Genomic DNA, 71,136 nt, shown 5'->3' on the forward strand with positions numbered 1-71,136 from the left:
CTGAGGCCTGGGGCACTAAGGCCTGCCATCAGAATCAGGCAGAGCCCACAGACACCAGCAATGAGAGGGCACTCTTGCCTAGACCTTTATCCGACTAAGTATCTCAGCACAGAATGGTGTTTCTTGAACACAAATCTTAATTCCACTTGCTTTAATAGAAAAACCAGGGCACATTTGATTGTGCTTTAACTCTAATCACATAGTTCTTATGCCAAAACACCCTGCTATTCTACTTTGCCTGATTTGGTTTGGGTTGTGGGTAGGGTGGAACAGAAAGAGGGAAAAGGAAACACAGGGACCATTTGCTTTTTTATTCAGTGGGCAATTTGTTTTCTGTTGTGTGTGTGTGTGTGTGTGTGTGTGTGTGTGTGTGTGTGTGTGTGTGTGTGTGTGTATGCTCTGGTACTGGGGCTTAAACTTAGGGCCTACCACTGTTGTTTGGCTTTTTCCACTCAAGGCTGGTGCGCTACCACTTGAGCCACAGCTCTATTTCCAGCCTTTTGCTGGCTAACTGGGATAAGAGTCTCATGGACTTTTATGGTCTGGCTGGCTTTGAACTGTGATTGTATAATCTTGCTCCTCCTGGAGGTGGAGGTCAGAGGACCATGGTTTGAGGCTGATGCAGGCAAAGGCATAAGATCTTCATGCAAAATAAAGTCAAACAAAAAAGGACTGGAGGCCTGACTTGGTGGCAGGGTGTGAGGCCCTGAGTTCAAACCCAAGGATCTCAAAGTAAGAAAGTTTCCAAATATTATTCCCAGCAGGTTTCTGACATCCCCGGTCAGCTGGAAATGAGGCTGGCACTGCTGGTGGGTAGTTGGGGGGTGGCAGAGTTATGGGGGCCTCATGTTTTCTTGGGGTAATGAAGTCTTTCTGCAGGAAGCCCTGGGCATGGGTGGGTGGGGGCGGACAGGTGGCGTGGCAGCCAGTGTGCTCAGGCAATCTCCATATAGCCAGATCTACCCTGACAGGCCTGGGAGCCTCCCACAGCAGATCCACCCTGAAGGAGGGTGGCCTCTGCTTTCCAGTCCTCTGGGTAAGCCTCCCCGCCACAGCAAGCCCCTGGGCCAGCTTGGGTATCCATGATGGATCTGTCTTCTAGCGATGGCACACAAGCCACTGCCTTCCAACCCCGAGCGCGGCGGGCGGACAGGGCTGGAAGATGGGGGCTGTGGGACAGGTAATCCAGTGACCAGGTGGCGTGGGGCTCTGGGCTCTGGCAGCAGCTGGTGTCTGAGAGGGTTCAGTGCTGGCCTGGGGAAGAGGGCGTGGGGAACTAGGTTTGGGACAGGTCACCCTGCAGCCTGTCCCTGGGAGATACACCATTCACATGCCAGCACAGAGGCAGAATGCTTCCAAAATTTAATAAATAATGCTTTCTTTTAAAACTGTATAAACTATAAATTACCATGCAGTCCTTATAATTTAAAATAATTTACAGGCTGAGGTAGGGGGCCGGGGGCGGGGAGGGGAGGTCAGCCCCGACGCGAGGCCTTCCGACTGAGGACGCACACGCAGGCTGTGTCGATGCGGATGAAGCGCCAGGCCGCCTGCTTGGCGTCAGTGGTCAGGGCCTTGACGAAGGTGTGGGTGGTGGTGCAGTATGAGTTCCAGTGCTTGGCATCGATGCCACGGCACCCGCTCTCGGCGGGGCTGGGCTCCCGGCATTTGGTCTCAAAAAAGTACTGTTTGAAGACGCTATTGTTGATGTTTACCTCGCTCAGCACGGCCACCTCTTTGCCCTTGATGTCCGTGGCCGTGGCCTTGTCCCCGACCCACACGCTGACACTGTCGCAGACCGAGAACTCCCCCATGTGGAAGACGGGGTGGCTGGGGGACCGCTTGCTCCTCTGAGTCCTGTTGAGGGCAGGGCCATCGGAGAGCTGCAAGTCCAGGTCCTGGGTATCCCCAGACACGGGCGGGGGCTGGGTGCTGAACAGCACGCGGGGTGACCTCAGTCGCCTCTTCTTAAACAACCTGGGGTCCACAGAGATGTTGTGCGTCTCTCCTGACACCCGGGCCGCTATCGGGGCCGCTGGGGCGCTGCGGGCTCTGCGAAGGGCGGTGTCAAAGGAGTGCTGGAGTTTGGCCCAGTGCGCACGGGGGGCGGCATCTCCTGCTGGCACATTGCTGGCGGGGGATGGCGCTGCCTGGATGCCGATCAGAAACACAGTGACCAGAGCGTAGAACAACATGGGCATTACGCTCTGCACCTAGAACAAAAAGACACCAGGAACGTTGGGGGGAGCAGAATCCAGTGTTGGCAGAGGACAGGGTTGGGCTGTGTGTAGAGGATCACGCCTGTCATCCTAGCTAACCAGAAGGCTGAGATCTGAGGATGATGGTTCAAAGCCAGGCTGGGCAGAAAAGCCTTTGAGACTCTTATCTCCAGTGAACTACCAAAAAGTTGGAAGTGGAGGTGTGGCTGAAGTGGTACAGCGCCAGTCAGGAGTGAAAAAGCCAAGTGAGAGTGAGTTCAAGCCCTAGGACCAGGGCGTGCATGCACGCATGCACACACACACACACACACACACACACACACACACACACAGTGGTCTCTCCGCTCTGAACAGTGTTGGAAGAGGCTGTCGGCATGTCCATCTTCTTTCCTACTTCTGTGTCCTGCAAGGCTATTCGCACTGGGTCTGAGGTTAGTGAATTTTGTTTAGATATCGTGTTTAAATCCTGCTGGCAGTAGTAAGCCACTTAATCCTGCCGAGTCTTAGTTTCCTCCCCAACAAAGGTGGGAGGATAAACACCGCTGCTTGGGTGGGTGTGGGGACAAAGTGTGTGTTCACAAGGTCTGTATGTGTGAGTCAGCGCAGGCTCCCCATGGCCAGGCCTCTGGTGGAGTGAACAAAGTGAGCACCCTGCCTCCTGCTAGGACCGTTCATAGCATGCCCTCCTCCCTTCCGCACACCGCACGCCTCTCACCCCAGGCTCAGCGTGAGTCCCACAGGCTGGACCCTATACCCTCAAAGGTCTGCCGCCTCACTGATGCATGGCCACCTAACCCACCCAACTGATCACTTGGTTGGCATTGATCTGGTTCCCTCTTCTCCTTTCCTTAAAAAAAAAAAAAACCACACACACACATTGTGCTGGTACTGAGCTTGAACTCAGGGCCTTGCATTCTCACATAGCTTTTCCACTCAAGGCTGGTGTTCTACCACTTGAGCCACAGCTCCACTTCTTGCTTTTTACTTGTTAATTGGAGATGAGTGTCTCAAGGACTTCCCTGCCCTGGCTGGCTTTGCACTGTGATCCTCAGATCTCAGCCTCCTGAGAAGCTAGGATTACAGGTGTGAGCCACTGCACCTGGACACTCGTTAGTTTTGAGGACTTCCTCTGACACCTTTCTCCTGTGCAGAGGACGGAGAGTGCTGTGGCGGCACTGGTGAGAGCGCTGGGCGTAGTATGGCTGCCAGGGCAGCAGCCAGGCACTTCCACCAGGCCTCACTTCGTTTCGGGTGTGAGTGACTTCTATTTGTCTCGTTCCCCGAGGATGGAAACTTACTGACCAGGAACAGAGATGCCCACTGGGCCGGCTTCAAATGGAGCCTTGGTGCCTTCCTGGGCCAGCAGAACATTCTGTGGCTTTCCAGGGTTCACCTCACTCCCCTTGTAGCTCCGCTCCAGGAGGTAATGGAGTCGTGGACCACATGTGTGGCTCCAAGGGCTGGTGTGGCTAGTGGCACACCAGCTTGCCCTGCTCCCAGCTCAGAAGACAGGTGGGGAGTGTGGGGACAGCGGGCTCAGCCCCAGCAGGAAGCGGGACTTCTGCTCGAGTGTGCACACCTTCGTGGTGTCATCCTTTCCGTCGGGTATCTCAGGTTCCTGGGTGTGACACAGATTGATTGGCAAGCACTGGTGGGCACTGCCATCTAGCCATCGCAACACACCTGGGGTAGGCTGCATTGCTCCCATTTTGCCACTGGAGAAACAAGGTAAGTGGACTCCGGCAGTGCCCAGTAGTGTGACCCCGGTAGCTGTGGGCCTCAGAGCCAGGCCTGTGGGTGTCCAACTGGACCCTGCCCTCCACTGTGGCTCCACCAGTGCGAGGGGTCACCCTGATCCTCTGCGCGTGAGACCCTGGGTTCTGAGACTGCGGGTCACCGGAGGGTATGAGGACGCCCTCTCTGGGTGGGTCAGCAGGACCACAGAGCCACGCCAGGCCCGAGAGTCCATCAGTGATGCCTGATGGCCCTTCCTCTGCATGTGGCTCGTGTCTAGCTGACCTCTTTGCTCCAGAAGCTCCGGAGCTGGAGACCTTGTTGGTTTGGTTTTTTTGTCTCGTTGTACTAGAGTTTGAACTTGAGGTCTTATGCTACCGGGGCACTCTACCTCGAGCCATGTCTCCAGACCTTTCTGCTTGTCTTTTAGGTAGGGTCTTGTTTTTCTTTCCTAGGCTGCTCTGGACTGTAATCTTTCTATTTTATTGTAGCTGGGACCACAGTTGTGCACCACTGTGCCCAGCTATGTGTTCAGAATGGGATCTTGTTAAAAAATTTGCTCCCAACTCCTGCCTCCCTCTTAGCCAGGATACGAGTGTGAGCCACCTTGCCCAGCTGACAAACCCGGGCAAGCCAGTCCCCAAGACACTCACCTCAGAGTGTCCAGGACAGAAAGCTGTGCCCTCGGCAATGCCGTTACTGGGCCTGGATGCTGATCTGGGCTTGGGTCCAGCATGCCATCCGGCTGCTTGGTCTGCGCCACCACAGGCCAGAATGCTGTGGAAAAGGAGGGCGAGCATTAGAAACAGCTCCTTTGCCTTGAGGCCCAGGGCACAGGGGAGAGGCACCCATGCCCCACACAGCTGGAGGGGGAGGCCCACGGGGCAGGTCCCAGCACATGAGCAGCATCCGGTCAGGAGAGAGTGGGAGTCCAGCTGCCAGGATTGCCGGGCCTGGTCCTGCATGGCCTGGCTGCACTGCGTCTCCCTCAGAGGCATCGTGCTGCAGAGCAGAGGCCTGCTCACCACACCTCCAGGCTCGACCAAGTGGAACTGGCCCTGGGTGCTTCCTGCCTCCCGCACTATGGAATATGACCTGAGAACCCTGAGCAGGCACTCTTGGGGTCAAAGCACAGGTGAGCCCTGGAGGAACACGACCAGCAGCCAGACCGCCACAACTCGGAGCTCGCAGGTGCCCCAGCGCAGAGCCAGACTTTAGGAACTAGAAGCCATGGAGACCACACAGTGAGAAACAAATTCTCCTCAATGTTAGCTTGTCCTTTCTAGAAGCTTCCATGCTCTCTCCTCTCTGTAAACCTGGCCTCTGAAGGTGCTTCATTCATTCATCCAACACAATTTCTTGAGCACCTGTTATGTGCCAGGGAAACTTGGTGCTGGTGAGCCAGCAGTGAATCAGACAGACAGGGCACCTGTTCTCACTGAGCTTTATGCTTTTGTATAAATACAGATCTTTAGATTCCAGCTGCGAATGAAGGAAAAAGCAGGGTGTGGTGGGTGGGGCTCTGTACAGGTCTCCCCAAAGACTCCAGGTGAACACCTGGAGGGTGAGGAGGCATATGGGGAGCAGTGTGGGCCGACTTTCGGGGAGATGCCTGTGGGAGGGCTTTTTGGAACCTGCCTCCACTTCCCTGTCATCCTCTTCGAGTGTCAGTTTTGGATGGTGGCCAAGAAGTTTAGATGGAGGACCATTTAATTATTAAACAGCCAACTGAGCTGCCGTTGAAAGGACCTGTCTGTGCCTCTGCTGGACATCTGTGACAAGCGGTGGATGCTGGTGATGGATGACGTCACCAGCCAGCAGCTCCAACCCCAGCCCTGCAGGCTCCAGCTGTGTGGAAGACTCTGCCTCTTGGACCCCATGCTTTTCTATGTGTGTGGTACTGGGGATCGAATTCAGGGCCTCAGGCTCCCTATGCAGGTGACCTCTGCCACCGGAGCCATGCCCACCATTCACTTGCTCTGTGATTGTTTTTCAGACAGGGTCTTATGCTTTTGCTGGCTTTGGCCGATGATGCTCCTACTTTTGCTGCCAGAGCAGCTGAGATTAAAGGTATACAGAACCATGCTCAGTCTCCTGCCTCTGGCTCTCTGCTGCCTGCAAGACCCCTACAGCTGTGGCTGCCAACCCTAGTGACACACTGGGCTCTTCTGGGAGCTTGAAACTACCCCACAGCTGTCCCCTGCCTCCGGGCACGGGGGCCCCACTTCCAAGAGTCTAGCCCGCAGGAGTGGAGCCTGTGTAATGCTGCCTATGAGATTTCTGTGAAAAACCATGGCTGAGGGCCACATTGCTTGGGATCGACAGGAAGTAAGAGATACAATCGAGAAATTAATAATACACTTTGGAAACTATAAAAGACACAACCATCAAGATTCATGAGAATATAGTTTGCAGACGCTCCCTGTCTAGCTACAATTGACATCTGTGAACTGGAAACTTGGCTTCTTATTCCTTGCATAGCACTTAGATGTTCTTTGATACTGGAGCTATGGTTGGTTTAGTTTTAACAAGGCCAAGGGCTATTTGCTAACATAATGAGTTCCAAAGATTTGGGGATGCTCAGCCCCAAAGGCCTTCTGGGCTGAGCTCCCCAAGTGCAACAGCAAAGCCGCAGCTCAAAAATGCCAGGGTGGTGATAGCTTCATTTCTCCTCATTTCCACTTGCTGGGGAAACTCAACCTGAAGGTCAGGTATTCAAAATACATTGCCAGGGGCTGTGGCTCATGCCTGTAATCCCAGCTACTTGGAAGGCTGAGATCTGAGGATGCCGGTTCAAAGCCAGCCTTGGCAGACAGATAAATCTAGGAGACTCTTATCTTCAATTAACCAGAAAAATGCTGGAAATAGAGGTGTGGCTCAAATGGTAGAGTGCCAACCTGAGTACAAAAGTTCAAGACCCAGTACTGCCACCAAAAATACCACCACTACCAAAGGGGAAAAAAAAAAACCAAACCCAATACGTTTTTGAGGGTGTAATAATTTCTGGTGCTGCAGCTGTGATGTTCTTGTCTGCAATTTTCCTCCTTAATTCTGTCCCACCACTTCTTACTGAGTCTACAACACAGAGGGAGAGGGGATGTAGAGTCCTTCATGTCACAAATATGCTTTTCTAAAATCCTAGCGTAATCAGAGGCTTTTTAGCATGACCCTGAGGGTTGATGAATAGGACTTCTCCCTCCTCTTCTTTTTTGGAAAATAAAATTCAGTTTGGGCCACGTTGAGACGACTTGATGCGTTTTAGCTATTTTGTGGTTTGGCATACCTTATAGGAAAATAACGCACATGGCCCCAAGCACTTAGAAAGACACTGAAGTCCAGAGAACAGCATTCTGTCTGGTGGAATGCTTCAGTGCTGCTTAAAGCACCTTAAAGCAAAGTGGTGTGGTGGCTCTCTGGGAGATGATGGGGAGAATTACAAAGCCCTTCTCGGGAACCCTCATGCCTGTAATTGTAGCTACTCAGAAGGCTGAGAATTGAGGATCGTGGTTCAAAACCAGGCCGGGTAGAAAAGTTCATGAGACTCTTAACTACCAAAAAGCTGGAAATGGAGCTGTGGCTCAGGTGGTAGAGTGCTCACCTTGAGGGAAAAGCTAAGGGACAACACCCAGGTGCTGAGCTCAAGCCCCAGGACTGGAAAAAATATCTGGAGCAAAACCTTTCTCAGCATTTACCCTAGAGTCGGGCAGCTCTTGGAAGAAGCCACTGTGGCCAGCTGACCTTCAACCTGAGAGTGGAAGAGCATGCACTCTGGAGGGTCCCTGTTCTTGTGTGTTGCTGGCCTCGGGGTGGAGAGTATTCACCTGACTAGAGTAAGGAAAGAGCTCTGTGGTGGCCAATACTTAGTGTGGGGCAGGTAAGATATCTAAGCACAAAGCAGCCCCCATTACATGGCTGAGGGCAGATAGTTTGAAGGAAAATGTACTACTAAATGCCAGTCCTTGGAGCCTGACCCACCAGCTTAGGAGTCCTAATGATATATCTATAATCTACATCAGATGCCAGAAACAATCCTGAGACCTTAAGAAAATAGCTCCTCAGTTCCAACTGACTTATCCACAAGAAAAACCACAAGAAACACACACACACACACACACACACACACACACACACACTCACACACACTCAGAGCACAGGACAGGGCACAAAGCATTGTCCCTGGCTGGCTGGAGTCAGAGCTTACATCCTATAATGACAGCCACGCTTGGGGCTCCAGGCCATGGCAGGTCCTAGGTGACCACCTGGGCCAGAAGGTATGAACAAGAGAGCCCAGGGCCTGGGCATGTCATCTAGGATCCAAGGGCTTCACTCTATTTGCTTTACAGGATTAAATCTTCTCCACTCCTCGGAGTTCGCCTTCCCTGCACAGTGTGTGGCATGTTTCCCAAGCACTCGGTCAAGAAATGTTACAGCACTTAACTCTATAATGCAATTCAGATGGAAGTTCAGAAACTCAGATAAGCTAAAGATCCACAGCCCTGGAAAAGACCAGAACACACACACACACACACACACACACACACACACACACACACAACTCACACCCTAGCTGAAGAGATGCATAACCTAGGTTTTTCCAAAGCTGGGAGTCCTTTCAGTGAGAGCAATAAAGGTTGAGCCTGGGGACACCAGTGTAAATAAAACATCATTCTGACTATGCAGTGTCCACAAGGTAAGTCCATTCCTGTTTGAGCATCTGGACTCAGGTTCACTGCAGAAGCCACTGTGTACCATCAGCCTGCATCCAGAACACTGGTCACAGTAGTGAGTACCCCACACATGCAACCAGCACATCCACTCAGCACCCCACATACAAGCAACCAGCCTCCCCCACCTGCAACCACCCCCATACCTGCAACCAGCCCCCCCACATGCAACCAGCCCCACACATGTACAATTGGAACCACACACGTGTAATCAGTCACACACATACCTGAAACCAGTCCCAAACACCTGCAACCAGCCCCACATACCAGTCACCTGCAACCAGTCACATACATACATGGCAACCAGTCCCACACATGTACAACTGGCACCACACACTTGCAACCAGCACCACACACATGTGCAACCAGAGCCCCACATACACCTGCAACCAGCCCCTCACACCTGCAACCAGCCCCACACATGTACAACTGGCACCACACACATGTCACCAGCATAACCGCCGTGCAACCAGCACCACACAGTTCAACCTGTACCACACATGTGCAACAAGGACCTACACATGTGCAAATGGCACCACACATGTGCAATCAGCATCTACACATATGCAAATAGCACCACACATGTGCAACCAGCACTACTCAGGTATAACCAGCACCACATAGTCCAACTAGCACCACACATGTGCAACTAGACATGTGTAACTGGCACCACACACGTGCAACCAGAACCCTACACACGTGCAACTGGCACCACAGACGTTCAATCAGCATCACACTTGTATGACTGGCACCACACGCGTGCAACCAGCACATGTCTAGCCAGCACCTCACACATGCAACCTCCCCCCCCACCAGCAGACGCAATGAGACCTTCCCACTCCATGTGATTATGGAGTGAAAGATGCCACAGAATCTGGAGTACCCTTGCTCCTCTGTGCTGACACTTCCTGGCTTGTCTGCTCACTTCACACCCAGAAACCTGACTCAAGGCATGAGTATGAGAGGACTGAGGCTGCTCTGCCTGGGCATGTGGCAAGCAGGCAGATCCTAGCTACACCTGAGGCCAGGAGCTGGAGATTCATCCCCATGGGCGTTTGTCAGGGGCTTTGTGTTGTCTGGGACTTCCTGTGTGTGCCTGTGCCACTCTAGTCCCAAATGAGTACTGGTGAGTAGGGAGGGAGTGCCATGATGCCTTGAGCTCTAGCGGCGGGCTCTGACAAACACCGTTAGGTATACCTTAAAGAGTTTCATCCAGCTCTCATTTATCTCAGGAGGAAAGGTCAGAGGAGACAGAAACCTGTAGTCCCTGCACTCTCCTATGATTATATTCCAGAATAGTCCTGATCTCCTAGTGTTTCTCTCTTTTCAGGGTTTATTTGGTTATGAGGTGAACAAGAGGTGTGCAGTGGGGCAGTCAGTACAGATCTAAAAGAATATAGGGAGATCCAGACAGCATCTGTCTCAAGAGACCCAGAACATGGTGGGCAACTAGAGATTCCATAGGTGAAGGCAATTTTCCACATTGGGGGAAGGCTGTGGAGGGGAGGGGAAGGAGAGAAGCCAGCCACTCATCTGGTTGCCTCTAAAGAGGTCCAGTATGCATGATTCAAATCCAAAGCAATAGAAACTAATTTATTGTTGGGTCTATAGAGCTGTGTTGTTCCACATAAGTATACATAAATGGCTCTGTGGTCACCTGCCTTTCCCCACAGATGGGCCAACAAGGCCTGGGGCCTGTTGCCTCTCGAAGCTCAACCCCTGACCACCTGTGTGACTTAGCAAGTGACTTAACCTCTCTGTGACCCAGCATCTGCTTCCCTGAGTCAGAACTGTCAGCCCGTGGGCTGAGAGAATTATCCTAGAATTATGCATGGCATCTAGGTGGCACTACCTAAATATTAACTATTCTTACTTATTAATTAAAAGAAAATCTCTGGCCAAAGCCAGGCAGTAATTGGCACCGCTGGTTCCTCCTGCTCATCCCAGTCTCACACCTGGCTGTGCCAGCAGGAAGAAGGCCTGGCCAGTAGTGAAAGGAATATGTGGTTGCATACATGCCCAGCGGGACCCAGCCATGGGCTGTGCGCATGCTTGGCTGGGCGCAACTCAGGCTGAGCATCTAGCTCGGTGGGCCCCCAGCACGGGCTGGGCGCATGCTCAGTGGAACCTAGCTACTGCCACACTTTACAGCTGTGCGCTATGGGCTGCAGCCATCTGCAGATCAAAGTGCTGCAAAACAAAGCGGAGCATTTCTCTTGAAAATTTGCGTCCTCGTGGTGTGTTCTTTCTGGCCATGTCTGAGCATCCTCACTTCGAATCCTCTTGTCCTCACTGTGCGTCCTCACCACACTCATGGCGCATCCTCCTGACGTTCTCATCCTCACGGCGCATCCTCACAGTGGGGTCCGCATGGCGCATCCTGGTGACGACATCACGGTGCACTCCCACAGAACATCTTCATGGCACGTCCTCATGATGTTCTCCGGACGCGTCCTCGCAGCACGTCCCCACGGCGCATGCTCATGATGTTCTCCTGGCGCGTGCTCACAGCCGGGTCCTCACATCGCGTCTTGGCGTCGCATCCGCGGGATGTCCTCGTGATGTCCTCACGGTGCTCTCAGGTGTCTCCCCTCGTGCTCCTGGGCAGGCTGCAGCCCGCCAGCTCGGCACTTTAGGCCGCGAGCACTGCCCGCACAGTGGGGACTGCGTTCACAGCATTCTGGCCACGGGGTGCCTGCGGCCTTCCAGGGAAAGTGAGTCAGGGGAGCCGGAGCAGGCTCAGAATCAATCTCAGGCTCCTAGCGGATCTGTAGCTTCCTGAAGGTTTAGGTTTATTTTTACCCACGGGGCTGCCCTAGAGAAAGCATGTAATGGACGTTTATTGAACAGGACTGAACACTTCACCCCGCTGTGCCAGATCCATCAGCCAACGCCATGGGAACTGCGGGCGGTCCGTCCACGCGGAATCCCCTTGCCTGCGATGTGGGGTCTGGATAATTGAAGCGGGAGAGGACTGAGGTGGAGACCCTCTGCCTTCACAGCCAGAGTGGACCCAGGGGGTCCTGCAGAAACAAACCCCTCCTGATTTCCAGCCCACTTCTTTTTCTGCTCTAGGATTTTCTGGAAGAAGGTTGTGCTCCACCCTGGCCCCAGGCCCTGCAACCCATGAGGATGGCAATCACCTCATTGTTTAGTTACAACCCAGGAGAAGATGAAAAAGGAAAGAGGAGGCCAGCACACACACAGAGCACGCGGAAGGAGACTTTGCCAGGATAATGGAAACCATGTGTTAGCATCCAACGCCTTTCTCCGAATCAGCTGAAATCCTGGCTCAGGCCTCTGAGGGGAGTTGCCCCTCAGATGCCATCCAGCACTTTTTCTGCTGTGTTTGGTCTGAGGACTGCCACCTTGCCTCCACAGGGGTGCTGCCTAGCCCTCTGGGCCCCAGCCCACAGACCAGGCTCCATCTCTCACCTTTGGTTCCTATGCCATTGTTTGTTGATTTTACTTTTTTTTTTTTGGTGCTGGTACTGGGCCTTGAACTCAGGGCCTTGTACTCTTACTCAGCTTTTTCACTCATGGCTGCTGTTCTGCCACTTGAGCCATGCCTCCAGCCTAGCTTTTTGCTGGTTATTTTGGAGATGGAGTCTTTTAGAATAGTCTCATGAGCTGGCTTCAAACTGGGAGCCTCAGATCTCAGTTTCCAGAGTAGCTAGGATTACAGGTGTGAGGCACTGGTGCTCAGCCAGCCTCAGCATTAGTTAAGCTCTGCCTAACCCAGAGTTTGATTTAGTGCTCCCCCACCCCCTCCCCCCCCAGTGTGGGCTTCATCTATGTTTAGGACTTTATCTCTAGTTTTCGAACTGTTGCTGCTTTTCCAAAAGAGGGAAAACAGATTCAAACTTTCAGAGGTTAAAAGGCAGAATTAAATAAGAACCTAAAAATGAAACAAATCTTAAACTCCAAAACTTTACAAGTGCTAGAACAGTCACGCCTACTTAAGCAATGTCTGTGTTGTCCCCAAGAGAGGAGCCTCCTCAGAAGTTTTGTGGAGTAGTTATGGGCAAAGAACACCACTGAATATTCTCTTCACTGTGTTCATGGCACCCCAAGGGCTTCCTTGTTCTCTTTTCCTCCAATCTGTCACTGCATTTATGTGGATCCAGTCCTGTACTCAGATCCACAGAGCACAGCAGGATCTTCACCAGCAGCTACCAGCTGTGTCACTACTGTGACCAGCCCTGCTGTGGCCAGCACCACTATGACCACCACCATCAAAGCCACTGCTGTCTTAGCACTGCCTCCCCCAAGTCACTGCCACCATCTAATCAGCTGCCATCCCATCAACTTACATTACAGCTTTCACCAATTTACCATCATCATCATCATTGTCATCTTGCATGTGTGTGTGTGTGTACTCAACTCAGCCTCACACTCTTGCTTGGCTTTTTTTGTTTAAGATTGGCACTTTACCACTTGAGCTACACCTCCATTTCAAGCTTCTTGTTGGTTTATTAGAAGTAAGAGTCTCATGTCTCCACCTCCTGAGTAGCTAGGGTTATAGGTGTGAGCCACCATTGCCCAGCCTTTACTATCATTTTACCACCATCACCATATGGCTGTCACTACCACCACCATCATCACCACCACCATCACCATCATCCTGTCTCCAAAAACAAAAACAAAGGAGCCACCAACATCTGACCAGTATTCTCCAAGACCTGCTCCTGAGCCACTAGTAGAATCACCAGAGGCAAAAGAGAGCAGGACCATCATCAGATCATTAGTCTCTTTCAGAGTTTGATTTACATTTGGGTCCCCTAAGGACCCAAGTAGAGTTGGGTTCAGAAATCAGTTTTCCTGGTTTCCTGTGGATTGAATTTTACTATTCTCCATCCTTATGCTGGGATCCATTTATTTTCTCCTGCCATTTTTCTTTCATTGCGGTTTTTAAATTTCCAATAGAAATATATAATGTTGATGACAAATTTCAGTTTAGACCTTAATAAATCTTAGAGTTTATCTCAAAAGTAATACATACAATTGTCACAAGGATATGTATGATATGAGCATGGCACATATATGTTATAAAAACTAGAAAAGCGGTTTCCTTGGTCTTCTAAAATAAAGAAGGTTCTTCAATTTGCCTGATAAAATTTATTAAAGGTAACTGTACAGTTTTCGCAAACCATTTTGAAATTTTCCATTTCTTTATATCTGAAGATAAGTAGACTTAGTGCTTAGATGCTAGAATGTCCAATTCCATGGCAACAACTGGCTCCCTCTTATTTTTTTTTATGCCAGTTCTGGAACTTGAACTCAGAGCCTTATGCTCTCATTAGGCTTGTTCACACAGGGTGGTGCTCTGCCACTTGAGCCACAGCTCCACTTTTGACTTCTTGGTGGTTAGAGAAAAGTATCTAGTGGATTTGTTGGCCTAGGGCTAGCTTTCAATGGTGATTCTCAGATCTCAGCCTCCCACGTAGCTAGGTGGTTAGAGAAAGGTATCTTGTGAATTTGTCTGCCTAGGGCTGGCTCAGCCTCCTGAGTAGCTGGGATTACAGAGGTACCACTGGTGCCCAGCAGCTTCCACTTATAAGAGGGGTGTCCCCCTCCTGGCCCTTTCCAGGGGAGGCCTGAGCAATTTGCTTCCTCCTTCCCAAAGGCCACACTGAGTAGGCTAAGATTAGTAATCTGAGTTTGGGCTTTTTAGAAGACAGACAGGGAAGAACTAGAAATTCCCAGAAGTGTCTCCTTAGGCCTAGAATGTAATTGATAAGGATAGGCTGACTTATTTATATTTTGGTGTAAAATCAAAAGGAATACAATTGTGAGGTAGATGTTAATGGATGTTAAAAGATGTTAATGGATTTAATATAAATTTGGTTTAGAAGTAAATACAATTACTTGCAATAATAATAACGGAGACTTTCCTTGTTTCCATCCTTGAGCTCTCAGAGATGGAATTCTCTCCTTACTGAACATTCCAACCACCAAAAAACCTCCAAGTTTTAAAGGACCATTGTGTGTGTGTGTGTGTGTGTGTGTGTGTGTGTGTGTGTGTGTGTGTGTGCGTGTGTGCCAGTACAGGGGCTTGAACTCAGGGCCAGGCTTTTTCCCTTAAGATTGGTGCTCTATTGCTTGAGTCACAGCTCCACTTTTGGCTTTCTCCTGGTTAATTGGAGATCAGCATCCCAACATGCTTTTCTTCTTGAGCCGTGCTCCTCAGACTTCAGCCTTCTGAATAGCCAGGATTACAAGTATGAGCCAGCAGTACCCATTATTCTGATTTGAATGTAGTCATGGAAGACACGTGCTCAGTAGTCCTCAATGTTATGGAAGATTGAAGCTTAGACATAGTTGCTCTTTTCTGAGAAACTTGTGGGAATTAGAATGTGGCTGCCATTTATTATTGCATACTTTTACTTCTGAGACCTATGAGAGAGCACAGTCAGAACGAACAGGATCTCCTTGCTCTGGGTGGGGGATGTGACTTGTGGGTGGTTTGTTTTGGGGATGAAGACCAAGTCTGAGCCTGGGGGGCCCAGGTGCAGTCTGTTCATATTGACCTTCATGGACAGGCAATGACCAGCCGTTGCCTCCACATGCAGGAAGGTATCCGAGGTGATATCTTTGTTGAGCTTAATCAGAACTAGAGTAAACATCTAGGCAGCCAGAATAGAAACTCACTCTAATGGTTTCATCTTTAGTCCAAAGCATACAGCTTTGTTTTGTTTTGTGCTGTTTCCTTTTCTGCTTGCTGTTTGCCACTTTATAAAACAAGAAATTACCAATGCAGCTGGAAGAGCAAGAATACCAAGTGGGAAATACAGAGACAGGATGATGGGTGAACTTCCAGAAGTGGCTTCAGTTGGTGAATTGTCCCCAGAATTTCTGAGAACCACCTGGTTCCAGTTCTTAGCTGAGAACGCTTCACTTAACAGAAGTAAATCATGAACCAGATGGTGGTGGCTCATGTCTGTCATCCTAGCCACTCAGGAGGCTGAGGTCTGAGGATTACCCTTCAAAGTCAGCCTGCAAGAAAGTCTGTAAGACTCCTACCTCCAATTAACCACAAAATTAAAAGAAAAAGCCTGAAGTGGAGATATAGCTCAGATGGTAGAGTGCAAGCCTTGAGCGAAAAACCTAAGGGACAAGCTCAGGCCCTGAGTCCAAATCCTAGTGCCAGCACAAAAAATTTTAAAAGAGAAAAAGATTCAGTCACTGTTTTATCTCAAAAGCAGTGAGCGCAAAGGGGAAGATCAGGGAGCTCCTCACCAGCAAAGCCTGTCACCAGCAACTAACCGTGACATTTTGTCAATTCATGAAACAGCCATGCCTGCCCATTAGCTGTGCAGTGTGGCCCTGTTCCTGTCAGCACCACAGAGGGCTGCAGGCCCTGCTGCTGGGTCTGCTGACGCCCAAGTAGGGACCAGCCTGGGATGGACTCAGGCAGGAACAGAGGGATGGACGTCTGCCACTCCCTACCAGCCAGGAGCTTGGTGAGGGCTGTGGTAACTGGTGAGTCTGGCTCTGATGGAATTGAACCAGGCCAGGCCCTGCCAGCACGGAGAGGAAATGCTGAGCTGGTGTCTGTCCGATCCTTAGGAAATCTCATCTCATCCTAGAGGGAAATGGAGCAAGCAAGAAAATGAAGCTTCAATGTGATGCAGTGGAGAGAGAAGAGGAGCAGAGGGAGGGAAGAAGGGGACAAGGACAGAAAGAGAAACAACAGAGGGCCAGGAGATGGTGGAGCAGGGAGGTCGAGCCGAGGAGGGGAGAGAGGAGATGCCAGGACATGCAGGGGCATCCAGAGGGAGAAAAGCCTGAGCAGAACCAGAGAAAGTGACATGGAGCAGGCCCAGACTGAGAAAAGATAACCCAGTCTCAGAACTGGAGGGAGGAAGAAGTCACAGTGCTAAGCAAACCAGACAATCCTCAGCCTCATCCTGTGCTGGAGAGATGGCATCTCCAGATCTGCCTAGAGATGAAGCTCAAGTGGATGGCTGCTTATGATAAACGACATCCCAGACCTCACCGATCTGGCTTCCGGTGACTGCTCAAGATAGTCCTGGGGGTGTATTGATAGTCTGTGCACTCTGATTCTGTTGGGTAAATTCCAGATCTGAGCCCAAACCCAATGACAACATTGTCTTGGCAAAATGCTACCATGATTTCATCACAGAGGCTGGGAGCATCTGTAATACAAAAGTCCTTCATTACCGAAATGCCTGGCTCAATGCGCCAGAATGGTCCTTAAAGTAAATAAGGTTGTATGACCTCAGCCTGGTCAGAGTCAGAGGAAACACTTTGGAAAGTCAGCATGAGTCGACAGGATGAAAGAGACGACACCAGGGGAATTCATTCCCCACTGATGCTTGGGTCAGCTGGAGCTGGCTACAGTGAGAACCTTGTTTAATCAAATCCTCTGTCATTAATAAAAACTCCAAACCAGATCCAAGCAGAGATAAACGAGCATGTCCGTTAGAGTTCACATTGGGTTGACATCATTGTTCTAACCAGGTGCCATCCATAAATCTGGGTTGCAGGCTGCCGGAGCTGGGGCTACAGACAGGCTGGCCCGGGGGACGTGCCCCACCCAGCCTCTGTCACCCACATCTCCATGGCCTTTCCCAGGGTGGGAGCCTGGCCTAGCCTCCCAGGAAAGGGTAGGAGCCATTCTCCCTCATTCAGGAGACCGGACTCCATGAGATGTACGGAGCGGAGCAAAGACCCTGCACAGGGAATGGCCAGCAGGTAGAAACTTTGCCATTGGGAACAGTGTCCAATCAGGATGAAGCACTGTAATGGTCCTGGTTAGAAGATTAAACTTCTGTAGACTCAACTGTAAAAGAGGGAGAAAAGGAAGAAGGAAGATAAGAAGGAAGAAAAGGAGAGAAGGAAATAGAATGAATAATAAATAGGAAGGGAGAAACCAGGCACTGGTTGTTCATACCTGTCATCCTAGCTACTCAGGAGACTGAGAACTGAGGATTGTGGCTCAAAGCCAGCCTGGGCAGACAAATCTGAGAGACTCTTATTTCCAGCTAACCAGAAGAAAGTCAGAAGTGGAGGTGTGGCTCAAGTGGTAGAACACTGGCCTTAAGTGAAAAGCCAGGCAAGAGAATAAGGGCCTGAGTTCAAGCCCCACTAATGGTATAAGAAAAAACATAAATAAATAGAGGGAGATGTCCCATGTCATTCTATAAAGTAAGGGCATGGGGTAGAGAGCTGTCCAAGTATAGGTGTATACATTCTTGAGTATTAGTTCCTATGAATCTTTCATTCTGTGTGCTGTCGGTATGATTTGTATTTTTAAAGGAAGGCTTGCACTTGTAAAACAATTTTCCCTCTTTGCAACAGGTTGTTCTCTTTGGCAACCTGTTCCTACAAAGGAGTATAGTGAGCCTGCTGGATTTCCTGAGGGCGCCATGCCACTCTCCCTGGAACTGGGGCCTTCCTGCAAGGATGCATGGTAGCTGTAGTTAGCTTCAGGCACAAGTCAATTACACTTATAAACAGAGACTCTTGGGAGTAGCTGGGCCCCACTCTACCCTGCTAGGGGAGACAGTGCTAGGGGTGGGGGGGGTGGGGGGGGTGCGGGTGGTGGTGGGGGATGGTGTGTGGCTGGAATGGGAGGGTATGGAAGCAAGCAGGCTGCCTGGAGCCAAGCAGCATTTGCATCCTAACAAGTCCTTTCTATTATGCTGACTAGAACTGGCCTCTGACCACCTTCAGTCAGGATGGCACCCAGTGTAATTGCTCATTAAGAAAGCCAAGTCTTGATAATATAATAAGACTGAACTTACATACATGAATGTATTAAAGACAGGTGCAGGAAGGAAATCAATGTTTGTAGTAGTTAAACAATGACAAATGATTTTTTCTTTCTACTTGTTCATGTTTTGTAATCATTTTGTGGTAATGACCTAGAAATAGCCTTTATAGTTAAAACTACGTTCTAAAATAATTTGACATGTGTAAAGCTGTAGAAATAGCCATAGTTTTTACTTATGAATCCACTTTTTGAAGCTCTGTTTTTGTGCTGGTACTGGGGCTTGAATTCAGAGCCTCATGCTCTTACCTTTCCTTTTTTCCACTCAAGGCTGGTGCTCTACCACTTGAGCCATGCCTCCACTTCCAGCATTTGCTGACTAATAGGAGATGGGAGTCTCATGGACTTTTCTGCCCAGGCTGGGTTTGAACCACAATCCTCATATCTTAGCCTCCTGAGTAGGTAGAATTACAAGTGTGAGCCACTAGAACCTGACTAGTGTTTGAGATTTTTGTCCTAAGAAAATGATTCTGAGGGAGAAACAAAACAAAAAATAAACAAAAACTTATGCTTGAGGCTTTATTGCTCATTTGATGATTTACAGTTGCAAAACCAGAAGCCAAGCATCCTTTAATAAAGGCGCTAGTTAGTTCCTTTGTAGAAAACTGCTTTCAGCAAATAGGAGAAGAGGAAGGCAAGGGGAGGGACAACGCCAGGGACAATGCAACTGGGGTGGGGGAGAGGCCTGAGCGGGCCTGTGAAATCCTGGCAGCTGAGCCACAGCCCCCAGCAGGACCCCGGGCTGGGAGTGAACACATAAATGGAACCACTTGTCCGAAGTGTTAGAACCTTGGGTGAGCCCCATCCTCCCCAACTTCCCTAAACGGCTCATAATGTTCTTATAATGCCTTTATAATGAAAATACGGCTCGTAAGCCTTTCCATCTGTCCTCTGTCAATCCTCCATGCTTAGCCCAGCACCAAGTATGTTTTCCACGCACAGTCATTCTCCTCGGCGCCTAGCCGGGGCTGCTGGGTCCTGCAGAGGCCTGGTGGTGCTGGGCGTATGGACCACATCTTTTAGCAGCTCAGGAGGCAGGTGGACCACACTGTCAAACTGAGACAGGGTCACCTTGTGCCTGCTGTCCAAAGTCCAATCCTGCCCGGGGTGGACACTGAAGGAGAGGGTGAGGCTCTCCCTGGTGTGGGCACAGTTCAGGGGGTTGAGGACTCAGCTCCCATTTCCTCCACTGCTGACAGGAGCCAGTCTGCGTGCCAAAGCACCTGAAGGGTTTGGAGAGAATGCCAGCTCTTCAAGGGCTGTGCTAGAGAAGGAAAACAGATGAGAAGGGAATCCCCAGCCATTTGTAGGATGTAGGATGTGGAAAGAGGTGCGGTGGAAAGGAGAGGCAGGAACAGTGGGAGGAAGAAAGGAACCAGGAGTGTTCAATATACACCTGCTAGTTTCCAGACGCTCTTCGGAGAGCGCTTCAGTCATCAAGGGAAAAACGGGTGACCCCCTTCCCCACCACACAAGTCAGAAAGAGGGAAGATTTATCTACACTCAGAGAAGGAAGCATTGCTTTTCCCTCTTGGATCACACAACTGACCAGCCACTCTGAGCAGTGGTCTAGGATGAACACCAATTACAAAGAGTTTTGGGTCATCAGTGGTTCTTACCCGGGTTCCATTGCAAGCCTAAAGACACCGACTGGCATCTGGACAGGATGGGATGTTTGCAGTAGCCTTAGTCCCTACCCACCCAATGCCAATAGCATCCTTCCTCCCCACACCAAGAATCGCCTGTCCCACACATCAACAGCACAGAGCGTAAGGAACCCTGCCACATCATAGAACAGCCTGCGGAGCACACTTCCCACCCTTGTATGTCGATAAGCCCACTCAGCATACGTTAGTGGAGTAAGTATGCATACAATCTGGAAAGCAATGCCAAGCTCAAATCTGAAATTTATGAAGGGAGTTTACAGTGCAATTGCCAACAAGAAATTAACAGCTCCCCAAGTGTTACCAATTGTGGCTAACCCTAAGCTGTACTCAATTCTGCAGCGACTTGCTAAGCGCTCATTTGATCCCCAGGATGCCGAATGTAAAACTGGTTGTTCTCCCATTACGAAGTCAACTCACTAAGTTTCCATTCTGACACTTCAGCTGTGTCTATAAGAAGAAAGTGAATTGCTGTGGCTTGCTGGGGCTTGTCGTCTGGAGGGGCGGCACACACTGATTTTGTTAACTTCTGTGGCATTCGGACGGCACCCAGACAGCGAGGAACAAATGAATTATTCAACATTTCTGTGGTTCACCATAATTCTATAGGCACAGGACTGTCCCAGTGTTTGAAAATGGCTCTTCAAACTGCAAAACCCGAAAGAAAAGCAAGGAATCACCTGGCTTAGTCTTTAATAAAGCAAGCAGTATCCGGTAGGAAACCTACTATGTGTCTACCCCTATGCTAGGTAGTAGGGAATGTGACACTTGTATGGAGTTTTCCCTTAGGAATATGGATGGCAAATAAATGCCCAGGAAATAAGCTACAGATTGTATTATACAGATTGTCTGTCCTGGCAAGGGGCCAGAGAAGCCCACATCACATGGACACATTGTGATTTATATGTGTTTATCTCCCTCAAGCCACTGACAGCTACAAGCCTGCAGATCCTAGCCTTTCTTCTTTGTAGGTGTCTTGGTGTCTAGGCAGAGTCTGGCCTGAAGAAGGCTGTTAACAAATGTCCACTAACTAGTGGATAAGAAGTGGGCCTTGAACTTGGTCTTGAAATCTCAGGAATATCTGAACCACTGATTCCCACACCTCAAGGGTGTGAAACAAAGGTGAGGGTTCAGATAGGAAGTGTGCCCGGAAGCTGAGTATTGAAGGGGGGATCCACAGTAGGAATGGCAGTCACTGAGAGGTGGCTGAGCACGGAGGGCTCTGCCCTCACCAACGAGTTAATCTATAGACAGATTCATAACCCAATAGCATTATTGGGAGAGAGAAGAAACCCAATTGGAAGAAACTGGACCCTCAGAGCAGCTCCTGTCTCAGGTCCCTTCCTCAGGCTGGAAGTGAGCAGCCTCCTTCTCTACCTCATGCTGCCACTGCCATAATGTCTGCTCCTGCTTCAGGTCCAAAGCAATAGACTCAACCAATCCTATCCTGAAGTCTTTGAAACGGGGAGCCAAAATGAACCCTTCCTCCTTCAAGCTGTCTGTATCACCGTACTGTCACAGCAGCGAAAAGGTAGCGAACACGGTGTCCAACACTGAACATATTTGGGGGCTACTGGATTCAAAAGCTTCTGCTACTCGGAGCTTTCTGTGTGCCAGCGGGCAGGTGCAGGGACTCTGGTTTGAGGTCAAACTGATGTCATCATGGAAACATTTTGTTTAATTGAAAAATGGGTGACATGTAGTTGAGTCAATCTACCAAGGAATTCACAATGAGAATAGCATAAACCACCTAAGGAAAATGGCCTCTTGAATTGGCCCCTGCTTTGGAAAATAGAGCAAGAGAGCCCATAGAATTGTGACTTTGAGATTTTTCTAGACAGAAGAGGTTCTCTAAGCCAGTCCTCTGTGCAGAGAAGATCCAGGTACTTTGTATATCTCACTTAAGTAGTTTGTTTTTCTTTTGTTGTTCCAGTTTGAGGATTGAACTCGGGGCCTGAGCATTACCCTTGAGCTTTTTCTTTCAAGGTTGGAATTCTACCAGCTCCACTGACACTTTGTTGGTTAATTGGAGATCAATCTCATTGACTTTTCTGCCCAGGCTGGTTTCAGACTTGGATCCTCAGATCTCATCCTCCTAAGTAGCTAGGATTACAAGTGTGAACCACCAGCTTTTCAGTTGCATTGGTGAGTGGTCTCTTTGATCTGGTTGAGAGAACACTGCTTTGTTCCATTGCAATGAATTCAGCCTTCAATGCTAAATCTGGAAAAGTCTTTTCTTACTATCCCCAGTGAGCTTATATTTTTCAAGTGTCTTTTCCCCTGAACTGTTCAATGGGGCTTGATGAGTTCTCAGCCAAGAGTACTGCATGATTTCAGACAGCTGGTAGCTTGGTTTTTTGTTTGTTTGTTTGTTTTTTACCCCTGTGAATCTGAACTTGAATTGGTTTGGGTGGGTTTCCTGGCATAGTCCAATGGTAAGGATAAGCCATCCATGAAAAAAACTAAAGGAAAAATGCCCTTTGTCTTAGGTTTCTTTACCTGAAGCATAAAATCTTCTTGTTTTCAGTTTCATCTATCTTTTGAGGGTAGTTACTTTTCTTTTTCTAGTTAGCTTTTGAAACAAGTCCTTGAGGGATCAAGGATTTTTATTAAAATACCAAGCAAAGGCAGGTGCTGGTGGCTCATGCCTTTAATCCTAGCTACTCAGAGGGCTGAGATCTGAGGCTTCTGGTTTAAAGATAGCCTAGGCAGAAAAGTTGGTGAGATTCTCATGTCCAATTAACCAGCAAAAAGCTGGAGGTAGAGTCGTGGCTCAGGTAGTAGAGCACCAGCCTTCAACACAACAGCCAAGCGAGAGCATGACTCACACCTAACACCAGCCCCCCTGCAGGGCAGCCCTTGTGCCCCTAGCAGCTCAGACCAAATCAGCCTCCTAGGAAAACTGCTTCTGGTGCTTTCCTGGAACTTGGTACACACAGGCCTGGCAAAAGGTCACAGCCAACAGTCCTGAAAGTGGGCACACCCCATCATTTGTTTTGTCCACTGCTCAAAGCTCTACTTGTGTTACTTCTCACAAGAGTCTCTGCTGAGGCTCTCATGAAATGCTAGAACTGTCTTTGAAAAACTAGCAAATCCTTGGGCATTGTGGACTGAAGTCACAAAATTGATGATGTTCAAGTCAGCAAACAGGCCATGGTCCCTGCTCCATGCACTTGTCCAGCACTCAGAATCACAGGAATCTGAGGGTGGGTGAGTGTGGCCCAGGGGGGTAGATAAATGCACAAACAACTAGACTCAAGTGTGAGACTAAGGTGGATTGCTAACCCAGCACCCATGACTCATATCTGTAATCCTAGCTACTCAGGAGGCTGAGAGCTGAAGATCATAGCTCTAAGCCAGCCAGGGTGGGAAAGTCCATGAGACTTTTATCTCTTGTTCACCACCAAAAAGCCAGAAGAGGAGGTATGCCACAAGTGGTGGAGCACCAGCATTGAGTGGAAAAGCTAAGGGACAGTGCCTAGGCCCTGAGTTCAAGCCCCAGGACTGGCATGTGTGTGCATGCATGTGCACACACATACACACACACACACACACACACACACACACACGCAGCCGGTCTGGCTGAGCATGCACAATAATGGAAACTATCAGTTAAACTGTTCCTATAAAATCCAAGTGAGAGGTTATGATGGCCAGGGCTGTGGTACACAACGTGAGGGGTCCCCACAACTGGCATATACTAAAGGAGTTACTCAGCAGGACTTTCCTCAAGGGCTGTGATTTGTGCAGTGAAGGTAAAGGAGAATCAGAAGACTCCAAGGATTTTGGCATCCAGCTAGATGGAAGGGCATGGTACCGAGCTGGAGGTCACTGCAGGAGGAGGGGAGGATGGGGTCACTTCAGGAGGAGGGGGGAGGAGAGGAAGATGGGGGTCACTGCAGGAGGAAGGGGGAGGAGGGGAGGATGGGGTCACTGTGGGAGGAGGGGAAGACAGGGTCACTTGGGAGGAGGGGAGGATGGGGTCACTGCAGGAGGAGGGGGGAGGAGGGGAGGATGGGGTCACTGCAGGAGGAGGGGGAGGAGGGGAGGATGGGGTCACTGTGGGAGAAGGGGAGGACAGGGTCAGTGTAGGAGGAGGGTGTAGGAGGGGAGGTCGGGGTCACTGTGGGAGGTGGGTCCGGGTTTGGGTGTGTCAGCTGAGATCATCCATCTCATGCTGGACATTAAGCTGTACACTTAAGTCTGAGAAATAGCTGCATTTGTTAAGTATTTGGGTTCAGGAGCCAAAGAGCTGGCTCACTACAGTTCTGATCTTCATTCTTTTGCAGATGAAGAGATGGGCTGGGGAGCCCTGCTGTGCCTCCCTGTCCAGAGTCTGGAAGCTTTCTGATGGTGGGGACAATTGGTTTCCATCCTCTCCCTCCACACTTCTGGGGATGGAGCCATCTACAGAGCCAGTGCCACCCCAGGCCCCGGATGCCACGAGGTGGGGGGGGGGGAGAAAAGATGGCAGGGGAGGGGGGATCACACTCCGGAGGGTAGGGAAGCACAGAGACCCTCTCTCAGAGAGAAAGCTGACAGATGAGGAGAGCAAGGAAGGGTGGCGCTGATCAAGGTGATTGTACTCATAGTCTGGTACATTGGGTAGAAACCCCTTTGTACAACTACTTAATGTAAGGTCCGTCCCAGGAGGGCTCCATGCAGATGCCCCCACCTCATTAAGTCTCCACCCAGTTACCTGGGTAACCAGCAGACCTGGAGGTAGTTACCTCCCCTTTCCCTGAGGTCACATCCTAATCCACCTGGCCACAACCCCTGCCCTACATAAGGCAGGGCTGGGTGGAGGTCGCCCCTTCTCTCCCTTCTCTCTGGCGTGCATCATCTTGGCCACAGGCCAGCAGTTCGGTAATAAGCTTTCTCTCCTGCCTGAATACTGTGTGGCGTTCTCCCTGACCGTCTACCTACTTTAAAAACCTAACACTTAACATTAATTTTAAAAATTCAAGAAAGAAAAATGTCAGGTGAGCATCAGGGTCCTGGGGGCTGACCTTGTCTTCGCTGCCCGCAGTGGCTGAGCTGGCCATCTATCCAGCATGCTGGGCTGATGTCCCTAAGAGCTGAGCCTTCCAGCCATGACTTCCGCCACCCAACAGGAAGCATTAACAGCAGAAAGGAAATCAAAGAGCTGCTAGAGGTGAAGGATTCCAGAATTTGCTTTGAGTTCACTTCTATCCCTGGTAAGTTTGGAAAAGAACTGGTATCTGGCTAGGAGAATGGCTCAAAAGACAGAGCCCTTGCCCAGCATGCATGAGGCTCTGAGTTCAAACCCCAGTACCAAAAAAAGTAGTATCTACTCATTTGTCTTTCTTAATCTCACATGTTGATGTTATGTTGAAATATATATATATATATATAGAGAGAGAGAGAGAGAGAGAGATACAGATAGATATAGAAATGATAGATTAGATGATAGATATATAGAGAGAACTCTGGTAGCTAAAATTTATCCAGTGTCTCTCCTATGTGTTAATTATTGTGGTAAATACATGAACTTTCTCAGTTAATGTTCTTAATAGCTCTGCGAGGAGGGTTGACTCTTTTTTACAAAGCAGAAGAAAGTGAAAGATTACTTATCTTCTATCTTTACTTATGTAAATCTCAAAAGTTTTCTTTTTTTTTTGCCAGTCCTGGGCCTTGGACTCAGGGCCTGAGCACTGTCCCTGGCTTCTTCCCGCTCAAAGCTAGCACTCTGCCACCTGAGCCACAGCGCCCCTTCTGGCCATTTTCCATATATGTGGTGCTGGGGAATCGAACCAAGAGCTTCATGAGTAGGAGGCAAGCACTCTTGCCACTAGGCCATATTCCCAGCCCCAAAAGTTTTCTTTAACTTAATGTTTTAGCCAGATTATATAATTTTAACTCAGAAGATCTAAAAGAAAACACAATTTAGATTGCATTTTTAAAAATTTGGAGCCACTGAAACAATTTGTTATCTACCTAGCATTTTAAGATGTTTTTCTTAAAGTATATTGCATAGTTAAAAAAATATGGATTTGGGGGCTGGGAATATGGCCTAGTGGCAAGAGTGCTTGCTTTGTATACATGAAGCCCTGGGTTCGATTCCCCAGCACCACATATACAGAAAACGGCCAGAAGTGGCCCTGTGGCTCAAGTGGCCGAGTGCTAGCCTTGAGCAAAAAGAAGCCAGGGACAGTGCTCAGGCCCTGAGTCCAACGCCCAGGACTGGCAAAAAAAAAAAAAATGGATTTGCTTATGATGAGTCAAATGCTATTTGAAGAGTGAATACAATTTTCTTGAACAACTAGACTCAATTGCCCACATGTTTAATTACCCATATACTCAAAGATAATGTTAATGTTGAGGATAATTCCTCAAGAATTAGGTACTATACAGTGGTTCATCCTTACCCATGGGGGCTGCATTCCAAGGCCCACCATGGATGCCTGCAGCCATGGGTAATTTTGAATCCTCTGTGCCTCTTTTTTTTCCTATTCCAATGATAATACACCAATGACAAACTTATAAATTAGGCACAGTAAGATCTCAACAAATGTAATGACAGAGAAGTTCGCACAATCTTCTCTGATAAAAGTTATGTGACTGAGCATGGACCCTTTCCCCGGGGATGATGTGAGCGGAAGGGCAGCAGTGTGATCTCATTGGACTACCTTACGATGTCAATCAAACACATGCTGGGCACTAACTCAGTGGTCCATTGGATAAGTCCACTCAGCTGCTAAATAACTAAAACAAGGGGGTAACATACAGAATGGACACATTGAAGAAAGGGATGAAAACTGTGTTGGGAACAGATGTAGCATGGATACATGGGGCCAACAGATCTTTCATGGCCTCGTTAGAGGGACAGAATGGAGTCAGATCCATCAAGCTATGCAGAATAGCATGCAAATCACAGCTGGGTTGTTAATCTCTCTGGAATTTTCCACTCACTATGGTCAGATCTGGTTCAGCTCAGGGTACAGAGAGTGTGGATAAGGGGACAGTACTGTGATTTTCCAGCTCTCTAAAAGTGTCCTAGTAGCTCCGGGCTGGGCCCCTTGGAGCATGGGGACCAGCAAGGGGAGAAAGCCACTCTGGCCCCGTAGGTAAAGCTGCAGTCTGCAGGGCGCGGAGGATTTGTGAGGGATTGTGGCTCTTGTAATTTTCCGATGAGATGGTGCTTGCGCGGAGCCACCATCTGCTTTGAGGGCAGATCTGAGCACCATGCATCTGATTTCAATAAGCTGGAAGAGCCGGGCTGCCCACAGCACACCAGAGGGCCAGCATCTGCTTGGCCTCCAGTGCCAGAAGCCCGCGAGACGTCGGCTGGTGAGGCCTGCCGTCCAGCTTGACAACAGAGGACAATAGTTGCTGTTGGATACTCTCCAGGGCCCAGGAGGTCAGGTTCTGACCCTGAGCCTTGTGGAGTGTAGAATCCAGGCTGCTATTGTTCTTTATCGTCATGTTGTCTCCATTAGAAAGAAGAAAAAAAAAATCCATGAGGTCTGGATTCAGAATTCGCAAGTCTGGAATTCCTCCCACGCATGGAAAACAAGCCCCAGTCAAGGAAACAAAGGCACTGTGTTTGTCACCCACGGAGTGGGGGAATAATTTGCTCCTTGTCAGGATCTCTTCACCTGGGAGGCCACGGGGGCTGCTGCCAGGGGACGGCGTCGGGTGACCGAGTCCTAGCCAGGTAAACTCCGGGTGGAGCATCCTCGCCTGGCACGGGCCCTGTGTTTGCGGTAATGTTTGGATAATTATCAGCCATAAGATGGTTTATTGAATCATGTTTATAGACAATGGGGAGAGTGACATAAACAAGTTAATTAGTTCAATGTTAATAAAGAAAACATCCCTTCATCTTCAGACCACAAGCCCGCTGGTGGAGCAGCCAGCAGCTGGGCGCTGGCCCTAGTCACGTTAAGCACCACGTTGAGGGCCCTCGAGTCCCCTCTCCCCAGGGCTGGCCCTGCCCTGACCCCACTGGAGTGCCAAGGCCCCTTCTTAGGACTCCCGTCCTCTCTGGAGACCTCGGGTTGGGGCTGCGGCTGGCCATGTGTGAATTAGAAGGTCCCTTTTCCGGGGGATGCATGCGTGCCCAGGCTGGGGTGCCCGCAGCCTGTCTCGCCCCCTTGGCTAGCTGCCCTCCCTGGGGCACAGCCCACAGCATCATGAGAAGTCTGTCCAGCCCTTTGCTGCCCAAGAGACCCCGCGGGCCTCAGGCAGGCTCACCAAATCCTGCTGTCCCGATCAAGACCCTCAGATCACTGCTGCTGGCCGGCCGAAAGGGTGGGGGCGCTCAGGAGAGGCTCCCGAGCTTCCTCCCCTTCCCACCAGCAAGCCTGCTGCTCTGTTTAGCTGCGGGAGCACAGGGGGCACCGGCTGGCTACCATCTTTGGAAGAGCCCACACTCATTCTTTGGTGAAGCTCGTTGGACAACGAGGGCTATGGTGTGGCTGTGGTGTGGCCGTGGCGAGGCTGTGGTGCCCTGGCTCTGGTGCCCGGAGTAGCCCGCGTGCCAGCGAGGAGCAGCAGTGTCAGCCTGGCAGCCTCAGTCTGGCCCTGGATTCCTGAGGGGTCAGCGCTTGTCTGGAGTTCCGCCCCCAGGGTGATCTGCTCCCAGTCCCCGTGGGCACAGAGGCAGGGTTGATAAACATCACTTCACAGAGGCCATGCACAAGAGCAGGGCCTTTCTCCAAGGCTTGGGGGTCAACGCATGGGGGGCCCGGGATCGCAGAAGGTGGCCTAGGGTCCCACATACACAGTCCACAGCCTCAGCGCTGTCCGCAGGGCCTGGCAGGCACAGGCCTTGGCCGCTTCTGTGGTGGGGAGGCCGGGGTTTGGCTTCAAGGCCAGTGTTGGCTCTGCCCAGGGCCAGGAGGCAGGTGGAAGATAAAAAGCCTGCTGAGTGTCAGGGAAAACCTTTCCAGAGTTGGGGCGGGGGGAGACAGAGGAGCCCTAATTGACAGCACCTGCCACTTTCTGCAGTGTAAACACACCCACATCAGCCCCTTGAGTTACCATGTGACCCCACGGAGCCTGGGGCGGCAGGTGCTAGTCAGTGCGAGCCTGCAGGAGCCAGCGCCAACTCACCCAAGTACAATGTTCTCTTGGATAAGAAAGGAAGTCATCCTTTTATTTCCCTCCTTCTTGCGCCTTCCTCTCAGATCTCCGAGATGACTCAGGCCTTCCCCAGGGGAGCCTGCCCCCTCCCAAGCCGCCCCAACCCACAGCACGTGGGCTCTCCGTCCTGGCCCTTCTGAGGAGTCCTCAGCGGTGAGTCAGGTGTGAGCACCGCCACTCGCTGCCCGCCCCCTGGCTCGCTGCCCTCCCCCTGGCTGGTCTGGAAGCCCCATGGGGGAAGGGGGGGGAGGGGAACTGAACTTTAGTTTGCCTCCCAACATCCTGAGTGACCAGCACAGCTCCTGGCACAAAGCTGGGGGAGGGGGACTTGAAAAATAGTTGTTGAAGGAACGAAAGGGAGAAATCATAACCAGAGCTCTGGGCGGGTCTTTTGGATTGAAAATGACCGCAGATTGTGTGTGCGTGCGTGCACGTGTGTGTGTGCACATGCCTACATATGCATGCATGCATGTGTGTGTGGGCACAGGCCAGAGGGCGGTGGCACAAGCATGATAGGCAACAAGAGCTTATAACGAGATGCATTTGTTTCTGTTTCTGCACCCACAGCTCAGGTCCAGGTGGAGCTCACCACCAGCTCTGTGGTATTGGGTTTGTTTTGGTGATTCTCTTACCCAAGGCTAAAGTTTTCCTTGGGATTAAAGCTAAAATAAGAAGTGTCACTCAGGGCTGGGGATATAGCCTAGTGGCAAGAGTGCCTGCCTCGGATACACGAGGCCCTAGGTTCGATTCCCCAGCACCACATATACAGAAAACGGCCAGAAGCGGCGCTGTGGCTCAAGTGGCAGAGTGCTAGCCTTGAGCGGGAAGAAGCCAGGGACAGTGCTCAGGCCCTGAGTCCAAGGCCCAGGACTGGCCAAAAAAAAAAAAAAAAAAGAAGTGTCACTCAGATGCCATGTGCCTCCGTTCCCTGTCAGCAGGTGTGAATGTGACATCACCTCACAGCCCAGACATCCCTGGAGAGTGTATGTGCACAGTAAGAAGCAGGAGGTTACAGTGAGTAGTGCTAGCTGGGTGCCAGGAGCTCACACCTGTCATCCTAGCTACTCAGGAACCGGAGATCTGAGAATCATGTAGTTAAAAGCCAGCATGGCAGAAAAGCCTGTGAGACTCTTATCTCCAATTTACCAGCCCAAACCCAGAAGTGGAGCTGTAGCCCAAGTGGTTGAGTGCAAATGACAAGTGAGAGTGAGAGGCCCAGTACTGACACACACATATCCTCCCCCACCCCCCACCAGACAGCACCCTGCAGGAAGAACTAATCCTAATTCCCAGGTTTGGTGGGAGCAAGGCTTTCCTCCATTTTTCCATTTGCTCAGAAACACAGGCAGAAACAGCCTTGTCCCCGGCGTGTTTTGGAAGCTTTGATGAGCAATGAGGCGCTCTGGTTTATTTCTGTGCCCAAAGAATCCAGAAGATTCCTTGCCTCTGGCATTCCATTTCTGTCCCAGACCAGCAGTTTCTGGAAGGGCCAGTGGCAAGAGCTAATGAGGGCTGGCTCCTCGCCCTGTGCTGGCAGCTGAACTGACCCCCTCGGGGGCATGGTGCCCTGGGTTTGCCTGCCAGGAGGGCGGATGAGAGCCAGGTGGGATCAACTCCAGCCCCAGGCTGGAAGGGAAAGGCCGGTCCCCATCCTGCCTGCAGTGACACCATTTCTGTCACATGGCAAAGCCTCTGAAAGGCGGTAAGAACGGGTCCCCAGAAGTGGTGTGCTGACCACACCAAGTGGGGACCATGCTGTGGCCACCCCTGTTCTGGTGAAGCTTCTCAGGAGTCCAGGCAGGACCGATCTGTGTTACAACAGTTAGTGACCGCACAACCCCTAGTGTCATCTCCACCTGACAGGTGGCCTAACAGAGGCTTACTCGGGAGTCACAGAGTGACACCACAACCTGGACCTACTGCATGCGGTCCTTCCACCTTCCTCTTGCTTGATCTTACTACTTTATTTTATCCTTCTGTGCTGGTATGAGGGCTTGGACTCAGAGCCCCGGCCCTGCCCCTTAGCTGTTCTGCTCAATGTTGGTACTCTACCACTTCAGCCACACACCTCCACTTCTGGCTTTGTTACTGGTCAATTACAATTAAAAGTCTCACAGACTTTCCTGCCCAGGCTGGCTTTGAACCGCAATCCTCAGATCTCAGTCTCCGGAGTCACTGGTGCCTGAATTTTATTTCTAGGCTTTTCTTAGCATAGTGAAAAGGAGCCATGTTTGCTGAATATGGTGGATGAGTCAAGTTCAGGGCCACACATTCTCTGTCTTCTCTCCTTAGTCGCTGCTTTTGGAGGGAACGATGGTTTTTCAGTTCTACAGCTAGGGAAACTGAGGCACAGGGAGACTGTATAATTCCTTCAGTGTCTCTCGGGAAAGAAGGGCCAGGGTCACCTGCCTGCTGCGGTGCCGTCCAGCAGCTATGGAGAGACTTGGCCGCCCACTCAAAGCATCAGCTATCCTGGGTTGTCTGTACCTTTATTAGCCACATATTCCTCAGTGTGAATGAGAGTCTGGAGGTGTGTGTGTGTGTGTGTGTTGGTTCTGGGCCTTGTACTCAGGGACTCATGTTCTTGATTGGCTTTTCTACGCAAGCCGGATGCTATATCACTTGAGTCACACCTTCACTTCTGGCTTTGTGTGGTTAACTGGGGATGTGAGTCTTTCAGATTTGTCTGCTTGGGTTCCTCAGATCTCAGTGCCACCAGCACCAGGCACTCAAATTTTGATAAAGATATTTGAGATCAATGGAAGGGTGGGGGTGTCAGGGGCAGACAGGTTTATGAATGAAACCAGAGCAGCATCTGCAGCTGGAGAGAGGCAAGGATGGGGGTGGCCCAGGGCGTTGTAACTCCCAGGTGCTGTTACAGACAGGCAGCTCTGAGACCAGGTCTGCGGGAAAAAATCCATATCTCTGTGCACTGAGTCAGAGCTAAATTAGACACAAGGGTAATCCAGCACAAGTAGATGTTATACCACTCCTCAGACCTTCCAAGCTCCCATCATAACTAGAGTATGTTGAAGTTGTCTATATCCAAGATTTGTTACTTTAAGCCGATGTTAACAAGCCCAATAAAATGAGGTGTTGGCGGGTTAATTCCTGTACTCACCACCTCAGACGGTTCCAGGCAGCAAAACAAACCAGAGTTGTGGATGGACGTGGGGCCACCTGAGGGCAAGATCCCCCCCGATCCGAGGCCACAGGTCCCTTCACACCCGAGGCCACAGGACCCCACACACGAAGCCACAGGTCCCCCCACACCCAATGGCACAGGTTGCCCCTCACCCGAAGGCAAGTTCCCTCTCCCCAGTGGCACAGGTCCCCCCAATACTCGAGGGTATAAGCTCCCCCACCCACACCATCTCTGAGAAGGCTCTGCAGGCCGGAACCCTCAGCACCCCCACATCTGCCAACTGCAAGATCTATTCCCCTGGAATCCTTTGTCTGGGCTTCCTGATTCCCTCCCCTGTCAAGGGTGATGGAGAGCTGGTACAGGATAGGGGCTGACCTGGAGGCAGGGCACAATCCCTGCCCATCACCTACGGTACCACTGTCCTGGGATGATGGAGCTATCCCACGTGGACCACCATGCAGGGATGATGGAGCTGTCCCACATGGACCACCATGCAGGGATGGTGGAGCTGTCCCACGTGGACCACCATGCAGGGATGGTGGAGCTGTCCCACGTGGACAACCATGCTGGGATGGTGGAGCTGTACCATGTGGACAACCATGCTGGGATGATGGAGCCACCGGGGGTGGATGAGTATTTAACAACACTCAACAATTCTCTGCCTCTGGGAGGAAGGCAGAGAATCTGCAGTTAAGATGACGGTGGCTCTGTGTTTTCACCGAATTATCTCCGTGCCAGCTCTATCTAGGCCAGTGTGTCTGCCTGGCTGCACAGAAGTCCGATTTTACACCTCATTTACTTTCCCAGCACCCCAAGTCCAACTTCCCACCCCTTCACTTGGCTCCTGGCAAGCTAATCTCCTCTGTTGCCCGGGAGAGCTTACCAGACTCTCCCCTGGAGAGGTCGGCTCTTCTTCCCAAGGCTCTCTGCCTGTCTACTAGGCTTTTCTTGGTTCTGGCCACCCTCGGCTGGGGTTATCCCTTTTGGTCCTGTCTAAGCTGACTCCCTCCTCTGATCATTACCTTGGCCCCCTGAGCCTCCAGAATGGTTCTTGATCTTTTCAGATCCAAGTCCACAGCTGGCTCACTGGATACACAGATACTGGCATACATCTGGCTCCAAAGTGCTGCTCCACTTGAGCCCAGCATATGTGAAGGGGCAGGTGATTCTAGAAACTTTCTCTGAAGTCCGTGTGGTGGCTCTGTGTGACCGCCAGCCCCCATGTGCAGATGTGCTGGTGGTTTCCTTCCCTGCCCTCTGCCAAGCATATCAGCTATTGTTCACTCATGCTCGTTGAGCATCTACTGTGTGATGATGCTCGATGAACATGACAGCTTTGCTGCCCTCACTCTTATGTTCTTGTGGAAGACACAAGCAAACAAATCAGTGAGTTAAGAAAGCAAGCTGAGGGAATGGGAGGATGGGATTCGGTAGGGATGGAGACAGGTATTGTAAATTAGGTCAATCAAGAGGAACATCTGGTCAGCATTGTGCCTGTAAGCCTTGTGACTCAGGAGGCTGAGGTCTAAGGATCGCAGACACCATCTGTAAGACTCTTGCCTCCAATTAACCAGCCAGAAGGCCCAAAGTGGAGCTGTGGCTCAAGTGGTAGAGTGCCAGCTTTGAGCAAAAACACCAAGGGAGAGCACAGTACTGGCGCACGTACTTGTGCGCACACGCACACACACAATCTGGTAGGCCTTACTGGTGAGGAAGAGTGAACGCGTGCAGGTCTGTATGTCAGAGCGTCCCAATAGAGCCAGCAGCCAAGGTGCTGAGCTGGCTAGAAGGGCAATGTGTGGAAGGCACAGCAAGAAGGTCACCCTGGTTACCACAGGGCACACAAAGGGAGGAGGCAGAAGATGCTGGATAGACTCGGTGTGGGGGATGTGTTGCTTCTTGGCTCTGTGGACACCTGGACCAGGTAATGTTTTGTGTTGTCCTCTGCACTGTAGGATGTTGGGCTACCTCTCACCAGATACCACCTGCCCTAGGCAGCATCCCATGTTTCCTGAAAGAAATTCTACCCAATGAAGAGCTCCCAAGTGAAGGCAACGGGGAGCGGAATGGGAAGGTGGACGGGGGCCTGCACGTGGGGAAACGCTGTGAGTTAATTTTTGTCTTTAAGAGGAAGGGCTGGCAGGGGCCAGGCTCAGAGGTGGTGGAGGGCCTGGGCAGAGGCCATCAGGGCTGGGAGCATTCGGAGGTGTAGTCACCTCCTTCTTAAAGCATGGACAGTGACCCCACAAGCCCTGGTTACCTGTGTGTGAGCGGCAGAAATGAAGAACAAGTCCTAGATTATTGCGTGTGGATAATAATGTCATCATCTAAGATGGGGAAGACTACCAAAATGGTCCAAGAAACACTAAACTGGAGATGTCTGCTAGATATTGGAGTGGACATGCCAGGGGCAAGGTGGAGGGGAGAGAGGATTCGAGAAACAGCTATCCAGACTCAAATCTTATTGAATGCCTGGGCAGAAGTAGATCATCCAGGAAGAGAATGATCTGGAAAACAAAGGGTCCCCCATGGGACCTGTCTAGAGGTCAGCAGAGATGGAAAAGCCAGCAGAGGAGGAGCAGCCAGCAGAAGAGGAGCACCGAGGGGAAGAAGGAAGGGGCAGCAGCAGCCTTGGTATCACCCTGCACTGTGGCTGGACGGGCCTTAGGCCCTCTGCCAGGTCACCGGGCGGCCAGGCTTCCCCCACTCCTTGGGCTCAGTGTCAGTGACCACGAAGGCCCGAGCAGTGACAGAACTGTACGGCACAGGGTCAGGGTGAACACCACCCCCAGGGACCTAGACAACAGCATCTCTTGCAATCCTGCTGCTAAGAAGTAAGAATTATTTGTCATATGATGTAGTCAAGGACACCATCAAAAAGAGCCTGGCAGCAACTTGTCTCCTTTGCCTGCATCCGGGCATCTGGGCATCGCTCACCCCTGGGATTGCTGCTTGGGAAGCCACATTCCTCAGCTTGCTCCCCTCAAGCCTCCCTGGCCTTTGCCTCCTCGGGCCTGCCCAGGCTTTCAGGAGCCTCTCTCTCTCTCTCTCTTCTCTCTCTCTCTCTCTCTCTCTCTCTCTCTCTCTCTCTCCTACTCTGTCTCTGTGGGGTGGGGCTGGCACTGGGGCTTGGACTGTTGCTTGGCTTTTTTACTCATGGCTGATGCTCTACCACTTGGGTCATAGCTCTACTTCCAGCTGTTGGGTGGTTCATTGGAGATGAGCGTCTCACGGACTTTCCTGCCCTGGCTGCCTTTAAAATGGGATCCTCAGACCTTAGCCTCCTGAGAAGCCGGGATGACAGCCATGAGTCACTGGCATCTGGTTAGCAATCTACTTTTTCCCCTCCCTCTTGGGCGCAGAGAAAAGTCCGTCACTTTTTTTTTTTTTTTGTCAATTCCAGGTACAGCAGGTGTGGATATAAATCCCTCGTTTTCTGAAGGTATGTGCTCTGCTCACTATTAGCACCTGCTGAAGGTAGGGTACATTGTGGAAAATCTTCCTTCTGGAAATGTCATTTAAAATGTTCATGGGGATGCCAGTTAGCTACAGCGGCAGGTCCACTTTCTCTCCTGTCGCCCTGGCCTGCGGCCTCCAGGGGAGATGGCCCAGGAGGATGGCCAGCCAGTCCTAGGTCAGGACTGGAATCCAGCTTCCGAGATGTCACAAATAATCCCCTTTGAGTCTTAGTGGTGAAAAGGGAGCCCAGAGGGAGGCAGTGAATAGAAGAGACTTGCACTGAGCCTGGGGAGGGGTGATGGTGTGTGTGCATGCAAAGCTGCCACATGGACTGGGAGCCAGGCAGGCTGCTCACTGAGCTGTCCTCAAGGGCCACAGAAGGCAGGGTCTCAAGGGCAGATACAAGTGTCACCTTTGTGGCCTAGAGCAGATTTCCGGGTGTGGGTGGCTCCTTCAGGCATCCCCACAGGAGGGGGGAGGCTGAGGTAGGGCGCAGGGGTGGTACAGGCTCCAGCACCCACACGAGGAGCCTTACCGCTGTTTCTGTTGGGAGAGAAATGCAAGGTCTCCACCCTGGGGCAGCTCCACACTCCACTCATGAGAAAATGCTCAGCCGTTGGCTCTGAGCAGGAACTTCTTGAGAATTTTGACATGATTGATCATCCCAAGCTTCATTGTCCTTATCCTCTGAGAAAGAAGGATATGATATTTGGGGAATAGAATGCCTTCCCAAATCACTCTGCCCACCCTCGGCCATAGCACTTACCCCAGTGACAGGGCAGGCTAGACAAGACTAGGCTAGGCCAGGCAGCTGCCAGAACAGAAATGGATTGTTATTGTTTATCTGTTGGTCTCCCTGGGCGTGAGGGAGGGAGCAGCTCACAGATGAAATCCTTGAGGGAAGTCTTAGCTCGGATGAAGCTCTATGCCACTGGGAGGCAAGAATGAAGGATGGGGAAAAGAAGAAGAGAAGGAAGGAAGCGAGGACAGGAAAGGAGAGGGGATAGGAGGAGGGAAGAAAGGAGGAAGAGTGCAGGAGCAGGGAAGAAGAAGGAGGAAAGGGAAGAGGAAATGCAGTCCTCTGCCAGGGCCGTCCTTGGTGGAGCCTCCTTAAAATCTGGTGAGCACCAGTTACTTCCTGTGTCTGGGTCACTGGGTCCCAAGGTGCAGCCCCTTGCAGAGGAGAGCAGCGGTGGTGCTCAGGGACTAAGGTCACCTAGGGCAATGGGCACTTAGGAGCCCTGGGGCTGGGATGGGCCCAGGTTTGCCTCACTTCAGAGCTACAGGCTTTTCTATGTCACACTGCCATCAGTGCTGCAGCTTTCACACTCCACTGACTCATGGGAAGTGAATACGCTTTCAATGATGAGCCAGGGTGTGTGTGTGTGTGTGTGTGTGTGTGTGTGTGTGTGCATGTGTGCACATGCACGTGTGCAAATGTATAACATAAGTTGCATAGACAGCATCTTTCCGTACTCCATGTACTGTGTATTGAATTTTAAAAGCTTTACTCCATTTCCTTCCTTCCTTCCTTCCTTCCTTCCTTCCTTCCTTCCTTCCTTCCTTCCTTCCTTCCTTCCTTCTTTTCTTCCTTCCTTCCCTCCTTCCTTCCTTCTTCCTCTTTCCTTTCTTCATTTCCTCCTCGTCTTCCCTCCCTCCCTCCACTCCTTCTTTTTCTTCCTTCCCTCCCTCCTTCCACTCCTTTTTCTTCCTTCACTCCTATCTTCTCCTTTACTCCTCCCTTCCATCACCATCTCTCCCCAGCCTGCTGAGGGGTTCAATCTGTCCTTGAAGGGCATTTTCCTTCCTCTGTGGATCTATGCCCCCCGCTGAGTTGCTGGCATGGCTGCTGGCTCCTTCGGAGGCTGGATCTCTCTGCACTCCGATCATCCCTCTGCAGAGGGACATCGTCCATCAAATATTTCAGAAATTACAAGTATCTGACAAAGCTGTTTGCTTGGAAAGGAGTCAGCCCAGGAAGCCATCCAGAGAACACAAAGGCAGATCCCAGGCACTGACTGGAATCTTTTAGGCTGCTGATGTGCACTTTTGCAAAAGTAACTATTTTCTCTGCTTCCAGAACCGAAAGAGCTCATCTGCTCTGACAGGCAGCAAGCCGGAGAAGGAAAGTGCAGGGGATTGTGGGATTTTATCTCCATACAGGAGATTGTGGGAGTCCATCTTCCACCTTCGGGGGTGACATTGCCCTCCCTGACTTTTACTGAGGACAGCGGGGCCTAGAAATTACATTGCTTTTTGGGAGCCCGAGTGTTCCCCCTCCAACTTCAGGTGTGGGGGTGCCATTTGAGTGACAGCTAGGGTGCAGTGATGGGATGGGCAGAGCCGGATTAGATCATAGAAAGTAAAGCTCAGAGCAGGTGCTCTGTGCAGTGACTTCCCTCATCAGCGCAAGGCCTAATCAAGAAAATATGTTCCTGTGATGTCCTTACACAAAAATCCAGATTCACTAATTCTATTTTTTTTAATTCCTAGGAATTCCTTGAATATTTGCTGTACAAGTCTATACAGCCCCCCGAGCACTTCTTCCTGAGGAGGCTGTTCCTTTGCTGTGGCCCGGGTCAGGGCTTTTAAGGGTGGGATTCTGATAGAAGACAGGAGACAAGCAGCCACAGGTCTTACAGAGAGGCAGGAAGACACAGCCTACCCATCTGCGCCTTTCCTGGGGCAGAAAAGGTGGCAGCGTGCACGGGAAATCAATGGAGGAGCCATCTCCGTGTACACTCTGCTCCCGGGCTGGCTGAGCAGCACCTACCAGGCCAGGGCAGAGCTGGGGGAGCTGGGGCTCCCAGGCTAGGGCAGAGCTCGAGCTTCCTGGGTTGCTGCCTTGCAGACTAGAGTTGGGTTTTCCAGCATTTTCTCCCTCGCAGTCACTCTCTTCAATGAGCATTCTGATGATTATGGAGGCTTAAGGAATCTAGTCATGAGAGTCCCCTGTGACCTACTTTGTGCCAAGACTTTTCTAATGACCTCCCACCTGCACCCCCCCCACCCCCCTGCCCGCCTGGTCACGTCCTCCCTGGGCCCTCCCCTGGACATTCAGAAGGCTCCCTTCGTGGTGTGCTTAGGGAGGTGCAATTGAAATGTCTTCAGCTCTTTCCCATTTTCATATGTCTTGCAATGGCTCCAAGGATGTTAATTTAGATCAAAAGAGAAAAACAAAACCTGCACGTGAGTTCTGTTTGATCTGTGGGGATGTTTTGACAGTGGAGAGATTATACCTTCAAGCTCAAAGCTTTGATTTACCTTGAACAGTTGTGCAGATCGGACCCACGGCCCTACAAAGCAACAGATGGCCGGAGTCTGTTCAGACACTGTTACTTCCAGCAAGCCTCTCACCCCGACGAGCCTTGGAGACAAGCTGGGACTCGGGCAGACTCCTAGGGACAGGATCATAACTCACACTCGTTTGAGACCCCACCGTGCCCAGGGCCTGGGAGAAGATGATGCTGGCAGCCTGCTCTAGGCTGGACTCGGCAGGCGACAGCAGGTAACTAATGGTTTGGTAGCATGTGCCTGCATTAGGGGACACCCTCCTCTTCTTCACCTTGTAAACCTGATATTCACAACCCCAAAGATACAGGGGGTTGTTAGTCAGGCAAGGGAGCAAAGGACTCTCAAGGCTGCTGGGAAATGCAGGCCCTTCTCAACGCACGCCTTATTTAAAGTGTTACATAACATTTCTGATGGCAAAGCTTAAGGAGAAGTTTGCCTCCCAAAGAAAATTACAGGCCAGTGACAATGAGGCTGCCTGGACTTGGGTCTGCTGAGGCAAAGAGAATTCCAGAGATGAAGTGTTGGGTTGCAATTCCATAAAAGTGAAAATGTTCATTACAGAAGACCAAAATATAGATAGTTTCTGGAAGCTGGTGGCTCACGCCTGTCATCTTAGACTCAGGAGGCTGAAATCCAATGATCATGGTTCAAAGCCAGCCTGGGCAGGAAAGTCCATGAGACTCTTATCGCCAGCGAACCAGCAAAAAGCCGGAAGTGATGATGTGGCTCAAGTGGTAGAACACTAGCCTTGAGCACAAAAGCTAAAGTGCAGTGCCCAGGCCCTGAGTTCAAGCCCCAGGACCAGCACATGCACAGTACACGCACACACAGACACACACAGACACACACACACACACACACAAAAGAGTCAATTTCCTAGAGAAGCCTTCAATGTCACAAAAAAGGCTTCTTGTCCCCTCTGTGTCCCTGGAGACAGAGGGATGCAGGAGGGCCCCGTCACAAAGGGAGGCCACAAGGGAAGGACACTCAAGTTGCCTGGGGCCTGTATTATTCTAGGTCCTGTGGTGCATCTCTTACTGCGCCTACCTGTGGCAAGACTGCGGCCAGATCCCAGCCGTGCACCGCCCTTAGAGCAGTGGCCAGACCCCAGCCTTAGAGCTGTCCTGCAGGTAAGGACCCAGTCTCACAGTGGCCCTCCACAGGTACTTGCCTCCCTCCTTTCTCCCCGTGCCTGTCTAACATCTTTCAGGCAGTTAGAAACTAGCATGGTTTCTCTCTCCCTCCCTCTCCCTCTCCCTCTCCCTCTCCCTCTCCCTCTCTCTCTCTCTCTCTCTCTCTCTCTCTCTGCCAGTACAGAGGCTTGAACTTGGGGCCTTGAATGTGAGCCACAGCTCCACTTCAAGTTTTTACTGCTTTATTACAGATAGGGTTTCATGTCCTGTTCTGTTCAGGCTGGCTTTGAACTGCAATGCGCAGATCTCAGCCTCCAGAGTAGTTAGGATTACAAGCTCCTGATGACCTCGTATCTCATTTTGTGTTTTTATTTTGGGTTGGCACACAGCCACGATGTCAAAGGAGCCTGCCCATGTGGGGGCCTTGCCCCCACCCTGGGGTTCCACAAACGCTATTCACAAGGATGAGGTAAGAGCTGAGGCTTCTGAACTCTGAGCCAGGTCTGCTCAGATCCCAAACGGGCATGACACTTCAACGGACCAGCAAGTGAGCAATGCCAGTCACCTCGTGAGTGAGTAACGAGGCTGCCAGCCATGGTGAAGGTGCCTTGCAGGGAGGGGGAACTGAAGGCCCTCCCCTCCCCCAACATCAGCTTCCCAGCACACAGAGGGGAGCCAGCCACCATCAACCCTTGCCACTGAAGCAAGGGCCCAAGGACCAGAAAAAGTTAGCCTGGACTCTGCATTCCTTTCCTCTCCCATTTGATAAGTCGGGGTGTACAAGATCAGGGGTACCTGTCAGAGAGCGATGCCCCTGGGGAAATAGGCACATACATACAGCCAGGATGTGTTCCTGTGTTTCCCACAGTGGCCAATGCCTCTGGTCACCGGAAAGAGGTTCCAGTGTATTCTAAGTGCCTAGCCTGGAACTGCTCTGTGCAAAGCTTGGGCCATCTGCTGTTATCAAGTTCATGGCCAGATTCAGCGTGTGTGCTTATTGTCTGGGAGCAGCCACCGCAGGCAGTGCCCAGACCTGTGGTGGAGTGTCAGGGCAGTCCTGGCTGGTGGAGGTATACCATTGTCAGGGGCTTGCCACACCCGGAAGGGGGCACATGGCCAAGCAACTCAGAAAGCACTGCTCCTAGTCCCAGCTGGCAGCATTCGTCTTCATATCAACTTCATATGAGGATCTCCTAGATTGATTATTTACTTATTTATTTAGTGCTGGTTCCGGTTCTTGAACTCAGGGCCTCACACTCTCACTTGGCTGTATTGCTCAAGGCTGGCATACTTGACCATCTGACCACTTGACCACAGCTCTACTCCTGACAGTTTTAGTCATGAATTGGACATAAGAGTCCCATGGAGTTTCCTGCCTGGGCTGGCTTTGAATGGGGATCCTCAGATATCAGCCTCCAGAGTAGCTAGCACTACAGGCGTGAGCCACAGTGCCCGGCTGTTTTAGGATATCATTAGCCATTGGCTCCAAATGCTGACAACCCAGGCCCTAGGTTAATTTTTTTCTCCTACTTCTAATGACTGTGTTCCAATCTATCATCCACAGATGGTATGCCGCTTATCTCTTTGCACTATAAATAAACAAATGGTTCTATTTTTTGCCCCCTGGTGAGACCTTGGGCGGAGGTGAGGGTGGTGTGCGCTGTCCTACTTGAGAACAGACCCTGGGTTGCCAGTGCTGCCTCGTCAGCCCGCCTCTGCCACGGTCATGGCACAGAGTCTCATTTCTTCTCGCAGCATGGGTACAGTTGTATTAATGTGGTATCACCTTGTGCTTAGGCTGGCCAGGGGCCTATTTCCAGGCAGGGGACTCATGGTGCTGGAACATGGCCCACACAGAAAAGGAGGAAAGGGTTTCTGCCTTCAGGGATCTGGCTGGCCTCTGTCTGTGTTTGCAGTGGCTGAGGAGGAAGCAGTCATGTTCGCATCCCCTCCTCTCTGGTTTCCTTTTCCCAAGGATCATTTAGAGTCCAATGCCACTCACAAATCAGGTGCCAGGGGCTCACTTCTATAATCTCAACTACTCAGGAGGCTGAGATCTGGGGATCGCAGTTCAAAGCCAGCCCGGGTGGGAAAGTCCATGAGATTCTTACTCCAATTGCTAGCACCAATTGCTCTTACTCTAATATGCTAACACCATAGTCCCGCAATAAGCTAGCAACACAGTCCTGCAGTATACTAGCACCATAGTCCTGCAATATGCTTGTACCATAATCCTGCAATATGCTAGCACCAAGGTCCTGCAATATGTTAGCACCATAGTCCTGCAGTATATTATCACCGTAGTCCTGAAATGTGCTAGCTTCCTAGGTTTCCTGGGAGAGTCAGTGACTTTCTCAATATCACAAAACTCTTTTTCTTCTTTCTCACAACTAAGGAGACACCACAGGAGGTTTTCTCAGAATATAAGAGGAAAACCTGCAAAGGATCATCAAAACCACTAATCTGATTTCTTCTGTGTCACAGTCTAAGGCCAAAGGCAAATAGAAGCTTCTCAAAAATATATCATGAGCTGGCTGCTGGTGCTCACACCTATAGTCCTAGTTACTCAGGAGGCTGAGATCTGATGATCATGGTTCGAAGCCAGCCCAGGCTGGAAAGTCCCTGAGACTCTTATTTCCAGTGAACCAGCAAAAACCCAGAGAAGGAGATGTGCCTCGAGAAGCAGAGCACTTGCCTTAGCAAAATGCCAAGTAAGAGTACAAGGCCCTGAGTTCAAGCCCAGTGCCAGCACACACGTGCACACACACATGCACGTGGGTTGTACATGGATGGCTACACTATGTAGCCCACCATGAACCACAGGCGGGGCCAGTCATTTCGGATTTTGGCTAAACTCTGAAGATCTATTGTCCTCGGCTCCACATGGCACACCCAGCCTGGAGGCCCATGCCCCCAAAGCCTCAGTTTCTGTATTTGTACGCTGGCCTCAGGTCACCTGGACTCAGCTTTTTGGAGTTACTATGTTGACTGCTCCCCCTTCAGGAAGTGGGTTGGGAGAGGGTCTTTCATGATTATTACTCATTTTTCACCTCACTGTGTTCTGTGATGCTGACACCCCTCATAGTGGACAGCTCAGGCCTGACAGCTAGAGGCATGAGGCTCAGACGAGCTGGACATGGTGGGGACACAGGTTGTTTGCACACAACTGTGCAGAAACTTCATGCAGACCCTCGCAAACCTGTACATCTTCTCCTCTGCTGGAAGCATCTGATGACAGCAGCGATCACAAAGGCCTGCTCTGGCCTGGGAGTCCTGGCCAGTTCTTACAGGGAGGAGGCCAATGGCCAGGCCCTGGGGCCTCAGTCTGGCACTCATGTCTGCTCTAGAGTCGAGTCCTGTTGCATGCCCAGTACATGGAGCAGCAGCTGTATCTGTGGTTTCTCTGCAGTACTGATGCAAGGTGCTACCTGTGGTTTCTCTCCAGTACTGATGCAAGGGCAGTACTGATGCAGTACTGCAAGTGAGCTCAGTCATGCTTAACATTCATTTCAAAGCAAAGCTGGGTTATTTTCTCATCAGGTATTCTCAGCAAGGATGAGAAAGCTCCCTGGGGCTCCAGCCCTGCCCTGCCCTGCCCTACCCTCCCTTGCTGACGTGGCAGCTGGAGCCCCCTGCCTGGCCAGGACTCAGATTCCTTTCTGAAAGCGCAGGGGTGTGTGAAGCCTCAGTCTTCACGCTCTTTGGCCCTTGGATGAGAGGAGAAGGCAAGAACATCATTCCCTGTTGAGGGTTAAAAGTGGAGACTCGCTGGGAGCCCCGTGGCTCACACCTATAATCTCAGCTACTCAGGAGGCTGAGATGTGAGGATTGAGGTTCAAAGATAGCCAGGGCAGCAAAGTATGAGACTTGTCTCCAATAAACTACCAAAAAGCCAGAAGAGGAGTTGTGGCTCAAGTGGGTAGAGCGCTAGCCTTGAGTGAAAATGCTCAGGAAGAGAGCCCAGGCCCTGAGTTCAAGCCCTAGCGCGCGCGCACGCACGCATGCACGCGCACACACACACACACACACACACACACACACACACCCCACTCATATCTTCTGCAAATCAATGCCCACTGCTTCACTATCACCCCCAGGCGCTAGTCCCCCCCTCCCCCCTCCCATCCCAGTCTCTGGGAATGGTTTGCCCATTGCAGATGGCACAGGTCACCTTAAAAGAGACCCATCAGGTCCAGTGTGGCTTTTTTTTTTTTTTTTTTGCCTCTTTCCTGTGAGGACAGAGAGAAAGTTTCCTTTGGTAGAAAGCTCCAAACACTGGGCAGGCAGGGGATCCGGCCGCCCGGCAGCGTGGAAAGACAGACGGGGAGTCCGTGGACTGGGCTGACCCAGCTGACCTCAGGTGGGGGCCCTGCGGAGGAGCGCTTGCGGAGTGGCGGCCTCTGGGCCACCTCTGGCTCGCAGTTCCCGGCAGGGAGGGGGGGCGCTGGCACTGGCTGCGGGTGGGTTTCCAGGACCGAGCCAGGGCAATTCATCAAGCGCCTTTTTCTCCATGATTTCCAGTGGCCTCTGATGACAGATTGGGCAGAGCCCCGGGGAGCAGCACTATTTTGGCTTCCCGCTGGGATGTGCATGAGGTTTTCCTTCATGACCCCCAGCACCCCAAAGCCTTGTACGCTGGGATCTATGAAACATCCATAAATTCTCCAAACGGCTACCATGTCCAGCCTGGGAAGAAGTTGGAAAAACCAGCCCAGCAAGCAGGTTCCCTTCTAATCGCCCAGTCACGGGAGAGAGAAAGTTCACTCAGAAAGCGCCTTTCCGAGCCAGCCACCCGCAGGGTTAAGGAGGCAGGGGCTGCGCCCACTTTCGCGCTGGCCCAAAAGTTGGGCTCCCTGACCCCCGCCGCTCCCGCCCCCCACCCCCGCCCACGGTGCTGGCCTCTCCCGCACCTGGCGCGCACCGTCTGGCCAAGGCGTGCGACCTGGGAGGAAGGGCCGCGCGGTTCCCCAGTGGATGCCCCGCCGGACTCGGACAGGGAGGCGGACAGGGATGTGGGCGCGCCAGCCCCGGCCACCCCAGGAGCCCTCAGGGCTCCCGGGTCTCCTAGACACGCGGAGGAATCGGGGACCCTCGCCCATCCCCGTCCCTCCCCGGGGGACAAGGTGGCCTTTCTGCCCTCCCCAGGCGCGCGCCACCGCTCGGCCACCGCGCTGGCACTGGCGGCGCCCGAGGCCGCGCCCCACTCCACGCGCCCCGCGCTCCACTCCACGCGCCCGGCGCTCCACTCCACGCACCCCGCGCCCCACTTCACGCGCCCGGCGCCCCGCTGCTCGGGCCCTGAGCCCGCACCCCGCTTCACGAGTCCTACGCCCCCTTTGCCCTCACGCTGTCCCCGCGCCCGTTCCCCGCGCCCCGCGCGCCCTCTGCCCGATCACTGTCCCCGCGTCCCCTCGGCCCGCGATCGAGCCCCCTGGAGGGCTGCCCCGGACCGGATGCCCGCGGTCCGGGAGCTCAGGTCCCCCTCGGCTCCCCTGACTCTGGGGGTCTCACCCCCCACGCGCGCTCGGGACTCCTCCTGGGCTGCACCGCTGGCGCGGGGCCGATCCCTACCAGGAGCCGGGTCCCCACGGCGCACCTCGGGCTCAGCTCCCTCTGACTCACCGAGGCGGTGCTGTGCGCGGCGGGGCGGTGCGGGATCGGACGGTGCGGGGCCGGGCGCTGCGCTGCGCTCCCCGCGGCTCCCGGCGCTCTCCGAGCAGGAGCTGGAGCCGCGGCCCGGCGTCTTCAATGCCTTAGCCCCGCCCCGCACTCCTGAGTCACACCCGCCAGACCCTGCCCTCCCTCCCGCCTCCCTCCCCTCCCCCGCCCGCCCTCCGGGCCTTGCCCACCCCGCCCCAGCCCCACCCGGCACCTGCTGGGGCTGTGGGGTCCAAGGCGCCTAGCTCTGGACGGGACTTGGGGGGCACCAGGCAGGTACTGGGTCCTGGACCTTGGCCCCATCCTTGCGGCCTCCACGACCTCCTGAGTCGGTCCTGGGCCCCCACTGCCTCTAGTCAGGGACTCCCAAGTTGGGGAGCCCCGGAGTTGAGCCGAGCTGAGAGGTGGGGTCTTCTTTGCAGACACAGAGGGCAGAGGCTATCTGGACCTGGTGGGGTGAGCCCGCTTGGGGTCCTAGGGCACCCCGACTCCGGCCAGCCACCCCTAACTTAAGCAACTCTCCCCCTCCCAACCAGCTGTGGGTGAACTCCCGTCCCCATGGCACCGCACACCTTGCTGGCCGATGTCCTTGCTGCTGCGATTTTGCCAGGGACCTTGCAGCTGACCACACACACACTGGACTGGAAGACTTCTTACCCAAACCTTCACCCCACCACGAGTGGGGGCTCCTGACAGCCTTTCCAGGCGTCTTGGGGTTAGAGGTTGTGAACACCCAGCCCAGCCCAGGGGCCCCTCCCCTTCACAATCCTGAGAGACTCCTGGGGGCTTCGGGAAGTGAATCTCCATCTGCTCCCAGCTTGAACTTCAGGCTCACACCTGTAGTCCCAGCTACTCAGGGGTCTGAGATCTGAGGATCAAGCTTCCAAGCCAATCTGTGCAGGAAATTCAGTGAGACTCATCTCCAATTAACCAGCAAAAAATTGGAAATGGAGCTGTGGCTCAAGTGGCAAAGCTACAGCCTGGGAAGAAAAAGCTAAGGAAGCATGCCCAGGCCCTAAATCCCAGCCCTAGTATTGGCACAAAAACAAAAACAAAGTACAAAAGTCCCCAAAGATGATTTATCATGAGCCCACTGTGTGCCAGGGACCGCGTGATAGCTCCGTTCCGGCTGCCTGAGTGCTTGTCTTCCAGTCATGATTATCGTCCAGCCCTGGTCACATTTATCCCAAACTCCCCGAGTCCTAGCATAGAGACCTGGCAGATAGTAGATGCTCAGCAAATGCTTGTGGCACCCAACAATGATCAGAGCTGTTTGTGGCTGTCCTGATCCACCCCCCAAGTCCCCTGGACTGGTTCCAGCAGGTTCCAGATCAGGCTGCCTTAGCCTGGAGACCATAGCCAGGTGCCTTTGCTTTTCACCTTTCCCATTGCCAGGAGAAGCTCAGATATGCCCACTTCCCGCCTCCCGGAGGAGGACTTGGAGGCCTGGCCCAGCACATGTGGAGGAGAGCAACACAGCTGGACGGTCGATGGCAGTGCCCCTAAGCCAGGGTGCAGAAGAGCAGAACACTCAATTCCCTCAGAAGAGCTTTTCGCCCACACCATGGAAATAATCTGCAGCGGATGCTTTTGGTAATTGTGGTTATTTTGGAGGAGGCAGAGCCTGCAGCCCTTGAGTGCCCAGCTCAGCATCAGCCTCCAGCCTCTCCCCCCCCCACATGCTGCCTTTCCTAGGGGTCGTTCTGTCCCTGATGCCAGCCGTAGTCACAGCTCCCACCTCCCCTCCACTTGCTGTCCTGCACCAATGGTTGCCCCCTGCCCTGGAGGTTCCCAGACATGGGCAGCCCCACCCCACCCCACCTGCCCCAGCTCACCATCTGCCTCTCCACTCATGGCTGCAGATCTCACCACTGAGGCCCAGCAGACTGTGCCCCCAGGCCAGGACCATGAGCTCTTCTACGCTCCTGTAGGTAGGGTGCCGCCAGCTTGGAGCTGGCATGCTTTACCAATGATTTGACCTTGGAGGAAAAGGTCTATTCTCCTGGAGCTATAATCACTTTAATTACCTATAATTATATTGATTAAATACATGAGATAAATAATTTATATTTGAAACAGGGCTATGCAGTGTGGCTCGGGCTTGTATGAGCCTCCAGCTCCCTCGGATCTCCTGAGTGCTGGGATTCCAGGCATGTGCCAACATTCTCAGCTAGATAAATAAGTCCTGAACACCTGCTCTGTGCCAGCCTCATGCTAGGGGCTGGAGATTCAGCAAGTGAAGAAGACACTCTCTAGACAAATGGAATGCAAGTTCTACCTATTTATTCCACCTACTTCATACAAGTACATTGCTGAATATAGGTTGTAGACCAGGTCTATAAGAAGGGAATCGAGGGCTATGTGTGGTGGCGCATGCCTGTAGTCCCAGCTTTTCAAGAGGCAGAGTTCTAGACTATGGAGGATCTAAATCAGCACAGGCAAGACCCCGATCACAACCCACAAGCTGACTGTGTGGGATACGCCTTTGGTCCCAGTGTGAAGGAAGGAGACAACACTTCAGGACTGGCACAGGGATATGAGACCCTACCTGAAAAAAGAAATAAGTAAAGCAAATAAAGGCTGGGAACATGGCTCATGTGGTAGAGCACCTACTCAGAAAGCATGAGGCCCTGAGTTCAAACACAACACACACACACACACACACACACACACAGATAGAGAGATAGAGACAGAGAGAGAGACAGAGAGAGAGAGAGAGAGAGAGAGAGAAAGGAAGTAAAAAGAATTGGAAGAAAGAAAAGGAAAAGATGGACAGAGGAGGTGACCACAGCAGTTAGTGGTGAGGATGGTGATGGTGGTGGTGGTGGTGATGGGGTGTGTCGGAGGTGGACAAGCAGTGTGGAGCCAGCCCCTGGGATCCCATCCTGCCCTTGCTGTCCTCATCCTTGTGCCAGCCTCACCTTCTCAACCTGACTTGACTCAGTCCCTACAGGGCCCCAGAGACCCCCTGGGGCCTTTCATACTGGGTGCTGCTGTCCCCAGCACCACCCACTGCCTCTCCCTCCCGGGCAGCACTTAGCACACATTCTGTATTCATTTTTATGTGTGTGCTGATTGTGGTGCTTGAACTCAGGACTCATGCTCTTTTTTTGACATTTTTGCTTAAGGCTGATGTTTTACCACTTGAACCACAGCTCCACTCCTGGCTTTTCTGGTGGTTAATTGGCGATAAGAATCTCACAGACTTTCCTGCCTGAGCTGGCTTTGGACCATGATCCTCAGATCTCAGCCACCTGAGCTACTGTGATTACAGGCATGGGCCACTAGCATGGGCCTCGGAACACTCACCTTTGCTAGGGAAGCTCTGTCTGGGGTTTGACTAAGAGCATAACGCTGGGAAGGGCGTCTCTGAGGCAGAGGGAACAGCTTGAACCAAGTGCGCGCCTGTGAGGCGGCCCAGAATGGAGGGCGTGGGGTGGCAGATGATGGAACAGGAGTGGCCCAGTGAGGTCCGGAGGGCCTGGAGTGTGCAGGGTGCCAGCCAGTGTGGGACAGCCCTGAGCCATGAGTGAGAGCCTGGTGAGCAACAAGGGCTGCAGCTGGGCCAGGAGCCCAAGTCCAGCGTGCAGACCGGGTGCATCCATCCGTGGAGGCAGGTGTGTGAGTCCAGGGCGTCCCAGGCCATGTGGTGCTCGGCTTGCCTGGCTGTGAACAGTGCTGCTGGCAGTGGAGACAGACGAAGCACCCCAAGTGTAGCTCAAGGGTGGCCAGGAGCAGAGGCCTTTGGTTTAGGGCTTTGAGGGGAGTGGGGATCCTGGGCGCCTGCACAGAGCAGTCATGGGTGACACAAAGCCAGTGCTCTGCACACTACCACAGCCTGCAGCAAGCAGCAATGCCCAGAGACCTTCTGTATCCCTGTGACAGCCCTGCTAAGGTCACCCTATCGCTCCTCCACCAAGCTGGTGCCCACTGTGGAGGGCGGCCCAGGGCCCCAAGCCTCCCAGGGGAGCGGCCTGGGGGCCCGAGCAGCCCAGGGCTCTGAGCTGGGAAACAAAACAGTGGCTCAAGTGCTCTCCTGTGTATTTCAATGACACTCAGTCCCCATATGGGGGTGCAAGCAACAGAGAGAGAGGAGCCCCATCCTAGTCTCCTCTCAGCATGATGAGAAGGGCTTTCTTCTAAGAACCTTCTCAAGTCCCATCATGAGCCGCTCTACCCTAAGCTTGTGCTAAGACTATGATCTACCAGAAGTAGTGGCTCCCACCTGTAATCCCTGCTACTCAGGAGGCTAAGATCTGAGAATCAAGGTTCAAAGCCAGCCCAGGCAAGAGGACCAATGAGACTCTTATCTCCAACTAACTAGCAAATATCCAAGTAGCTCAAGTGGTAGAGTACGAGACTTGAGTGAAAAAGCTAAGGGGCAGCATCCAGGCCCTGAGCTCAAGACCCTGTCTGTGCTAGCACACACACACACACACACACACACACACAGGCACAGGCACAGGCACAAGCATAGACACACAAACATAGAAACAGACACACACATACACACCTCATCATCAAGTTCTCCAAGCCTAGGAGCATTTAAGGACTTCAGAAAAAAGTTGTAGTGTGTGTGTGCATGTGTCTGTGTGTGTGTGCTTGTGTGCTTGCTTTTTCTCGAGATGCCTGGCTTTCAAAATCATTGTCTTGTGGCCTCTTGCTGTGGAGAGATGAACACTGGCTTTTCCTCTTTGCATTCCAGCTGAACAATCCCTGAAGAATGTTCTGGAAAGCATGTGCTTCTGGCAGCCGGGGGTGACGGAGACCACACTCAGGAGAAGCCGCACATCTCCTCACTGCATCACGCTGCCAGGGCCCGGAGCCCCAGCCTCTCCTGCCCACCAGGCGTGTGCTAGGCTCTCCATAGACGCAGCTTCTAGGAAACAACACATGAGAACTCACCAGTGTTGAACAGTTGACTTAAAACAACGTATCACCAGCCTCCACTATTCGTCCAACCCACACCCTCAGTACCTCCATTCTTCAGGTACCACAGCCATGTGGCTGGCGAAGTTAAGAATTCCCTCCTTATGTCTCCCCCCCATTTGGCTAAGTTTAATTTTATTCTCTTCCCCTTCCTGTGGATAGAAGAAAAATGTGCAGCGTCATGCTTTCTCCTTCGCACTTGCCTTTCTCCAAGACGAGATAGCCAGCCCAGGCTTTTAGCTAGGAAGATCTGGGCTCCAGTGGCCGCTCCTTTGCTTATTGGAGCTCAGTGCTGGCCAGTTTGAAATGGTAGCCATGTGCAACATGGAGCAGGCTGCTCAGTCTCCCCTGGTCCCCAGACTGACCGGCCCGCCCCGTGCCCTCACACTCTGTCCCAGCCAGGCGGATGGGAGCAGGACTCAGGCAGATAGAGGGAGGCTGGAGTGGCTGTCAGCAGGCTAACGAGAAAGGGCCCCGATGCCCATGCCCAGGCCCCCTTGCCTAGGCCCTCTGGCTGAGGTGTGTCCTCAGGCTGTCCGCTCCCTCTGTCTGCAAGCTTCAAGGGCTTTTTTTGTTTTTGTTTTTTTTCTTCAGGATGGAGATCATTTTGGAGCCTTCTAATTTTACAAGTTCCTCCACGCAGAGATGACTTTGATGTTGTGCAGGAGTTTGCTTCTCCCATCAGCACCACATTATACCACTTCTGACAGATTAATCACAGCGATTGTCTGCTGTTTATTCTATACACTGCATAATTGTACTTGCAAAATGGTATTCTAATGAAGAAGGAAATGCATCGGGGGAAGGCATCTTTCTGACAGACAGGCTGCACCAGGCCCACCAAGCCGGGGTGTGCCAGACCCATCCGTGCAGACCGCCAGTGAGGAGCTCGGGCCCCGGGCCCAGAGGGGCAGGTCCTGGGCTTCCGGTCAGATCAGAAGACCATAAATAACTCAGCTGAACCCAAGTTGCTGCTGCTGCTGCTGTTGCTTTTTCTTCTTCCTCTTCTTCCTCCTCCTCCTCCCTTTCCTTCTTCCTTCCTTTTTCCTTCCTCTCCTTTTTTATTTTTCTTTCTTTCAATGGTCCTAGGCTTTGAACTCGGGGCCTTGTGTTTGAAGCAGTCTACCATTTGAGCCACACCCTAGCCCGATTTTGCTTTTAGTCTTTTTTTAGGCAGGGTGTTCCTCTGACTTTGCTTAGGCTGGCCTCAGAGTGCAAACCTCCACCTTCCACCTTCCACGTGGCTGGGGTTGCAGATGCGCATCACCATGCCCAGCTAGAATGGTTCTTGTTTGCCTTTTAAACAAATAGCATGTCTTTGTCATATGACATCAAGAATGTGGCTGGGGTTTGCTGTCAGATGTGGAGAACATCTGGCTCTCGGGTCATCGGGCGCCTCAGAGCCATGCGGTCTGGCCCTGTGAAGGCAGCCACAGGGAGGGATCCAATGCAGTAAATCCAGGGGTGAGATACACATCTCGGCGTAGATACCTGCTCACATGGCAAGCCGAATGCTCCCTGCAGACAACAGCTTCTTCCTCCACATGCTGGGGAGGTGGCAGGGCCTGTGGCTGCTGCTTGAGCTCCACCAGCCCTAGCCCTGACCCCCTCTGTGACCTTGCTCAGGTTGCTTGACCTCCGTGGGTGTCTGTTCTGTGGGGGCCACCACCTCCAGGGTACCCATGAGGGTGCTGAAGTTCCACAGAGGCCCTGGGGTGCAGCCTACAGCAAGTGCTCAGTGATGGTCACCATTAGACTCCTGCTTCAATCAAGTGGAGGACATGGGGGGAAGGGGAGGGGAGGGGGAAAGGGGAGGGGAGGGGGTGGGGTGTCCCCAGCCTCGAAGTGCCAACCTGGGCCTGGAAACCACACTGCAGAAACAAATTTCAGCTTTACCATTTACCCGCAAATTCTGGACGCAGAGCCAGGCACAAAGTGGTTGGAGCAACAAATTCTTTTTGTTTTTCCAAAAGAAAAATATTTAGTGGCAAGGGGAAGAATAGGAAAAAAAAAAAAAAAAGGAAAGCTTGCACAAGAAGCTGGGAAGCACTGTTCCTGCGTGCGATGGAGTCTTTCTGGACAGAGATGAAGTGAGGGCCTACTTTGCTCCCAGGGTACTGAGCAGAGTTGACTGGGCTGGGAACCCGCAGCTCTTGTGAGCTTTGTTGCGGGAGGCTGTCAGAGGGGTGCAGGATATCACGTCAGATGAGACACAATGTGCAGATAAACCTCACAAGGAGGCCTCCGAGCCTGCGCCGCCCCCCCCCCCGCCCCCTCCCAAATGCATCCCTCTCTGCTCTTGCAGACTGGAGATGAGGGGCTCCTATCCTGCTGCGAGAGCCAGGGCCACAGGGCCCCGACAAAAATTCACAGAAATAGATGGAAAAAGAAGCAATGAAGTATCCTGCACTTCTAGCTACTCGGGAGGCTGAGATCTGATCAAGGTTCAAAGCCAACCTGGGCAGGGAAGTCTATGAGACTCTTATCTGCAATGAACCACCAAAAAAAGCTGCAGTGGAGCTATGGCTCAAGTGGTAGAGCACCAGCCTTGAGTGGAAAAGCTAAGGGAGAATGTAAGGCCCTGAGTTCAAGCCCCAACCCTGGGGCGCATACACATGTATGTGCATACACATACACATACACACACTTGCAGGATAACACCCACACCCACACTTGGAATCCTGTATTAGGTCTCATTAGAATCAAGTGCAGGGGCTGGCAGTGATTCCTCCTCTGTGTCAGAAGTGTGTCATTTCAGATGCGGAGCCCCTGGAGCTCCCCTCATCCAAGCTGTGTCCCTGCCTCCGCCGGCAGGACCAGTGAGTACAGGACTGGGAAAAATCCGCCTTCAGAAATAGTCATGAGATGGAATTCAGGAAGATCACTGTGAGATGGGCCATTGTGTCTGTTGTGGAAGAATCTTTTGTTGGAATGAGACTTGCGCAGCTCTAGAGTCACAGCTGGAATTTGTTAGGGTAGAAGAAAGGTGTAAATGCAGGAGGGCAGCACACACGGCAGTGCAATGAGTGAAACTTAGAATGCAGCAAATACTGGAGAGGCTCCCAGTGTGGCTGCACCACCTTCCCACCCAGGACCAGCCCCCAGCGTCACCCGGTCAGCACCCAGGGCTCACCGCTCTCCAGCCCAGGCCAAGGCAGGGCAAGCTTGTATGGGGACGTTCCTCGTCCAGCAAAAGGCAATCCATTGGCAACACCCTGTCTTTGTGAACATTTTTATAGACTTTGAGATACTTTTCGGCACTTTTATATCGTGCAGATTATTTGCTTAAACTTCAGAAGGCCAAGTTAACACAATGGCAGTTTATTCTACACATGTTTCAAGGACACATCACAGGCGCTCCTGCCAGCTCTGATCTGCCTCGCAGCCTGGAACCCCTCGGGGGTTTCTCATCTTCACGCTGCTCCTTTACTCCCTTGGAGGAGAAGAGTCGGGGCGAGCCCTCAATGCTTCTTGCTGCTCTGCCCACTCTGGGAAATGTCCACCCTAACCACCCAAAAAAGGGGCTTTGACCTCCCTTGAGCCAGAGCGGGCCTAGGACAAAACTCACTAGAAATGGGCATTGACCAAGGTTTGCCAACCATCAGAGGAAGGTTCCAATGTTAATGTTCCAAATAGCCATTTAAAAAAGTACAACTAATCATAAAAATCCAGTAAAAATTATAGTCCAGCACTTTGTAAATTTCAGCATGACAGAGAAATGCACAATCCAAATCATTCCAGTTGGCTGAGAGACAGAGCACCAGGAAATGTGCTAACACTCTCTGCTGTGTGTGTGTGTATGTGTGCGCGCGCGCGCCAGTATAGGGGCTTGACCTCAGGGCCTGGGCACTGGCCCTTAGTTTTTCCACGCAAGGAGGAGGCGATTCTGGGAACAATGGTGAGCAGTGAGCTGACCCATTGTGCATATGCCCAGCTCCTCCCAGCGCCTCTGCTTCTCCAAACCTTGTTTGACCTGGGCAATTGTGCTCGTGTGTGTGTGTGTGTGTGTGTGTGTGTGTGTGTGTGTGTATGTGTAAGAGAGAGAGAGAAAGAGAGAGAGAGCGAGAGAGACAGAGACAGAGACAGAGACAGAGAAACACAGTCAGAGACCCAGACCCAGAGAGGCAGAGAGCGAGAAGGGCTCTTCATCCATAGAGAGTAGTTGGCAAGAGCCTATCACTGGTGACTCTGGACCAGGAGGGAAGTGCAGAGGACGTGACACAAAGTGGCACAGGATGGCCTCTGGGGCTCTTTCAAATGCTCAGCAAGCTCAGGTAACGCTTAACCAATGGGAGTGCAGCAGATGACAAGGCTTCTATGCAGCAAAGGGAGCAATGGACAGAGGTGAGACAGCCTGCAGAAGGGGAGAAAAGCTCTGCCAGCTTTGCATCTGACAGAAGGATAATACCAGGAATATATGAAGAACTTGAAAAAGAGCTGGTCCATGACTCACACCAAGCTACTCAGGAGGCTGATATCTGAGGATCCTGGTTCAAAGCCAGCCCAGGCAGAAAAGTCCATGACACTCTTATCTCCACTTAACCAGCAAAGACGGCAAAACTAAACATGTGTCTCAAGTGGTAGAATGCTAGCCTTGAGAAAAAAGCTAAAGAACAGTGCCCAGGCCTTGAGTTCAAGCCCTAGTACTAACATAAAAAAAAGAAAAAGAATTACTGGTGTGCCATGATCATCACGCCGGTCACTACAGCGAAGATGGGAAATCCGCCTAGGTGCCTATCAGTACCGGCACAGAAAACATGGCCCGTACAATGGAATGTTATTCAGCCCTGAAGAAAAATAAAATCCTGCCATCTCCAGCAAAAGGAATGGAACGAGAGAGCACCCATTTAGGTGAGGTGAGCCAGACCTGGAAGGACAAATCCTGTGTTCTCTCTTTTATGTAGAAACAATCAAGAAATGGTGAGCCTGAAAGTAGCCTCCTGATTACTGGGGAGGAAGGGTAGGGGGCTCAGGATGTGAAAGTGGGAGGATGTGGGGCATGGATGGCCTGCAACTTAGGATGTACACACACAGAAATAGCCAGTGAAGTGAGGCTGGATGCACTAGTAAAAACGGACATGTAAATCACATGTGTTTCTGTAAAGTAACTTGCGCTCTTAAATGAGATAGCTCCATGAGTGTCTTAGGTCCTCTCTCAGGACAGGCTCTGGCCTGTCTAAACCAGTATCTGGGTCTAAACCAGTATTACCTTTCTTTTCCTTGCCAGTACTGGAGGTTGAATTCAGGGCCTTGCTCTCTTGTTTATCTTTTGCATTTAATGCTGGTACTCTACCACGTGAACCACAGATCCCCTTTCTGATTTTTGCTGGTTAATTGGAGAGAGGAGCCTCATGGGTTTGTCTACCTAGACTGGCTTTGAACTGTGATCCTCAGATCCCAGCCTCTTGAATAACGAGGATGACAGGTGGGAGCCCCAGTGCTCTGCTTGAAGCCAGCATTGTAAAGGAAACAGTGCCTTTACCTCTGAAAGCCGGAATTGTGTGACCCCATCCCCAGGACAAAATTGGGCCTTGGGTGGGCAGTTCGATGAGGCCACCCAGGGTTTGGACCCCAGAGGCCCTGGAGAGCCTGGCCAGGGGAGAGACCTACGGGTCTGGGGGAGAGACCAAACACGCCCTCCACCCATCGCCTTCTACCTTCTTTGCTAGAAAAACAGGCATGAGTCAGAGGCGGAAGCTACATCCTGTTGGCCTGGTGCTGTAGAATTTAGTGTGGGACATTGTCACAGTGAGCAGCCCTAGAAGTTTCCAGCTGGGAGCAAAGCTTGCTGAGTCCCTTCCTGCTAGACCCCATGGTGTGACTCTAGTTCTGTTCTGCAGGCCCAGCTCCGGTCCTCAGCACAGCAAGTAACATTTCCACAGGCCCCGGGATGCCCCGCTTGCCCCCTCCCTGTCCTCCGCCCTCCCCCCAGGCCCGTGGTACCACCGTGCAGGCTGGACACTGGCTGCCTCTCTCAGCAGGACTTGCCACGCTAATTGGTACCATCCAGCCCAGAGCCCCAACTTTGATCTGATGACAACCGACATTATTGAAAGGGAGTTCTGTGTGCTTGTTTGGGGAGTGTTGGCTCCTGAAGTCTTTCTGCTCTCAACTTGTGGAGGGATAAGGGTGGGGTGTTCTGGGGGAGGGGGCAGGGTGGGGGGGGCCTGGGAGGTAGGGTGGGGGGTTATTTGTTATTTGTGGAATTCATTGTCAGGAAGACACAGGCTGAGGAGGAATTTAAGGAGATGCCATCCCACAAGGATGCGCTTATATGGCAAAAGTTGAGGAAAAAAATAAGCTTATTTTGCAGGTACTGTTGTGTTGCCTGTGTGTGTGTGTGTGTGTGTGTGTGTGTGTGTGTGTGTGTGTACACGTATGGGACATATGTGTGTTTGGAGGATTCAGAACTCACTTTACAAAACCTGGTAGATCACAACCCAAACTTGCAGGGAGAATAGGGGACGTTTCCACATCATAGATGATTCTCAGCAAACCCAGCCTCCAGAGCACACTTCAAGAATGGTTGCAGGGTGGGGTGGAGGCTGCCTGAGAGCTGTCTAGCTGGAGAACCATTCATTAGCATGACCCAGTATTTTTGTAGAATCCGGTGTACTGAGTTTGGGAAGTCAGTGTGTGAGGTATGAGTTTTTACCTTTGGCTTTTCACTTACAACTTGTGATAAAACACTTCCAGGCTGGATAACAAACTCAGTGTACAAGAATGCTTTTTCTTGGTGCCAGTTCTGGGGCTTGAACTCAAGGCCTCACACCCTCACTTGGCTCTTTTGCTCAAGGCTAGCACTCTACCACTTGAGCCATAGCTCCACTTCTGGCTAATTGGAGATAGAAGTCTCTCAGATTTGCCTATCCAGGATGGCTTTGAACTGAGCACCTCAGATATCAGCTTCCTGAGTAGCTACAATTACAGGAATGAGCCTCTGGTCTCTTCTTAATCCCATTGTCAGTCTCTCTCTCTCTCTCTCTCTCTCTCTCTCTTTCTCTCTCTCTCTCTCCCTCTCTCTCTCTCTCATTTACATCTACTCCCAACGGCCCACGTCCAAATACCATCTCACTGAGGGTTGGATCCTCAAGGAAACGTTCAGATTTTCATAAGACACTAGACTTGTAAGGTGAACAAATGGCATTTGCCCATTAGCATCCCACTGTTGATGAGTCTTTGCCACTTGCAACTGAGCCTCAGTGAAGAGAGATGGACATCTTGGAGATGGATGTTTGTGCCCCACCCATGAAAAGTTTCCATGTGTTCCAGGAGTAAAGCTGTGTTCTGTCCTCCACCCGCCTAAGCTCAGGTGTGCCCCACACCGGAACATTCTGCAGCACAGTTTGAGTCTGGCTTCCTTGGAAGAAGGTGCTCCATCACTTACTGGAATGGAAAGATTATGAAAAGATTTACACTAAGCTCTTTAAATTTCTCTGAGTTTTTCTGGTTTCCACAATAAATCTTCATATACTTTGCGTTTATTTTGTGTCCTAATGGGGTCACTACCAGAATCTGCCTGGTGGTAAAGGTCAACATTGCTTGCTGTGTTCTTGGACTGTCTGGAATGAAAACTGTAGACAACTCCCAAGCAGTTTGTCCATCTGGCATGTGGCACTGAGCCTCCATGTGCATTCTGACTTGGGAGGGTGGTTGGTCTGCAGTGTGTCACAGTCAAAGCTGTAACCACGCCCGGGTCGACGTCTGCTTCTCTCCAGCATGACTCCTGTGCTCCAGAAAGATGGAGAACGTGGAAATCTCCAGCCTTGGACTTGGTGGGAGCTAAAACAACAGTGTGGCAGATGGTGAAGACACTGGGCTTTGAAGTCAGGTAGATCTGACTTCCAGTCTTCCCTCCACTGTGGAAACTTGGGCAGGTTTCTTGACTTAGTTCTGAGTTTTAGCTTCTTCATCTGCATAACAACAACAACAAGGACGACAACACTATTTCCTCATGGCAAATGGGATTTGAAAGTTCCTGAAGCAATGCCTGACCTGGGAACACACAGGGAAGTTCCCTTTTTCTCTACCATAGTTGTCAAGGAATCAAACTCCAGATCCATTCCTAATCTCTACATCGTTTCTGTATGACAGACAAGGAATGTAAGGTTTAGAAATGGACAACACCACTCTTTAGAAAGTGGAATTGGGAATTGAATACATGGAAAATTTTGAGCCAAATGCCACCTATTCATTCATCCATCCATCCACCTACCTACAATCTATCTGCCATTCATCCATCCATCCTCCATCCATCCATCTATCCATCCATCCATTCATCCAACAATCCATCCATCCACTCACCCACCCATCAACCCATCCATCAATCCATCGATCCATCGATCCATCCACCCACCCATCAATCCATTGATCCATCCGTCTATTTATCCATGCATCGATCCATCGATCCATCCCCCACCCCCCATCCCCTTGAGTATCTTCACCCTAGGAGGCAATGTGCTGTGTTTCGGTTACAGGGTCAACAGAGCACTCGCTGCCCTCACAGACAACTGACCCCGGCCATCCTTCTGGGTCATTCTGAGACCCCAGTGAAGAAATAGGGCGGTGGGGGGGAACTGTCCTGTCAAGTGCAATATTATTCTCTGTGTGGATAGATGATGACATCACTCAAACAAGGACACTGCCAGTGTTGACTTCCTGCTGCATGGGTGAAGGGAGCCAGAGGCTCTGAAGAGATCAGCTTCGCTTCTCACTTCTGAAAGAAGGCCTTGGGCCTGAACCCAGATGGGGTTCTGGGCAAGCTGTAGAGCCCAGAGCTGGCAGTGTGAGGCTGGGCTTGTTCCATGCATCTGCCTTGGCACTGCTGGCACCCTGGGGTCTGGCCTTGCAAACAGCCCAGGCTGCAGAGTGATGCTTCCCTTGGATGGAGGGGAGTTTTTGGTTTTTGACAGGTGCTCCTCCCCCCACAGGGCCCCCTGAACCACCCTCAAAGAGGACTCCCCCTTTTCTAGCCAGTCTCCCTGAGGTGCTGGGCCTCATGAGCGCCTGGAGGGAGAGGTTGCTGCTCTCTGCAGAGCCTGCCTGCCTGCTGAGATCCGCTCCCCGCAGGCAGTGGCACAGAGGAGGCCTGGACGGGCCGCTGCAGGCTGCGTGGCTGGGGCAGAGCTGCTGTTGGCACGATGGCAAGGACTGGCCAAGCGCTGGCGGAGCAAGAGCACCTTCCAAGTTGATTCATATCACATCCTCCTGGCCCTGTGGCTCCCGGTGCTCCATGGAAATCCTCCCCGGACCTGGGCAGGCCCTTTTAATATACGGCTGGGAAAAAGTGAAATGATGGTTCCCAGTGTTTTTCCCAGCTCCCATTCCTCCCTCTACCGAAAGACCTCGGCGAGGGCGGGGCTCATACCAGAGGCCAGCTTGCGGTGAGAATCTCACAGTCTATTTTCGTCCAGTACCATCTGGACACAAATCAAGAATCTCATTTTCCCACTACTTTCTCTTTCTCTTCCCTCCCCCTTCACCGCTTGTACTTCAGCCGCCTCCAGTGCACGGGGCCTGGAGCCCAGTGTGGGCCGCAGGACTGCATGAAAATACGAGCCATCAACAGAAAGAGGTTGTGGGGCTCTATCAGTTAGCCCTGACTACTGCAGCGTGGCGGGTGGTTAGGGCTCTGAGTCCCTCCTTGGAGAAGCTTCCAGATGCCCCAGAGGACAGGGAGAGGTGTGGATCTTTGCTGGGAGTGTCTTGTCCATCTCCAGTTGGGAGGGGGGGGTACTGTGAGCCCTAAGAGCAGTGACCTCAAGTCCAGCCATATTCCACTCATTACCACCACGCACTGGACGCCAGCGGCCTGCCAATAGGACAAGCAGAGCCTGTGGTCCCCGGAAACTCAGTTGGCACAGAGGACATTACCCAAGCTGACAGGGAGCACGACTCAGGCCAGAAACACCTTCCCCCTCCCCCTGCCCGGTCACCTTTACTACCCTCAGGCATTTCTTTGCGTTATTTGTTGGTCACAGGGCTTGAACTCAGAGCGTGGGCTCTGTCCCTGAGCTCTTCTGCTGAAGGCTAGCTCTCTACCACTTTGAGCCAAAATTCCACTTCCAGTCTTTGAAGGGTTAACTGGAGATAGGAGTCTCACAGGGACTTTCCTGCCTGGCTGGCTTTGGACTGTGATCCTCAGAGCTCAGCCTCCTGAGCCGCTAGGCGTGAGCCACCAGCACCCAACTTCTTTGCTGTTTTAGTGGGTTGGGGTTTCCTATTTATCCATGGAATTTGTGGTTACAGGCAGGTTTACTTTAAAGTCAGAAGTGCTAAAGGACTTCAGTTGGAAAACAAAGTACATAAAGTTCTAGGCCGGATCTCCAGCATAAAAATGAACATATTTGCTTGTGCGTCTGGATGTGGAGGATGTAGATTTATGTTCTATTGACTCAGCTAGCAGAAGCAGCCCAAGATGAAAGCATTGTGTACTTTTAGAAGAATGGTGTTCTTTGGATCCAGCACTGGTATACACCCCCTTTCTATTCTGTTCCTGGCTGCTGGATGCTGAGCCACCCTTGTGTACCTGCATCCTTTTTGACAACTGGGCCCGAGGTCTGCTGGCCCTATGGCGCTGCCTCGGGGGTGGGGGGGGGAGGACACAGGAGCTCCTCGTTGAACTGGGTCTCTTGGAGGAGGCAAAGAGCCAGCTGGAAGTCTGGGGCCTCTGGCTGCCAGCAAGACAGATGCATCGAGTCAGGTTTATGGGAGACGTTTTCCCAGACTGTGGGGTCCAAACTTCTGTCCATCCTGCTGTCTCCTTTCCAGTTACATGGATGAAAACCAGATCAGCCCGGCCTTGGACCAGAGCTGCACAGATAAGAACCCAAAGAAGAACTAATGGAACATAATGATGCTACTTTAAAAAAAAAGAAAGAAAGAAAATCAGGGATGGAAGGGCATTGGCAGGGTGTGGTCTCTGAGTGAAAGTCAGGGTCACACACAGGGAGGGGTCGAAGGATGCCTGCTTGGGATGGTGCTATCCAAACGCCTCTCGGCTTACTGGACCTCGAACCTTCTTGATATAGAAATGACCATAAAAAGAAAGCAGACCGGTTCTCAGGAAGAAAAGTGACCTCTCCTCTGAATTCCATGCTTGGAAAAATACTTGTTTAAGGAAAGGGAGGAAGAAGTCGACATTGGGCTTATTCAGAAGATGTAAAGTGGGAAGTATAACCCAAGTTCCTGGACACTGGGGGATGGTGGGGGTGGGGGGGTCTCTATTTCTTCTGCACTTCCATGGATGTGGAGTTGTGGCCTGAAAGGTAGATCGCTAGCTGTGAATGACAAAGGCAAGTGACAGCCCAAGGCTGCGAGTGTCTCCTCATCAGGTCTCCTTTCCTTAGAGATGGTTGGCCTCCCATCAGGGTCCTCTTACCCGCAGCCTCCAGAGTAACCAGAATCTTAGGAGCAAGCCCCATCCCCATTCCTTATAGACCTAAGTTCAGAAGTAGTACATCATCCCTGCCCATCCTTCACCCAGCACTCTCAGTGCAGGTACACCTAGTTCAAATTCTAGATCTGGCTCTTCTCAGAAAATCATCCCCAGTCTCTACATGAGATGAACATTAAAAGAGGAATGAACATATATAAGATGACACCTGTAATACGAGCTACTTTGGAAATACGAGGGTCAGGGTCATAGTTTGAGACTAGCCTAGGAAAATGTTGATGAAATCCTACCTCAAAAATGAGCTGGGTGTGGTGGTGCACGCCTGTAACTCCAGCTACTTGGTAGACAGAGCCACAAGGAGAATGAGGGTCCAAGGTCTGGCAAGCATTGTTAGGACCTGCTCTGAAAAAGAAACAGAAGCAAAAAGGGCCAGGGGCCCACACGGTAGAGCACTTGCCCAGCAAATGTGAGGAGACCTGAGTTCAAACTCTAGGATTGCCGAAGTGAAATAATAAGAAGAAAAACAAACATTTATTTGATCTTCTTCCGTGCCAAGCACTGTTCTAACTTACCATGTCCGCTCATTAAATATTTTATGTGGCCCTTGCTAAATGCACAACTTTATTGTCCATATTTCAGAACGACTAAAAATCTGAGTCAAAATTCTAACCCATTCTGTCCAACTCCGGGTCCATACTACTTTCTGGAAGAAAGTAGGGCTGAACTGAGGACTTTGCTATTTGGTGCAAGACTGAGCCCTCGCTGCCCAGAGTGAGCTCCATACACTTCCTGTGGGCACTGGAAGGGCCACTGCCTTCTGACTGGAAAGCACCAGAGGTCTGACTGGAGACCAGTTTTTTTTTTTTTTTTTTTTTGCCAGTCCTGGGCCTTGGACTCAGGGCCTGAGCACTGTCCCTGGCTTCTTCCCGCTCAAGGCTAGCACTCTGCCACTTGAGCCACAGCGCCGCTTCTGGCCGTTTTCTGTATATGTGGTGCTGGGGAATCGAACCTAGGGCCTCGTGTATCCGAGGCAGGCACTCTTGCCACTAGGCTATATCCCCAGCCCCTGGAGACCAGTTTTGACTTTATCAGGGAGACCCACAGTCTACAGCCATGAATTACTGGCCTGACTTGTGACTCTGAAAACAAAAGCTGTATGTCTGCCCACCAAGGTAAGAAACTAAACCATACCTCAGGCACCGGGGCCCTCTCCGCGCACCCAGAAGAAGGGCTTGCAATAGCAAAAAGGGAGATGATAAACACAGCCTCATTGTGAGCAACCCCTTCCATACTATTATCACCTCTCATTGAGAACAGGGAATAAACACCATTGTTAATATGCTGAGGTTGAGAATCTAGTCATTTCAGGGGTTGAGAAATGAGAGACAAATTTGTAATGAGCCCCACATGACCATATAAGTGTCTTCATTTTGTTGTGTGTGTGCTGGTCCTGGGGCTTGAAATTAGGACCTGGGTACTATTTCTTAGCTTCTTTGCTCAAGGCTAGCACTTTACCACTTGAACCACAGCTCCACTTCCATCTTTTTGCTGTTTAATTGGAGGGAAGAGTCTCACAGGCTTTCCTGCCTAGGATTGCTTAGAACCTCAATCCTCAGATCTCAGCCTCCTGAGTTGCTGAGATCACAGGTGTGAGCCACAGAACCCAGCAAATGTCTTGATTCTTAACTACCAATGGCTCAGATCAAGCCACCAAGCCTGATGGAGCCTGGTGGGGTGATCTTGGGGGCAGGGGGGAGGCTGAGTTCTCTTGAATGGAATCTGGGAAGCTTTCAGAAGAACCAGAAGCCTGGCTGTGCCCCAGGGCCCAGCAGTGGGGGCTCTTTGGGTTCTGTCCGGTGGCTGGCCAGGCTGGGCCTTGCCTTCAGGCCTCCCTGAACAGCGCCTTGGAAGATACCATGTACATCGGAACTCAGGTCCAGAGGGAGCCATTAGCACCTCATTTGTCATCCCTCACATCTGCCCCGGACACTGACCGTACCCTGCCTGGCCTGGGACCAAGGGGACAGGCCACTGAAGCCACTGCTGTCTCTGTCTGCCGATCCAAATAAGGGGCCCTTCTCCATCTCCTTCATGCCATGGCTTTCAGAAATGCACAGTGGTCAGACCATGTGTATGGATCAGCAGTGATGAAATGATGTTGCTTTTTTAACTTCTCTGAATAATTTAGGAGCTATAGGTAAGCTTTTTTTTTTTTTAATGGTGCTGATACTGGGTCTTGAACTCAGAGCCTCAAGCTCATGCTAGGCTGTGTGCTCTACCACTTGAACCACAGCTCTACTTCTGCCTTCTTGTTGGTTAATTGGAAGTAAGAGTCTCAAATCTTTCTGCCTGGGCTGGCTTTGAACTACAATCCTCAAATCTCAGCTTCCTCCCCGACTCGCTCCAACTGAATAGCGAGCTGGGAACTCCAGCACCCAACACCCTATCAAGAACCCAGCAAAACCAGCAGCCAGAAACAGTGGAGAAACACAGGAAACAAAAAGGAGCAAAAAAGAAGAGCCTATAACCTGCACGGAGCCGGAGAATCTCCGGGGTACCCTCCCCCCACCAGCTGACCCTGGCCCAAACAGGGCCAGGCTGGGAAAGGGGACCCTGCGAACGGCAGACCGACTGCTGAGAACTCACACCGGGAGCGCAGAGCCCAGAAAGCAGGACTCCATGGACCCCAGGGAGAGCGGACCAAGACACACAGCGACAGCAGCAACGGGAAGTTCAGGTCCACACGGCCAGGAATGGACGTGAGTGGTGGGGGAACCGAGTGGTGCAGAAGGGGAGAGCCGGGGACGCCACCACGACCTTTCGCCACACCACAGCACTCCACCCCCAAAGGACCAACGGCAGTGCGGGACACACACACAATCCAGGACCAGTGAGTCCCCCATTACCCCCTCCCTGAACGGGAGACCAGCTATCAGAGACCCAAACTCTACAAAGAAGCTAGAACTCCCTCCCTTCCTCTCCCACCCCAGGGAACAAAGAACTCCCAAATCAGGCGGGAAGGTCCCATCAGGCTCTGGGAAGACACAGGAGCTAACAGAGGAAGGGAGGAGCAGCGCTAAGGCAGCAGAGGAGCCTGAACTGGCCGCACCGGCCCCGCCCCCTTCCCAACAGGGGCCCGGGGACCGCAGGCAGTGCAAGCCCCACCCGAGGCGCCTGCTCCTTGCAGCCTTTTTCAACTAAAGTCATAGGTGCTGGTGGGCAATACCAGCACAGCAGGGACACCTGGGCCTGATCAGGCGCCCCTCTCGCAGCGGAGGCGCAGTCTGAGGGTGCTAACCCGCGCCCGGACAGTTGATCCCACTGGGCCCCACAAATACTGCCCCCCACGGCGGACTCGCGGGAAGGCGCAAACACAACCCAACAACCCGGGGCTTGCTCTGGTAGGCGTACCCCGCTCAGGCAGGCAGGGCCACAGCGGCAGGGCCTGTTGTAGTGGGAGCACAGCGCACAGGTGGGTGGAGCCCCCAGTGACAGCGCCCGCTCTGGTAGGCCCACCTGCAGAGGAGGGCAGAGCTCTCCATCGGCCGTGCCCACTCAGTTTGGTGCATTTCCCACAAGTGGGTAGGCCACCCCTCAACAACACCGGCTGTGGAGTGGTCCACACAGAAGGGCGAACCACCTGAGAGGTGAGCTCCTCTGACCAAGATACAGAGTGGAAAAAAGAACCAAAGAAGAGATAAGCCTCCATGCCACACTGAATCAGCGACCAGCAAACCCCCACCAGGGCACGCTAGGGTCAGCACAGCAGCAGGACACTGTCCCACAGAGAAAGACACAGAACCTACCGGCCCCCAAGTGCAGGGAGAGTGACCACCTCAGCAACAACCGAGAAGGTCACGCTCACCCATTGGGAAGCAAGGTTCAACAGCCAAACCCAAACCCAGAGCCAGGACACCAGGACACAAGGCTTCGACTGACAGACCAGCGGGAACCAGCACAAAGCCAAACCAGGGAAGCTATCCACAGATCTCCAGATGCTCAAATCACAAAGAAATATAACACAGTTCATCAAAGGGCAAGCCAACTTGCCAGCTCCAAAAAGCAGCACGACTGAAGAGGAGATGGAGAATAAAAAAAACAAACAACTGAGGCCATGTTAACAAAAATGATGGAAAGCTTCAGAAACAAAATCAGAAAACAATTCCAGAAGTTTAGAGTGGAAGTCTTGAAGGACATCCAGGAAGCCAAGAAAGGAATGGAAGCAAAAATGGATACAATGTAAACCTCCTTTAAAGAAGACCTTAACATCCTAAGAAGTGAAATGCATGAAAAAATAGAATTAAAATACAGCTCTTTAAAGGAAGAAATTTCCACGATCAGAGCTGATCTGGCAACCATAAATAGCTCTCTGACATCCATAAACTCCGCAATTGAATCCACAGCACAAAGAATTGACCATACTGAAGCCAGAATCTCTCTCGGACAATGATGCAGCCGATAAGAACTAGAAAATTATGACACTCCAAGAAACGATGAAGCTTCAGGGCAGACTAATGCAGGAGCTAGTGGACCAAGACAGGAGATATAATCTGCGCATAATTGGAATAGAAGAAGGAGCCTAATACCAGAGCAGAGGGCTTCAGTATATGTTCAATAAAGTTATTGCAGAAAACTTCCCCAATCTCACAAGGGAACCCATCCAGGTAACCGAAGCCTATAGGACACCTGGCAGGCCAGACCCCAGAAAAGCCACACCAAGGCACATAATATTCAAGACTTCAGATCTCAAGAATAAAGAGCAAATTTTAAATGCAGCCAAAGCGAAGAAAGAAATTTACTACAATGGGAAGAGGATCCAAATAACAGCAGACCACTCCACACAAACCTACCACTTGCGAAGAGAGTGGAAGAACATCATCCAAGTTCTACAGGCCAACAACTTGCAACCTAGGATAAAATATCCAGCAAAATTGGAGTTCATATTCGAGGGGAAAACCAGATCTTTCCATAGCAAAGAGGATCTACAGGAGTATGTGAATAAAAAAACCAGCCCTACAGCGAATTCTAAGAGGGGAATCCCACCCAACAGAAATCGTACAGGACACACAGACAGAAACAGAAAGAAACTACAATAGCCAGAGCCCAACAGAAAGACCAGCTCACTAAAGACAAGAAGAAAAAAAAAGAGGAAAAACAGCCCAACAAGAAAATAGAAGGAGAAAAAATACTCTTATCTTTGATCTCTTTGAAAATAAACGGTATAAACTCTCCGATAAAGAGGAGCAGACTGGCAGAATGGATTTGCAAACAAAAAGTTGCCATCTGTTGTCTACGAGAGACCCACCTTACAGCAAGGGACAAAAACAGGCTCCGAATGAAAGGATGGAGCAAGATCTTCCAAGCAAATGCACCTACCAAAACAGCAGGTGTAGCCATCCTGATCTCAGACAAGCTGGACTTCTCATTAAAATCAACTCAAAGAGACAAAGAAGGACACTACATTTTAATACAAGGAAAAATCCAGAACCTAGACATCACGGTGATAAATGTATTCTCACTGAACAAAAGAGGCCCTACATATGTCAAGCAAATTCTCACAGAACTACAGAACAAGATAGACCCAAACACCATCATAGTGGGTGACTTTAATACCCCACTCTCTCCAAGAGACAGATCCAACACCCAGAGGATCAGCAAGGGAGCTGAGGACCTAAGTAACACCATATCCCAAATGGATCTGACAGATCTATACAGAATCTTCCACCCTACAGAGACCCAGTACACCTTCTTCTCAGCAGACCATGGGTCATACTCCAAAATAGACCATGTCATAGCCCACACAAAGAACCTCAGCAAAAAGTATTGACGTCATCCCATGTATTATATCTGACCACAGTGGATTAAAGGTAACCCTCAATAACAACGGTTACCACAGAGGCTATACACATTCTTGGAGGCTAAACCCCACACTGTTATCCAACACTTGGGCCACAGACCAAATTAAAGATGAAATCAATGAATTCATAAGCCACAATGACAATGAAAATACATCACAAAGAAACCTATGGGACACAGCTAAGGCAGTACTGAGGGGCAAGATCATTGCCCTCAGCACTCACATTAAAAGAATGGAAGCAGAGCAGGTGAATAACCTCACAATGAAACTAAAACAACTGGAGAAACAAGAAATGACCGAATCTAAAATAACTAGGAGGAGAGAGATCACAAAGATTAAAGAAGAGATAAATCTGATTGAAAATAGAAAGACCATTCAACAAATAAATAAGACTAAAAGCTGGTTCTTTGAGAAAATAAACAAAATTGACAGACCCCTCGCAAGACTTAAAAAAAAAGGAGACTCATATACGTAAAATCAGGGACTCCACCGGAAAAATTACAACAAGTACTCACGATATTCAATCATAAGGAACTATTTCTAGAACCTCTACTCAGTAAAAAACAATAACTTTACAGAAATGGATCAATTCTTAGAGAAGTATAAACTGCCCAAACTGAACCAAGAAGAAATAAATCAATTAAATAAACCAATAACTTACAGTGAGATACAGGGGGTAATCAAGAACCTCCCAACAAAGAAAATCCCAGGCCCAGGGGGGGAGGGAGGAGGGTATGAGGGACAAGGTAACAAACAGTACAAGAAATGTGTCCAATGCCTAACGTATGAAACTGTAACCTCTCTGTACATCAGTTTGATAATAAATATTTGAATAAAAAAATAATAATTTTAAAAGTGAAAAAAAAAAAAAAAGAAAAGCCCAGGCCCAGATGGATTCACCAATGAATTCTATAAAACCTTTAGTGAGGAGCTAATACCAATACTTCTCAAACTCTTCCGCAAAATAGAAACACAGGGAAAAATCCCAAACTCATTCTATGAAGCTAATATTATACTCATCCCCAAACCAGGCAAAGACCCAACAACCAAAGAGAACTACAGACCAATATCACTAATGAACACAGATGCAAAGCTCCTCAATAAAATATTAGCTAACAGGATCCAGAAACTGATCAAGAAAATTATACATCATGACCAAGTAGGAATCATCCCACAGTCACAAGGATGGTTCAACATCCTTAAATCAATCAATGTAATTCACCACATCAACAGAACTAAAATCAAGAATCACATTGTTATCTCAATCGATGCCCAAAAAGCCTTTGACAAAATACAACATCCATACTTACTAAAAGCTCTGGAGAAAACAGGAATAGATGGAACATTCCTGAAAACAATAAAAGCCATATACAACAGACCAACTCCTAACATCATATTAAATGAAGAGAAACTTAAATCATTCCACCTAAACTCAGGAACAAGACAAGGATGCCCACTCTCCCCACTTCTTTTCAACATAGTGCTGGAATCCCTAGCCATAGCAATAAGGCAAGAGGAGGACATCAAAGGGATCCACATCGGCAAGGAAGAAATCAAGTTATCCCTATTCGCAGACGACATGATCTTATATCTGAAGGACCCAAAAAACTCAGTCCCCAAACTCCTACACCTAATAAACCATTTTGGCAAAGTAGCAGGATACAAAATCAATCCACAAAAGTCAGCAGCTTTTCAGTACACCAGCAATGTACAAACAGAAAAGGAAATTATGGAAACAATTCCATTTACAGTAGCCAAAAAAAGAATAAAGTACCTAGGGATCAACTTAACCAAAGACGTGATGGACCTATTTAACGAGAACTATAAAAATCTAATAAAGGAAGTCAAAGAAGACACAAGGAAATGGAAAGACTTCCCATGCTCATGGGTAGGCAGAATCAATATAGTGAAAATGGCCATATTGCCCAAATTGTTATACAAATTCAACGTAATTCCTATCAAAATCCCAGTCACATTCTTCACTGAAATATAGAAAGCAATCCATAAATTCATATGGAACAGCAAAAGACCTAGAATAGCCAAAGCAATTCTAGGCAAAAAAAAGCAGTGCAGGAGGTATTACAATTCCAGACTTCAAGCTCTACTATAGAGCCATCATAACAAAAACAGCCTGGTATTGGTATAAAAACAGATGGGAAGACCAATGGATCAGAATTGAAGATCCAGAAATAAAACCGCACTCTTACAGTCAGCTGATATTCGACAAAGGAGCTAAAGACATACAGTGGAATAAACAGAGCCTCTTCAACTACTGGTGCTGGGAGAACTGGGCAGCCATATGCAGAAAACTCAAAGTAGAACCAAGTCTATCACCATGCACCAAGATCAACTCAAAATGGATCAAGGACCTCAATATCAGACCTGAATCCTTGAAACTACTGAAGGACAGAGTAGGAAAGACGCTAGAACTTATAGGCACAGGAAGTTCCTTCCTGAATATAGTCCCAGGAGCACCACAAATAGGGGAGAGACTCGACAAATGGGACTACTACAAATTAAAAAGTTTCTGCACAGCTAAGGACATAGCCACCAAAACAGAAAGACAGCCAACCATATGGGAAAGGATCTTTACCAGCACAGCAACAGACAAAGGCCTAATATCTGCCATCTACAGAGAACTCAAAAACTAAGCCCCTCCAAGCCCAATAAACCAATTAGGAAATGGGCAAAGGAGCTAAAGAGAGACATCACAAGAGAAGAAATAAAAATGTCAAGGAAACATAAGAGGAAATACTCAACATCCCTGGCAGTAAAGGAAATGCAAATAAAAACAACCCTGGGATACCACCTCACTCCAGTTAGAATGGCCTATACTCTGAAGTCAGGCAACAACAAATGCTGGAGGGGGTGCGGGGAAAGAGGAACCCTTCTCCATTGTTGGTGGGAGTGCAAATTAGTACAACAACTTTGGAGAACAGTATGGAGGTTTCTCAAAAAGCTCAATATAGACCTGCATGACCCAGCCATACCACTCCTAGGTATCTATCCTGAACAACAGGT

General features: G+C 51.0%; 1 protein-coding gene across 2 annotated transcripts; it reads right to left on the reverse strand.

Moving 5' to 3' along the window:
- Window positions 1–1,347: 1,347 nt before the first annotated feature.
- Ngf (nerve growth factor) lies at window positions 1,348–45,946 on the reverse strand. Of its 2 annotated transcripts, XM_048351843.1 has the most exons (3): window positions 45,899–45,946; window positions 4,607–4,730; window positions 1,348–2,213 (listed from the first exon to the last, which is right to left on the reverse strand). In XM_048351843.1, exon 3 carries the CDS (start codon window positions 2,199–2,201, stop codon window positions 1,476–1,478), a length of 726 nt encoding a protein of 241 aa, XP_048207800.1. In that variant the 5' UTR covers window positions 2,202–2,213; window positions 4,607–4,730; window positions 45,899–45,946; the 3' UTR covers window positions 1,348–1,475. The 2 variants fall into 2 exon arrangements, with proteins under 2 accessions (XP_048207800.1, XP_048207799.1); XM_048351842.1 differs by lacking the exon at window positions 45,899–45,946 and having other exon boundaries at window positions 4,607–6,195.
- Between the last annotated feature and the right edge of the window lie 25,190 nt (window positions 45,947–71,136).

This window comes from Perognathus longimembris, chromosome 7 (assembly GCF_023159225.1).
Source record: "Perognathus longimembris pacificus isolate PPM17 chromosome 7, ASM2315922v1, whole genome shotgun sequence".
Classification (NCBI taxonomy): Eukaryota; Metazoa; Chordata; class Mammalia; order Rodentia; family Heteromyidae; genus Perognathus; species Perognathus longimembris.

Excerpts from the sequence above, each read along its gene's own strand:
- Ngf (XM_048351842.1), bottom strand. The coding sequence starts at position 4,951 with ATGCCTCTGAGGGAGACGCAGTGCAGCCAGGCCATGCAGGACCAGGCC. Across the intron at positions 2,214-4,606 it reads TCTGTCCTGGACACTCTGAG|GTGCAGAGCGTAATGCCCAT; the intron begins GTGAGTGTCTTG and ends TTTTTGTTCTAG.